Source organism: Oncorhynchus tshawytscha, linkage group LG08 (assembly GCF_018296145.1).
Source record: "Oncorhynchus tshawytscha isolate Ot180627B linkage group LG08, Otsh_v2.0, whole genome shotgun sequence".
NCBI lineage: Eukaryota > Metazoa > Chordata > Actinopteri > Salmoniformes > Salmonidae > Oncorhynchus > Oncorhynchus tshawytscha.
Genome location: NC_056436.1, coordinates 47,369,308 through 47,423,872, shown reverse-complemented (window position 1 = coordinate 47,423,872; position 54,565 = coordinate 47,369,308). Strand labels below are relative to the sequence as shown.

General features: G+C 41.6%; 2 protein-coding genes and 1 pseudogene across 2 annotated transcripts; 2 read left to right on the top strand and 1 right to left on the bottom strand.

The window, feature by feature from the left end:
- Nucleotides 1-32,633: 32,633 nt before the first annotated feature.
- On the bottom strand, nt 32,634-37,149 carry LOC112256391 (60S ribosomal protein L36a). The gene is made up of 5 exons (XM_024429618.2): nt 36,998-37,149; nt 36,202-36,307; nt 36,053-36,120; nt 33,248-33,370; nt 32,634-32,715 (listed from the first exon to the last, which is right to left on the bottom strand). Exons 1-5 carry the CDS (start codon nt 37,064-37,066, stop codon nt 32,695-32,697), a joined length of 387 nt encoding a protein of 128 aa, XP_024285386.1. The 5' UTR covers nt 37,067-37,149; the 3' UTR covers nt 32,634-32,694.
- Nucleotides 37,150-44,515: 7,366 nt separating this feature from the next.
- LOC112257106 lies at nt 44,516-48,861 on the top strand (annotated as a pseudogene).
- A 683-nt stretch (nt 48,862-49,544) lies between these two features.
- On the top strand, nt 49,545-50,989 carry LOC112257108 (mitochondrial import inner membrane translocase subunit Tim8 A). The gene is made up of 2 exons (XM_024430674.2): nt 49,545-49,751; nt 50,134-50,989. Exons 1-2 carry the CDS (start codon nt 49,635-49,637, stop codon nt 50,293-50,295), a joined length of 279 nt encoding a protein of 92 aa, XP_024286442.1. The 5' UTR covers nt 49,545-49,634; the 3' UTR covers nt 50,296-50,989.
- Nucleotides 50,990-54,565: the final 3,576 nt, after the last annotated feature.

Genomic DNA, 54,565 nt, shown 5'->3' with positions numbered 1-54,565 from the left:
GATGAAACCAAAATATAACTTTTTGGTAAAAACTCAACTCGTCGTGTTCGGAGGACAAAGAATGCTGAGTTGCATCCAAAGAACACCATACCTACTGTGAAGCATGGGGGTGGAAACATCATGCTTTGGGGCTGTTATTCTGCAAAGGGACCAGGACGACTGATCCGTGTCAAGGAAAGAATGAATGGGGCCATGTATCGTGAGATTTTGAGTGAAAACCTCATTCCATCAGCAAGGGCATTGAAGATGAAACGTGGCTGGGTCTTTCAGCATGACAATGATCCCAAACACACCGCCCGGTCAATAGAAAATCTTTGGAGGGAGTTGAAAGTCTGTGTTGCCCAGCAACAGCCCCAAAACATCACTGCTCTAGAGGAGATCTGCATGGAGGAATAGGCCAAAATACCAGCACAACAAAAGAGATTTGCAAAACAAAAGAGATTTCTAAACAAAAGAGATTTGCTGCTGAAATGTATCAGCGTGCCACAATGTGGAGGTGTGGAGAACAACAAGCCTCCGAGGTCAGGCCGTTCATTCTATGAGACGGAGGAGCCCCCCGTTCGCTGGATCTAGCAGCGAAGAGGGCGAACTAGGAGGAGTCCGAGCCATTCACTTCCACCAATGACAGCTCTCTGGGTGGACAAGAAGAGGTGGTTGCACCAGGCCTAGCCACACCTCCTAACAGAGCACTTACTGGAGTTGCTTGGTGCAACGGGGTCAGACAGAGTAGCTCATCTCAAAGCTACAGGAACATGGCATCGCCATCATGGACATAAGAGGTAATTTTTTTGTGCCATGCAGCACGAACTTGCGGAACGTAGTTCTCTCTGATGCAGCATCGTGTTGCTTGGAGGCGGCTGAATTTTTAACACCACACAAGAGTTATACATTTTTATCCAGATATACAATACACACCACTGAGATGTGCTGAATGAGCACGTAAAAGATTGACTCACAGTGAAATCCATCAGCACCACGAGATGGGAGAGCCGGGTGGAGCCTATGAAACCTGTGCGTTACAAAATCAACCTCCGAGTAGCCGTGCATGCTTTTGCTGCCAGGAAGGCCAGGTGAGTCAACTTGTCCTTGGATAAAAGGTAAGGGTTGATCATAAACTCGCATGAATTCTATCGCCAAGTAATTTTGTATTTTTATTACCCAATTATCTATCACCTGTTTACTCTGTAATTGTTTTACTGGAATTCTCTTTATCTCATCGCTGACTGTAAAGCAGCACCACAGCAGGGGAAAGAGGCCACTAGGCAGGCCACGAAATGTTGAAACTGATGTTGGATTAAGGGGTCATGCCATGTGTGATAACAGGTGTCATATTACTAGTAAGAAACTCTGTTTCCTACTATAGGCCACTGGTTGCATTGTAGTGATTGCAACATTGTAACTCTCCAATGCAGGGGTTAAAGTAAAATGTATTTCTGCCCGGTAAGGGACATCCTATATGTGCATGTGCGCACCAACATTTTGTATGGGCCTAATAGAATAAAAAAATGTTATTGTCCATCCAGGAGGAACATTTTTCTTTGGCATGACATTCCATTAAAAAGATCATATACACATTTAAACCAATCAGTCCATCATGTTGCATACACTAAAAACATAGAGGACATTGATACATTTACGAAAAACTGACTGGATAGATAAGTACATATACTGATACAATTTACTTTGCATTAAGTCGTCCAACAGCACAAGGAACACATTAATGTTTGAATACCTTCTTGGCCATGGGCATTCTGAAGAGCTGGCCAGAGGGAAGCCTCTCAAACTGAGGGTGTAGAGGGTGTGAGGGGTAGCCCATGACAACCAATTCCTTCCTTTTGGTTGTCTTGTGGAACAGACTGCTCAAAGGGAGGAGGTGAGGGCCCTCAGAGTGTGGTGTCAGGAAAATAACCTCACACTCAACGTCAACAAAACTAAGGAGATGATTGTGGACTTCAGGAAACAGCAGAGGGAACTCCCCCCTATCCATATCGATGGAACAGTAGTGGAGAGGGTAGTATAAGTTTCAAGTTCCTCGGCATACACATCACAGACAAACTGAATTGGTCCACTCACACAGACAGCATCGTGAAGAAGGCGCAGCAGCGCCTCTTCAACCTCAGGAGGCTGAAGAAATTCGGCTTGTCACCAAAAGCACTCACAAACTTCTACAGATGCACAATCGAGAGCATCCTGGCGGGCTGTATCACCGCCTGGTACGGCAACTGCTCCGCCCACAACCGTAAGGCTCTCCAGAGGGTAGTGAGGTCTGCACAACGCATCACCGGGGGCAAACTACCTGCCCTCCAGGACACCTACACCACCCGATGTTACAGGAAGGCCATAAAGTTCATCAAGGACAACAACCACCCGAGCCACTGCCTGTTCACCCCGCTATCATCCAGAAGGCGAGGTCAGTACAGGTGCATCAAAGCTGGGACCGAGAGACTGAAAAACAGCGTCTATCTCAAGGCCATCAGACTGTTAAACAGCCACCACTAACATTGAGTGGCTGCTGCCAACACACTGCCTCAACTCCAGCCACTTTAATAATGGGAATTGATGGGAAATGATGTAAAATATATCACTAGCCACTTTAAACAATGCTACCTAATATAATGTTTACATGCCCTACATTATTCATCTCATATGTATACGTATATACTGTACTCTATATCATCTACTGCATCCTTATGTAATACATGTATCACTAGCCACTTTAACTATGCCACTTTGTTTACATACTCATCTCATATGTATATACTGTACTCGATACCATCTACTGTATCTTGCCTAAGCTGCTCCGTACCATCACTCATTCATATATCTTTATGTACATATTCTTTATCCCCTTACACTGTGTATAAGACAGTAGTTTTTTGTTGTTGGAATTGTTAGTTAGATTACTTGTTGGATTATTACTGCATTGTCGGAACTAGAAGCACAAGCATTTCGCTACACTCGCATTAACATCTGCTAACCATGTGTATGTGACAAATAAATTTGTATTTGATTTGAAATGTGCCTGTGGTCGACCAATTACTTTGCTGGCTGTGTTTACTATTCTTGTCAGTTAGCGTTTTCTCCTCCTACTCAAATTACCATACCAGACTGTCATATTGAACATGAGGATGCTTTCTCCATCACCATGTTCACTAAGGTCATCCTCAGTCCCCCTCTGTGGCTTATAGGCAAACTGTAACGGGTCTAGTTTATCTGCTATGGACAGGGTAATGTGCTTACTAACAACCCTTTCCATGCATTTGGCCAGAAGGGGCGTGAGGGCTACCGTTCGAAACTGATTTGGCCCCTGACTTTGTAGGCACTTGTACAATGGTCGACACCTTCCAGGAGTTTGGCACTGTACAGGTGCTCAGCAGGAGTTGAAACACTCGTGTGAAGACTCCCTTGAGCTGGTCAGCGCAGACCTTCAGTACTTTGCCCCGTAGTCCGTCTGGGCCTGGTGCTTTGTGTGGTTTAATATGTGGCAAGCATAAGGCCACCTTGTTCTCTGTTATCAAGACAGGGAAGGAGTTGGGGATGCTCTCACATATTTGTTTACATTCGTCTTTAAAAACGACGATGTCAAATCTTCCATAAAAACAGTTTACAAAGGATGAACAGTCTGCAATTTTATTGTTCTCTCTTTTCCTTTCTCTTCCCATCATTTCATTAAGCCCTTCCCATGCTTGTCTTGGATTTCCTGTACAGAACTTCTGATCCACTTGATCCTTGAAGTCTTTTTTTTAGCTTTCCACATTTTTGAACTGAATTGTGTTACGGCTCTCTTGTGGTGAAGGAGAGTCGGACCAAAATGCAGCGTGTAGATTGCGATCCATGTTTAATAAACAACGTGAAACACGAATAAACACAAAACACTACAAAACAAAGAATGTAACGAAAACCGAAACAGCCTATACTAGTGTAAATAAATAAAGCGATAGGAACAACGACACTAAGGACAATCACCCACGACAAACTCAAAGAATATGGCTGCCTAAATATGGTTCCCAATCAGAGACAACGATAAACACCTGCCTCTGATTGAGAACCACTCCAGACAGCCATAGACCTTGCTAGATAACCCAGTGGGGTTATCTCGGTCCCAGCTTTGTTGCACCTGTACTGACCTCGCCTTCTGGATGATAGCGGGGTGAACAGGCAGTGGCTCGGGTGGTTGTTGTCCTTGATGAACTTTATGGCCTTCCTGTAACATCGGGTGGTGTAGGTGTCCTGGAGGGCAGGTAGCTACAAACCCAATACACACACACCAAAACCCCAAGACAAAACACACCACAATACAAAAACCATGCAGACTGACAGCTCTGGCTGCTCCATGCACTGGACTGACTGGCAGCTCTGGCTGAGTCTCCATGCAGTCTGGACTGACTGGCAGATCTGGAAGAGCTCCTGACTGGCAGATCTGGAAGAGTCTGGTTGCAGACTGAAGACAGCTCTGGCAGATGGCTGGCAGATCTGGAAGAGCTCCATGCAGATCTGGAAGAGTCTGGCTGACTGGCAGCTCTGGCTGCTCCATGCTGACTGGGCTGGCTGCGGCTCTGGGCTGCTCCATGCAGACTGACAGAGCTCCTTGCAGACTTGCAGACATCTCTGGCTGCTCCATGCTGGCTGCTCCATGCAGACTGGCAGCTCTGGGCTGCTCTGACAGCTCATGCAGACTGACAGGCAGCTCTGCAGCTCTGCTCCATGCTCCATGCAGACTGACAGCTCTGGCATCTCTGGCTGCTCCATGCAGACTGAGCTCAGGCTCTGGCTGCTCCATGCAGACTGACAGCTCTGGCTGCTCCATGCACTGACAGCTCTGGCTGCTCCATGCAGACTGACAGCTCTGGCTGCTCCATGCAGACTGACAGCTCCTTGCAGACTGACAGCTCTGGCTGCTCCATGCAGACTGACAGCTCTGGCTGCTCCATGCAGCCTGGCAGCTCTGGCTGCTCCATGCAGGCTGGCAGCTCTGGCTGCTCCATGCAGGCTGGCAGCTCTGGCTGCTCCATGCAGGCTGGCAGCTCTGGCTGCTCCATGCAGGCTGGCAGCTCTGGCTGCTCCATGCAGGCTGGCAGCTCTGGCTGCGCTGAACAGGCAGGAGACTCCAGCAGCGCTGTAGAGGAGGAAGGCTCTGACAGCGCTGAACAGGCGGGAGACTCCGGCAGCGCAGGAGAGGAGAAAGGCTCCGACAGCGCTGGAGAGGCGGGAGACTCCGACAGCGCAGGAGAGGCGAGGCGCACTGTAGGCCTGATGCGTGGTGCTGGTACTGGGTGGTGAGCACCGAGCCTGCCCAACCTTACCTGGGATGCCCACTCTACGAGGAGCTGGAATATACCGCACCGGGCTATGCACCCGCACTGGGGACACCATGCGCACCACTGCATAACACGGTGCCTGCCCGGTCTCTCTAGCCCCCGGTAAGAGGTCTCCTACCTGGCGTAGCCATACTCCCTGTGAGCCCCCCAATAAATTTTGGGGCTGACACGCACAGGAAGCCTGGTGATCCCTTCCCGCCAGGGGAGCTGCAATATATCGTCCCATGTCCAATCCTCATTGCGCCGCTGTTGCTGCTGGGGTGTGGAGGTGGTACTGGGTGAAGGAGACCGGACCGTGCAGGCGATCCACTGGAGCTAAACACAAAACACTTGAGCACCGAAACAGCCTGCCCAACCTAAGGACAATCACCTGACAAACTCGAATATGCCCTAACTCTAGCCCAGAGCCGATAAACACTGATTGAGCTACAAACCCAATAACCCCACAGCACAAACCCCACCAAAACCCCAAGACAAAACACACCACAATACAAAAACCCCATGCCACACCCTGGCCTGACCCAAATACATGAAGAAAAACACAAAATACTTAGACCAGGGCGTGACAGCTTGGGCAAAGGCGTTGCCGTTCAAAATGTCAGATTTCAATTTGACTCGACCCACCTGATGGATGGACCATTCGACTTACTTGGTTACAAATCTAGTTTCCTCACTGTAAAAAGGATCTCGTTCGCAGCCAAAGCAGTGATAGATTCTCCAATTTTTTGTTTGTGGGATTTCTTGAAAGTTAGGGCGGGGGCCCTGTCCCGACTGGGCTTGTGATTGTTTGTCAGATGGGGAGCGCAGGTTGTCTGCCCTCCTCCCCAGATCAGTCTATCAATCTATCACACACCATTCTCCAACCGTGTCACATAATTGAAGAGATCGTCACTGCTGATTTATGCAGCCTTAATCAACTTTGTTATATGAAGCCAGTGGGGACCAAATAAAAAAGAAAGATGTAGCTAATATGCTGCTCCCCAGAGGTTTCTCCTGTTTACATTATTGTAGCTATTGATTTATACCGGATTGATCCCTCCCCCACCCCCAAGACTTAACATATTCGATATTTCAGACAATGACCTATCAACCTTTTATCTAAAGTATGGCAAAGTGTAGACAGAGATTGAATCTTCATAAGCACTTTAAAGGCTTCATAATTGTTTCAATTTAGTTCATGTTTCAAAAGTGTAGTATACCATTCATGACTTTCCTTTTTACATATGTGTAAAATGCCACCAAAATACTATTTAAAGTATTTATTCACTCTTATTTACTTGTCCATTTCGACAGAGAACAGATTGTTCTAGGGTCAGACACTTTCTGTGAATCAATTTTGTGTGGCCACAAATGACTCCAACACCATTATCAAGTTTGCTGACGACATAACGGTGGCAGGCCTGATCACCGATGAGTCAGCCTACAGCAGTGGTTCCCAAACGTTTTATAGTCCCGTACTCCTTCAAACAAACAGCTGCGTACCCACCTCTAGCTCCAGGGTCACGTACTCTCAAATGTCTTTTGCCATCATTGTAAGCCTGCCACACACACGTTATACGATACATTTATTAAACATAAGAATGAGTGTGTTTTGTCACAACCTGGCTTGTGGGAAGTGACAAGGCACAAATAATAATAATATAATAATAATCAATCATTTTGCTCTTTATTTAGCCATCTTACATATAAAACCTTATTTGTTCATCTTATTTGCTCACCACAGGTTAATGAGAAGGGTATGCTTGAAAGAATGCACATAACACATACTGTACATAATTTTCCACACACAGTCTGTGCCTGTATTTAGTTTGCATACTAGTGAGGGCAGAGAATCCACTCACATAGGTATGTGGTTGCAAAGGGCATCTGTGTCTTAACGTGATTTGCCAAGGCAAGGAACTCTATCCAAATCTGGCAGAGGCTTTTGAATTAAATAACATTTTCACAGAACCGTGTGTTGAAATTTCGATGAGGCTCTCTTGTTCAGATATCAGTAAGTGGCCTGGAGGCAGGGCATGAAAGGCATAACGAATCCAGTTGTTTGTGTCTTCCGTTTCGAGAAAGTACCTGTGTAATTGCGCACCCAGCTCACTCAAGTGCTTCGCAAGATCACATTTGACATTGTCCATAAGCTTGAGTTCATTTGCACACAAAAAATCATACAATGATGGAAAAACCTGTGTGTTGTTCTTGTTAATGCAGACAGAAAAGAGCTCCAACTTCTTAATCATAGCCTCAATTTTGTCCCGCACGTTGAATATAGTTGTAATCCTAGATTCAGATCATTCAGGCGAGAAAAAACATCACCCAGATACGTCAGTTGTGTGAGAAACTTGTCATCATGCAAGCGGTCAGACAAGTGAAAATTATGGTCAGTAAAGAAAACTTTAAGCTCGTCTCTCAATAAAAAAGAAATGTGTCAATACTTTGCCCTTTGATAACCAGCAGTATGTTGTAACAGCGTTACATGGTCGCTGCCCATATCATTGCATAATGCAGAAAATACACGAGAGTTCAAGGGCCTTGCTTTAACAAAGTTACCATTTTCACTGTAGTGAAAATGTCTTTCAAGCTGTCAGGCATTCCCTTGGCAGCAAGAGCGTCTCGGTGGATGCTACAGTGTACCCAAGTGGCGTAGGGAGCAAATGCTTGCACGCGCATTACCACTCCACTATGTCTCCTTGTCATGGCTTTTGCGCCATCAGTACAGATACCAACACATCTTGACCACCAAAGTCCATTTGATGTCAAAAAATCTGTCCAGTACTTTAAAATATCTTATCGTGCTGTCGTGGTTTGCAGAAGAGAATGTCTTACTTAATTCACCCCCATAAACATAATGGACATACCAGGAGCTGTTCCAAGCCCGCCATGTCTGTTGACTCATCCAGCTGTAACGATTATAATTCACTGGCTTGTATGCGAAGCAGTAATTGTTTCAAAACATCTCCTGCCATGTCACTGATGCGTCGTGAAACAATGTTGTTTGATGAAGGCATTTTCTTTGGCCTTTTACCCCAGCATTGTCCCAGCCATATCTGTGGCAGCAGGAATAATTAAGTCCTCCACAATTGTATGGGGCTTGCCTGTCCTAGCCACTCGTAAGCTTACCATATAAGATGCTTCTAGACCCTTCTTATTAATGGTATCTGTTGCTTTTATGCATGTCTTACTACTCGAAAGTGGTATTTTTTCTCGCTCAAAAAAGTCCTGTGGCTTATTTTTCAAATTGTCATGTTTCGTTTCTAAATATCTGTGCAAGAGTTTCCCGTGAGAGAGTAACAGTTAATGTGATTGGATGTTAATTATTTGACTAGGCTACCTGTATTTGACATTGTGTTGTTATTTCGCTTATTTTGGAATGACGGCTGAGCGGTCCCATGGTGTTTATGGCATACTATTGTTTGTGCAGATGAATGTGGTACCTTCAGGCATTTGGAAATTGCTCCAAATTGCTCCAAGGATGAACCAGACTTGTGGAGGTCCACAATTTTTCTGAGATCTTGGCTGATTTCTTTTGATTGTCCCATGATGTCAAGCAAAGAGGCACTGAGTTGAAGGTAGGCCTTGAAATACGTCCACAGGTACAACTCCAATTGACTCAAATTATGTCAATTAGCCTATCAGAAGCTTCTAAAGCCATGACATCATTTTCTGGAGTTTTCCATGCTGTTTAAAGGCACAGTCAACTTAGTGTATGTAAACCTCTGACCCACTGGAATTGTGATACAGTGAATTATAAGTGAAATGATCTGTCTGTAAACAATTGTTGGAATAATTACTTGTCATGCACAAAGTCGATGTCCTAACCGACTTGCCAAAACTATAGTTTGTTAATAAGAAATGTGTGGAGTGGTTGAAAAGCGAGTTTTAATGACTCCAACCTAAGTGTATGTAAACATCCGACTTCATCTGTACTACCTCAACTAACTGATGCCCACACACATTGACTCTGTATCGGAACCCCCCTGTATATAGTCCCGCTATTGTATTTTACTGCTGCTCTTTAATTACTTGTTACTTTTATCTCTTATCCATATTTTTTTTAAACTGCATTGTTGGTTAGGGGCTCGTAAGTAAGCATTTCACTGTTGTTTTCGGCGCATGTGACTAATAAAATTTGATTTGATATCGATGTATTCTTGAGTTAATTTAGGAAACGGTAAATCATTAATAAACTTTTTCTGTGGTGCCCCAAATTCCTAATGAGTTCATTCTTACATTAATAATTTAATAGAGTAATAATTAAACGTAATTATTCGAAGAATAGCATTCGTCACGTTAATGAGTCACGTCACGACATTATGTTCCGGCCCCCTGACCATCCGCTCAAGAAAAAAATCACCAGAAGTCATCAGAAGGGATGGGGAGAAGAGGAGAAGTTGGAGAAGATGCGACTGGAACCATGCTGAATTGAGCTCATGAAACATTTCTTCTCCCCACTCACAATCCCCCATAGACAACCAAAACTCCTGACATCATCATCACCATCAACAATATTTGTCTCCACTGGGGCCTCCATCATAAAAGGAGGAGCCTTGCTGCACCGCTCCTGGTGTGTAGAGTGTTTGGGAGGAGGTGGAGGGCTGCGTAGGGGCGGGCTGGCCCACCAATTGGTGGATGGAGAGGCCCAGGAAGGCAAGGCTCCGGAGGTGCTCCTTTGCCCCATTATTCACAGTCTGCGCACTGTCATAAGTGCCACATGCTGCTGTTTGCCCATCCAGTCTAGTCATCCCACTACCTGGCATAAAATCCCACTGACACACCATCTCATCGGACAATGTGTCAACTTAACTACCGGGCATAAAATGTGCTGTACAAACTCAAATTTGTCTGGGGCCCTACCATGGATCATAATGTACATAACTATCGCAGATGTGGAAAATGATGCCTTGAATGCCATTTGTCAAGCACCCAAGTTATAAAAGTTGTTACTTTTCCATAGGCTAAACAAAATGTTTGACTGTGTTCACTACTCTTCTCTACATTCTAGTACTTGAACTTAAACTAATTTAAACTGAACTGAATTATTCATTAATATATTTTTTATTTGTATTCATAGACAACAATAAGAGGTACCTGAGAACATTGTTTGACTGAATCAATCGTTTATAGGGCTTGAAGCTCCAGCCCTGGAATTTTCATTAATGAGAAACGTGGAGAGAATTGATTATCGGCTTTAGCTTCCAAGCTCAACTTTTATGTTTACCAGTGATGGAGCAAAATCTTGTCGGCTACATATTGTCCGTTTTCTTGTTAGTTTTCTGGCAGGGAAAGAGTTATTTACTGATTTACTGGTGGTTGCAAATATAAAACCAGTTGTTGTTGTTTTTTACAAGAAGTTTCTTACTGCTGAAAACCCCCTGAGCACGTTTGACACTTCACACAAAACTCGTAAAACAATTGAGGCACTCACACTTCTTAAAAACTGTTAGCAATTTATTTTCTTCTCCCCTCTAAGGACAGAGAAGAAATAGCACACTACTACATTGGATCTTGCTCTTTTTTCAAGAGAAAAATTCATACTGTACAAAATAATATTTTACCACCCGAAGGCAAGGTGTTATAACACGGATAATGGTTGCAGTTTTCAACATCACAGTCTTATCCCCATGTGTGAAATGCCACAAGAGTGAAAATCAAATCTTTCTGACATCAGCCATGGGGACAAACTGCTTCCATGGATCATACGTTTCAATGATTTTACCTCCTCTAGTTTCCATAATGATTTCCATTGTGATCCCTATTGTCATTATACCAAGTGCTATATCGGTCTATAGAGATATACAATACACGTTCCGGATATATTTGTTGATGATCATTTGTGTTCTATAGTAAATAATTTTAGAACGTACTTACTCGCTCCTTCTCCATTTACAACCAGTGTGTTGATTTACAAGGGCTATTGCTTTTTATCTCAGGATGAGTACTCCATCACATTGATGCAGCAAACTGTTCTATGAATCATGAGACAATGAGTATCTTATTCTGGTAAAAATCGCTTGCTTTGTGCCATATGGCAAGGTTAGGTGATAGAGGGACAGAGCATTCTACAGTGTGACCGCAGTCTCCGCTCTGTCCGGCAACACAATAATTATCCAATAAAAAAAATCACCTACAGATATTATTTATCTCATCAGCTAGTGAGCACAAAAACAAAGATCATGCTGAAGCAGCTTACTCAGCATGAAGGACCAGTGGTGTAAAGTTCAGTTTGACAGTAGCTGGATGACACAAAGGACTAGGAAGTGATGCACCCATCAGTCTCCCATCAAAGCCTTCTGGCGGAAATATTTTTTTTCTTCAGTTTCACATTCTTTGTGAAACATTAAAACAAGCATCACAGAGTATAAGTGAGGCGGCAAGTAGCCTAGTGGTTAAAGTGTTGGACTATTAACCGAAAGGTTGCAAGATCGAATCCTTGAGCAGACAAGGTAAAAATCTGGCGTTCTGCCCCTGAACAAGGCAGTTATCCCACTGTTCCTAGGCTGTCATTGAAAATAAGATCTTAATTGACTTGACTAGTTAAAGGTAAAATAAAAAAGTTGGAATCAGGTAGTTGCTAATCATGTTAAATTATTTGAAGTGAAAGCCCTCAATGCCATACCAGGCACAAATACTATCTCCCTGAAATAGCAGAGGTCTAGGACTATAAAATAGTGTTACCAGTACCTGCAAATCTACTCTGTCCTACTCTGTCCAAGTCCTAATTGGACAGAGATTATTTGTAACTGTGCTGGAGAACAATAATCTCAGACAAACCTTGGAAGACTGTCTGCAGAAATCCTTGAGCTACTCTCTCCACCAGCCTGTCTGCAGCCTATTTCTGTGGGAAACATATTGCTGCTACGGATTGCTTGTCATTTTGCTGTGGAGCTTCGTTTCCCAGCAATAAGATGGAAATTTAATTATTACAGGAGGCATGAGATTTCCGTCAAGGCCCCTTACAGTTGAAATTAGTCATGGCAATCCTACAGTACAGTGCTGCAAATGATAAACACTGTACTCTCACTCTTTAAGGGACTACAAGCTGAATAATGTATCAATTACACTATTAAAATAGATTTATATTTTTCAAATATACTAAAAGGCCCTTCACCGAGGCCTTGTAACTCTCCGTTGAGGTACAGTCTTTCGACTCGCTCTGCTAGATCATTACTAATAATATTTTAGATTATAATCATGAGAAAGACATGATTGAAAACCATTTTCATAACAGCGACCAATATAAAAGCGCATTCGGTCTTCAGTTTTAGAACTGTCAAGTTGGCATGAAGGATCGGGAGACAGGTGCAGGAATGCCTAAAAGTGTTTTTTATTTAGCCCAAATATCAAACAAACACGTAACAAAAACACAAGGTTGAAACCCAAACACAAGAGCGAGGAGTATCTTAAATAAAAAAACAAATCAAATGTATTTATGTAGCCCTTCTTACATCAGCTGATATATCAACGTGCTGTACAGAAACCCAGCCTAAAACCCCAAACAGCAAGCAATGCAGGTGTAGAAGCACGGTGGCTAGGATAAACTCCCTAGAAAGGCCAAAATCTAGGAAGAAACCTAGAGAGGAACCAGGCTATGAGGGGTGGCCAGTCCTCTTCTGATGTGCCGGGTGGAGATTATAACAGAACATGGCCAAGATGTTCAAATGTTCATAAATGACCAGCAGGGTAAAATAATAGTAATCACAGTGAACAGGTCAGGGATCCATAGCCGCAGGCAGAACAGTTGAAGATGGAGCAGCAGCACAGCCAGGTGGACTGGGGAGAACAAGGAGTCATCATGCCAGGTAGTCCTGAGGCCTGGTCCTAGGGCTCAAGTCCTCCAAGAGAGAGAGAGAGAGAGAGAGAGAGAGAGAGGAGAGAGAGAGAGAGAGAGAGAGAAAGAACATACTTAAATTCACACAGGACACCGGATAAGACAGGAGAAATACTCCAGATATAACAGACTGACCCTACTGCAGCATAAATACTGGAGGCTGAGACAGGAGGGGTCAGGAGACATTGTGGGGAGACATTGTGTATTTGAAGAATCTCAAATATTAAATATATTTAGATTTGTTTAACACTTTTTTGGTTTACGTGATTCCATATGCGTTATTTCATAGTTTTGATGTCTTTGCCATTATTCTTCAATGTAGAACATAACAATAAAGAAAAACCCTTGAATGAGTAGGTCTTCTAAAACTTTTGAAAGAAGAGTTGGTGTCAAAAGTACATCATCACTAAGGTTCAGACGTGGCTTTCACCTACCCTGTTTTCAGATCTGTGCTGAATGAGTGAAGGAGACTGTAACGGTCGTCGTATGAAGGAGAGGACCCAAAGCGCAGCGTGGTAAGTGTTCATCTTGATTTTGAATACGAATAGTGAACACTGAAACAAAAACAATAAAACGACAAACGAACAGTCCTGAACGGTGAAATAAAACAGAGAACAGAAAATAAACACCCACGAAACACAAGTGGGAAAAGGCTACATAAGTATGATTCTCAATCAGAGACAACTAACGACACCTGCCTCTGATTGAGAACCATACCAGGCCAAATGCAAACACAACATAGAAAACGGAACGTAGACAACCCACCCAACTCACGCCCTGACCATACTAAAACAAAGACATAACAAAAGAACTAAGGTCAGAACGTGACAGAGACGATGAAACTATGCCACTATTGAGACTCACTCTGAAAAGCATGCGTGTGTGTTTCCGCCTACTACATTTGCATTGAATAATTGATACAAATGAATTGCCTGACAAAAGCAGAGGCAACACATCTGCAGTGTATTTGGGAAGTCACCAATAAAATATTGGAGACATTACCAACATTAGAACCAAAATTAAATTTTATTTGTCACATGCACCGAATGCAACTGGTGTAGCCTTTACTGTGAAATGTTTGCTTTCGAGCGCTTCCCAACAACGCAGAATCTTAAAATAAAATAGTAACATGAGGAATCAAATAAAATACACAAGAATGGAGCTACAGTATATACAGGGAGTACCAAATCAATGTGCAGAGGTACAAGGATATGTACAAGAAGGCAGGTTAAAGTGACTAGGCATCAAGATAGATAATAATAATAATAAATCATAATAATAATAAAAGTCAAATAAAGAACAGTGCAGCAAATTATGAGCGTGTACAGTTGAAGTCGGAAGTTTACATACACTAGGTTGGAGTCATTAAAACTAGTTTTTCAACCACTCCACACATTTCTTGTTGACACCTTTATTTTACTAGGCAAGTCAGTTAAGTACAAACTCTTATTTTCAATGATAGCCTAGGGGTTAACTGCCTTGTTCATGGGCTGAATGACAGATTTGTACCTTGTCAGTTTGGGGACTTGATCTTGCAACCTTTTGGTTGCTAGTCCAACATTCTAACCACTAGGCTACGCTGCCGCCCCAAACTATAGTTTTGGCAAGTTGGTTAGGACATCTACTGTGTGCATGACACACGTCATTTTTCCAACAATTGTTTAGACAGATTACTTCACTTACAATTCACTGTATCACAATTCCAGTGGGACAGAAGTTTACATACACTAAGTTGACTGTGCCTTTAAATAACTAATCCAGAAAATGATGTCATGGATTTATAAGCTTTTGAGTCAATTGGAGGTGTACCTGTGGATGTATTTCAAGGCCTACCTTTAAACTCAGTGCCTCTTTGCTTGACATCATGGGAAAATCAAAAGAAATCTGCCAAGACCTCAGAATTCTTTTTTTAGACCTCCACATGTCTGGTTCATCCTTGGGAGCAATTTCCAAACACCTGAAAGTACCACGTTCATCTGTACAAACTTTAGTATGCAAGTATAAACACCATGGGACCACGCAGCCATCATACCACTCATGGTTTGCAAGCCCTGCCAAATCCGACGAGCATCAGAGCCGGTGTTGTACGATTTGATCTTAGTCCTGTATTGATGCTTTTCCTGTTTGATGGTTAGTCGGAGGGCATAGCAGGATTTCTTATAAGCTTCCGGGTTAGAGTCCCGCTCCTTGAAAGCGGCAGCTTCAGCCTTTAGCTCAGTGCAAACGCTACCTGTAATCAATGGCTTCTGGTTGGGGTATGTATGTACGGTCACAGTGGGGATGACGTCATCGATGCACTTATTGACAAAGCCAATGACTGGTGTGGTGTACTCCTCAATACCATCGGAGGAATCCCGGAACATATATAACAGAACAGTCTGTGCTAGCAAAACAGTCCTGTAGCTTAGCATCTGCTTCCTCTGACTACATTTTTGTTTATCTAGTCACTGGTGCTTCCTGCTTTAATTTGCTTGTAAACAGGAATCAGGAAGATCAAATTATGGTCTGATTTGCCAAATGGAGGGCGAGGGAGAGCTTTGTATGCGTCTTTGTGTGTGGAGTATAGGTGGTCCAGAGTTCTTTTTCCTCTGGTTGCACATTTAACATGCTGATAGAAATTTGGATAAATGGATTTAGGTTTCCCTGCATTAAAATCCCTGGCTACTACGAGCGCCGCCTCTGGGTGAGCATTTTCTTGTTTGCTTATGGCGGAATACAGCTCATTCAATGCTGTCTTATAGTGCCAGCCTCTGACTGTGGTGGTATGTAAAACAGCTACAAAGAATACAGATGAAAACTCTCTTGGTAGGTGTGGTCTACAGCTTATCATGAGATACTCTACCTCAGGCGAGCAATAGCTCGAAACTTCCTTAGATATCGCGCACCAGCTGTTGTTAACAAAAATACATAGACCGCCGCCCCTTGTCTTACCAGACGCCGCTATTCTATCCTGCCGGTACATCGTATAACCAGCCAGCTGTCGGTTGATATTGTCGTCGTTCAGCCACGACTCTGTGAAGCATAAGATGTTACAGTTTATAATGTCCCATTGATAGTTTAATCTTCCGCGTAACTTGTAGATTTTATTCTCTAAAGATTGCACGTTTGCTAGCAGAATGGAGGGAAGTGGGGGTTTATTCAATCGTCTACAAATTCTCAGAAGGCAGCCCGACCTTCGGCTCCTCTTTCTCCGCCTCATCTTATCGCAGATCACTGGGATCGGGGCCTGTTCCCTAGGAAGCAGTATATTCTTCACGTCGGGCTCGTCAGAGTCATGAAAGGAAAAAAGGGATTCTGTTAGTCCGTGGTGAGTAATCGCAGTCCTGATGTCTAGAAGTTATTTTCAGTCATAAGCGACGGTAGACGCAACATTATGTACAAAATAAGTACAAAAATAAGATATAAACAAACTAAAAAAAACATAATCGGCTGGGGGCACATCTGCCTTCTTCTGCGGCGCAATCATACCAGTCATCAATCAATCATTTCCTCATATCAGTCTCATTCTGAATGTTGTTGACTTTGCACGATCTGCACGAACCCTAACCTAAGTGATGAACCAGCGATACACAAATTTACTTAATTATTTATTTAGTAACTAACTAAATAATCACACAGAAATACATAAACACACACACACGGTATAGGTTATCGATTACTAACAAAATGCATTGAGCACAGTCCCTAGTGGACTGACCCGATATGATGGCTTGTTACACAATGAAAAGGGGGTGTGGAAAGACAAAGAGAGTGGATTTATCGTACATACATTTGGAAACTACACTCACTGTAAATATTAATATTTAGCACCCTAAAAAACGCTAATTTGGATTAGAAATGCAACATATATTTACATCTAGAGGTCTTTCTCTGTCGTCTCTGTTTAAACCACTCAGTCTGTCTATGGTAAGTAGTTCGGTGTAAGTCTCTGGTTGTCCACCAGAGATCATAATGTCCTTCTTAGTTGTAAACCGTCTTTTAATGTTTTGGTACTACTATTGGAGAGCCCTTCTTTGTCTACACCCATTCAGCATTGTTCACACCCTCTTAAGCCTTAGCCTCACCCATCTCTTTAAGGGTTAATCCAACTGTTCTGTACTAACTTGCCAGTTACTTCCAGACATCTAAGAGAGAAAGAACAGCTCACTGAACATTTCTCGCCCTATCTGGGGTTTCGCACACTGGTCGCTCTGGCCAATAAGTAGGGTTGTTCCGAAAGCTCTGACCTCACAACAACAGTCAAGCACCCAAGCTAACTGGCTAGCTACTTCCAGACACTGGCTAGCTACTTCCAGACACATAATGAGAGAACACCCCACTCTGACCATTTTACTCGCCCTAGCAGAGCCGGTTAGGCTTTTTCATGTTATCCAGAGCATTGGTCACTAACTGTGATGCTGGCAACAATTGAATTACGCTTTGTTGCCATTTACTGACACCGGACATATTCAGCGGATGTTGAGCATTCAAAAATGCATCAGATATTCTGCGTTCTGGCACACTAAGACGAGAGTCTTTTCTTAAGAAACGTAGCTAGATAGCGAGCTAGGTAAACCATGAATCCCAATGCATGACGTAACGTTAGTTAGCGAGCCAGCCAGCTAATGTTAGGTAGCTAGCTAACAGTACACTTTAACTTGAAATTAAAATTCTTTGTCAAATTTAGAGTGGAGTCTTTTGATAAGACATGAATCTAGCTAGCTAGATAAACAATAGACCATAATCACAACTCACGACTTTACTACCCTGCATGAATCTGCTGGTAGCTAACCAACCAGGTTCTATGGCTATAACTAGTCAAGCAAATGTGTCTGAGATACGAAGAATAAGATTATACACATAGCGTTAGCTCGCGACTCAGTACACTTGAAATTAAACCACTTTCTGCCAAAATGAGAAACATGTAATATCTGAAACTCTTACCAGTATACATCATGGTTGGACGCGTCTCCTGTCTGATGCCATGAATGGTTGCCCTTAGTTTGACGATGTAATCCAGACTGGTGTTTTCTCCTTAGCTATCATACTCGAATTCCACTGATTTCAAAACTTGGTCCTCCAGAAAGTGGAGAGCATACACATAATGTTAGCTTGCTAACAGTAAACCTTAACTTGACATTAGGTTTATGCAGTTTTACTACGTGATAGTTTTTTTTAAAGCCGCATTTGACACGATTACCTAAGCATACTGACCAGCTCCAATAGACAGACGCGTGCTATATGGTAGACCAATCCAAACTCATCTCTCGGCATGTCCAGCCTACTCATTATCTCAGCCAATCATGGCTAGCGGGAAGGTTGCTTACTTTTTCTGTGGCTAAACCAACTGGGCTCGTAATTTAACAATTTTAAGCGTAATTACAGATGGCATACAAGTTTGATATTTAGGCACAAGAAAGTTCACATGTTCAAGAAGGCATTTCTGCAAAAACAACATATTTTGATGAAAAAAATATTTTTCACATTCAAACAGCTCTCCTGTGAAGTCGTGACTTGCAACATACGCATTTTCTGGTCTTGTAGTTTTAACCATTTTAACGTGTACATCTAAACGTTCTCTGGTCTATATTTAAATTATCAGCGAGTCCTTTTAAGCACTCTGGCCTTGGAGGACGTTCTACTATCCTGTCGACACAATGTCTGTGCTCACATGGGTGTAGTTATTGACTGGGCCCAGGTTTATATGAAATGCCATTTTCTAATTTAAAAGGCTTAAATCACATTTCTATCTTTTCAAAAGTATTCTTATACTTAATTTATTTTATACAACATTTAGATGCGAACCTGATAACTAGGATGTGTACACTTTCAGAGTTACAGTTATCTTGTTATACATCACAAAATAGACATACATTTTCCATATTCCATCCCTCATCATCCCCAACATTTGGATGTTGAAATATATTGTCCCAGTGTCTTTTGATGCTGAAGTTTTGGCAAGAGTCTCTCTCTACACAGAGCACATTCCTTTGTTCAATACTCCAGGGCAAGAGAGAGAAAGTTTTACAACCAGCGTTAAGTCATAAAACCAGCCCAACTCCCCCCTCTTGTGGGAGAGAGGGGAGTCTGGCTATCTGTCAGCTCTGTGCCGAGCTGATCTGGCGTCTTTGATCCTCACCAAGGAGAGATAGTCATGACAATAATTAGAAAAAATTAGTTTAACAGCAAATTGACCACAAAAAGCCAAACAGGTAGAATATTTGACTAAAACATAATCATTTCAAACCTTGCTTACATTTGTATACAATTATATCTCTCTATTATGCATAGAATACTCTGGAACAGATTTCCAAAATTAAAATCACTTGGAGCTGATTTGCTGGTGTTTTAAAGTCTTTTATGTTCAACAATAAAATAAAACCTTTTTTTTTTGCTCAGAAAACGTGTGGGGACAAATAAAATCACCCGTGGGCCTAAGAATTACTACCTACTAGCTTCTTAGCAGGCCCTTGTTTCCAAGGCAACAAGATGTTGCCGTGTATCTGGGAGGCTTGTCTAGTCTAGACAATCATCATTATTTTGGTAACCACAGATAAGAGAAGCAAAGGCTTGATAGAGAAAATGAATGTTACAACTTTAGATAATGTTAAACAATACAAGGCATCTTACATTTCCAACTCTTTTGTCCTCTCTAATGACTCAAACCTCTTTTCGGTAGATGTACAGCTACAGTGTAGATGAAGGAACGAGGTTCTTATCAATGCTCTTCGTCAATTAGTTTGACACTCGAAAAGAAAACCACCAAGTATTAGCTGGCAGGGGACTTCTCCAAACTTCCTTTATCAGAAAAACAAAGCAGCAGTTCAAATGAAATGAACAGTAAAAGAAATCAAAACAAACCATTAATCTTCTCATTAACGGAGTCCAGACGTTTTGATCTTCTGTAACAAACTCCTTTTCCTTGCAGAAGTTTCGTTTTGTAGCTGAGAAGAGCAGAAGGTGAGAACAGGATTTGGCTAGCCCAAACAGAGAGTAGTCTTCTAATAAATTTCAAGACAAAGTGATAAGTCTTACAAAACTGATTAACTAACATGCTAATATTGTTGCATCTATGTGAGAAATCAGCTTATTAGGGCCGTGTGTCCCCCCCCCATATCATAACATAATACAAATCATCCTTCTAAGTTTGACTCTTTTACCTAAAATAAGGGCTCTATTCAATCCGTATTGCGAAAGTTGAGCGCTGAAGCCCTATTGAAATTTTAAGACAATGTTAACACGTTGATGGAAACTGCATTCACGGTAAACGCTGCATACCGTATGTCTGCTTAATCGGAAATTACCTTAAAATGTATATCGCACAATCAGTAACGCTTCAGCCCTAAGGAAAAGGAGTTTAGGAAAAACTCTCTCTAGATATTTTGGGCGAGGTCACACTAATTTGACTATCTTACCTAGATTAATTGCATGTTTTTCACTTTCCCAGTTCAACTTATTCCGAGTCCTATCTCAAACAAACAAACACCGTGTTTGGGTGACATTCGTTAATTAAATCCTCCTCGTGTATTGATTAAATGCAGGCAAGGAGTAAAAAAATACCTTAGCTGAGACTAAACCTAGTATGAGAGGATCCTCTTCCTTATTGCCTCGCCTGTCACCTGTCTGTGGAAACAAGCATGAGGACGACGCGAACGGACAGGCTAACCTTAAGAAACATTGCCATTGCTCATTATCATGCAGTGTGGCATTCACAGGGATCCAATGTGATATTTAGCAGAGGGACTTTTACCCCCCCCAACCCTGGTAATTAGCATGGAGGAAGTGACTGAAAGATGCTTGTATGCTAATGCAAGGCCACATCTTTTGAAAGACTCTTAGCATACTAAACCATTCAAGTACATGAAACTCTGAGAGAAGCCTGAGGAGTCAGACAGTCATCACTTTCACTATAAAGAGATTGAATATGCTGTCGTATACTTGGTGAATAAGAGGTTTGAACTTTGAAGACTGCATTTAAAGAGCTGTGAATTGCCAGGGACCTTGCAATATTGCATATTCATGATACTGTAGTGCCGATACGATATGTATTGCGATTCTCATCAATCTCACGATTCTATACGCATTGCGATTCAATACTGTGATTTTGTTGCGATTTGATGTTCCAAACATATTGCTTACCATAGGTCTGCTGTAGAGGGACAAGAGGGAGCTATGACAAAACAAGTGTTGATCAGTCATGGGAATAAAAGTGCTGAAGAAAACATATTGTCTCCCTATTTAAAAAGAAGATACTGGAGTTTCGATGCAGGTACAGCCAACTAGTGCAAAAATAATATTGCGATATTGTCAAAACGATACGATATATCATCAGAAATAATATCCCAATATGTAACTGTATTGATTTCCTCCCCCCATCACTATACATTTAGATGTCATTACCCTCTCTGTCTACTCTATGGTTATTGTACAGTATTTCTTAAGACAGTGTCTTGTAAAGCTACAAGGCAGGCAAGGTATGAACTTTTAAGAGAGCCCAACTGGCAAAGTATAAAGGATTGACAGTGTCCCTGTCCAGTCTGACAAACTCTGATGTGTACAGTATGTCTCGTATATTCTTGACACCAAGTCTGCCCCCGCAATAAAGGGAATCATAGAGAACGGTAGTCAATTGGAATCAAAGCACAGACAAAGCAAAGCACCTCCCTTCAGTGACCGACATTTGCCATTGTGAGACAGACTGACTGACACACTGTAATGGTCATCACTCAGTGGTGTGGTAATGAGAGGTGAGCCAGAGGAAGGGGGTGGGGTGTTCTCCATATTTCCTTTGCAAGGAGGCAAGGTGTTTAGCTGTGTTACTTTAACCCTGCGCTGTGTGTCTGAGCTTCAGGAACAGTGAGCCACACACACCCATGCACACACACACACACACCTGTCCCTTGGAAATTATTATTTCCCCCCTTTGATCGCCTCTCTCTCGCCGCAATCCTACAGCACTGAATCGGTGTCAGAGTGGCAGTGGAAAGCGGCACGGGGCTGTCTCACTTGCCCGTTCTCCTGGGCATTTACACCAGTGTGAGCGATGTCAGACTGCAGTGGGAGAGAGGAGAAGAACTGGTGGTAGACATAAGAGTGTAGGTGGATGAGGGCTGAGTTGGACACACTGTAGAAAGAGAGAGAGTCAGGCAGAGGTAGCAGCATATGCATTGTACCTGCTTACCTCCCCCTCCTTTCAAAACTGTCAAAGTTCCCAGGTCTAGCCACCTACCTGCAGGCTGCTTAAATAAGCTCAGTTAATAAAATAGTGCCTGGGCAGATGGAGAGAACGAGAGGAAAGAGGGGAATTAACCGACACAAGGGGAGGTGGAGGGAAGAAGGAAGGAAGGGAGAGATTCCGGAGTGCCGGTCCGTTCCTTGTCTGCATGGTTCAGCGTAAACAGATCCCCTGAGATTTGTTATTAAAAAGAGAGGATTTTTCTCTCTTTTAATAATGTATCAGTTTGTTCAACTTCTGCTCTTTTCAGAGCCATGGGAGGAAGTTTGGAGAGGGGAGAGATGTGCTGTGAATCTAATTCAGTTAGAGGTTAGATGAATAAATGTAATCCCTGACATTGCATGCTCTCTCGTTCTACTTTGTGACCTGTGAAACACGTTGACATAGCATCATCAAATCAATTCAAATGCTATTTGTCACATGCGCCAAATACAACAGGCGCAGACCTTACAGTGAAATGCTTACTTACAAGCCCATAACCAACAATGCAGTTTTAAGATAAATAAGTGTTAAGAAAAATGTATTTGAGGTGGAGGTGCTGACTAATGACGAATAAACTATAAACTATCAAAATAAAGAAAGTCACACATTCCATGCATAAACTCTCAGCAATTTATTGGGTATTTACCAATGTTTCGCACCACTGTGCCTTAGGGTAATGTCATGAATACTTGAACCAGGTTATGTAGACAAACAGTGCAATTAGTGCCAATGACAATAGTGACAATAGGGGTGTGTCATAATGATTAAGTTAATTAAAATGAATTAGTGACATTGTTAAAAAAAAAGCAATAGTTTATGACATATTAAATATATTACGCTATTGTTATCATATAGAAACATGGTCAAAATATTGGAGATAGCTTGGTGAGATCTGACATGCCTCCTGAGCCCACTCAGACACTCTTGACACCTATCCCAAATGGGAACTACAAATGTGGCTCATGCGCACAGTGCATTAGCACTATAAAAACATATTTCGTCAGACACCCACATACAGGCCGAAAAATCCCTGTTTGGGGTATCATCTCATGCAAGTCCAAGGGAGTAATCTATCTCATCACCTGTTCATGTGGAAAAGCCTACGTAGGACAAACAAAAAGACAATTAAAACAACGCATAGCTGAACACCGCAGCTCAATCGGGTGTAAGAACATTGACTATCCAGTAGCAGCTCACTTTTTTGAAGCTAACCATTCAATCTCCTCCCTCAAATACACAGGCATCGAGCATGTTGCTCTACCAAGGAGAGGAGGTAACGTCGAGATCCTACTACTACAAAGGGAGGTTTACTGATCTCAGGCCCTTATGATCAAATCTTTCTTTTATGAACAAGTCTTATAAATTGATATATTCTTTCTACAGCTTATTAGCCAACATCATATGTTACCCCTGTTGATGATGCTCATTATACATTCAGGTTGAACCAAAAGATTACATGTAACAAATATGAAAAGAAATACGAAACGATTATGTGAAATTGAATTAAACAATAATGTATGTTGATGCTAATATGATGTACAGTATTCAATTATGTTTCTATATGATAACAATAGCGTAATATATTTAATATGCCATAAACTATTTTTTTTTAACAGTTTCACTAATTCATTTTAATTAACTTAATCATTGTCATTGGTTGCACTAATTGTACTGTTTGTCTACATAACCTGGTTCAAGTATTCATGGCATTACCCTGAGGAAGGCACAGTGATGCGAAACGTTGGTAAATACCCATTAAATTGCTGGGAGTTTATACATGGAGTGTCCGACTTTCTTAAATTTGATAGTTTAAAGAAGGTATTTACTATAATAACCTGAAATAAACAATAAATAAATACAAATTAAATTGAAGAAAATAGAAAAATAATAAATCATTAAAGCGCAACAATAAAATAACAGTTGCGATGCTATATACAGGGGGTACCGGTACAGAGTTACCTCGACTAGCTGGCATTTCAGGTGTATTATCAAAGGGATTTTTTGAGGATGGCTCAGTTTAGTTCTTGATAATATCGTGAATTTACATATCATGATAGTTGTGTTTTCCACATAGAATCCGTTTCTGCTTTGTTAGGTGGAGAGTTTTTACATTATGTGGGTTTTGTTGTCCATACCATGACCTACTCTCCTTATTTCGATTCAACTGAAAACAGACATATTCCACCTAATGTTCTAGACTCTGCTCTCTCCCTGACTTTCATCATGTGAGGGGCCTGGCAGTCATTTTGGTGATTATTTTCCACAACATTGAAGGATTTGCCAAGGTGCTAATTCTGCTTCTTTCCAGATCACACACAAAGAGCGGAAGAGTAGTAGGAACAAATGCCTATAACCATTCCATGTAAACCATGAAGCATATATACTGAACAAAAAAATTAACTTAACATGCAACAATTGCAAATATTTTACTGAGGAAATCAGTCAATTGAAATTAATTAATTTGGCCCTAATCTGTGGATTTCACAAGACTGGGCAGAGGTGCAGCCATGGGTGGGCTGGGAGGGCATATGCCCACCCATTTGGCAGCCAGGCCCACCCACTGGGGAGCCAGGCCCAGTCAATCAGAAATAGTTTTTCCCCACAAAAGGGCTTTATTACAGACAGAATTACTCCTCAGCACCACCCCAACCACTCCTCAGACGATCCCACAGGTGAAGAAGCCGCATGTGGATTTCCTGGGCTGGCATGTTTACGCGTGGTCTGCAGTTGTGAGACCGGTTGGACGTACTGCCAAATTCTATAAAACGACATTGGAGGCAGTTTATGGTAGAGAAATGTACATTAAATTATTTGGCAACAGCTCTGGTGGATTTTCCTTCAGTCAGCATGCTCCCTCAAAATGTTTTTATTACTATTGCGCCAGGCTCGCCACAGGAGTTGCTTGTGCGCGATGGGACAAGGATATCCCTGCCGGACAAACCCTCTCCTAATCCGGACGACGCTGGGCCAATTGTTCGCCAAGATAATCCATCCATGGGTCTCCCGGTCACGGCCGGCTGCGACAGAGCCTGGAATTGGACCCAGAATCTCTAGTGGCACAGCTAGCACTGCGATGCAGTGCCTTAGGCCACTGCGACACTCGGGAGGCCTGATCCCTCAAAATTTGACACATCTGTGGCATTGTGTTGTGTGACAAAACTGCACATTTGAAAGTGGCCTTTTATTGTCCCCAAGCACAAGGTGCACCTGTGTAATGCTCATGCTGGGGTGGCAGGGTAGCCTAGTGGTTAGATCGTTGGACTAGTAACCGAAAGGTTGCAAGATCGAATCCCCGAAGCTGACAAGGTAAAAATCTGTTGTTCTGCCCCTGAACAAGGCAATTAACCCACTATTCCTAAACTGTCATTAAAAACCGAGAGAGTAAATCTAGCGGAATGATTGAAACCTCAGCCACAGGAACAGGGAGCCGGACGGCTGAAATGATTGCAAAAGGCTGTCTTCCCTCCCTTCTCAACAGGCTTTGCTGAGTAACCAGAAATCTGGTTACAAATAATGTCTCTCTGTGACCTCCAGGCACCATCAATTATGGAGGGCTTTTAAGCCGCTAACCTTGGGGTTGAGATTGACAGATGAGCTGCAGGACACCAGGGAAATGTTTCCCTCTGTTTACTGAAAATCTGGAGGAAACCTGCAGTATACAGAGCTGTCACGTGTGCAGAATGATGCCTCACCTATGGGAACCATCAGGGAGGTTTTTTTGTTAATTTTTGTGTCAGATGGAATGACGTAGAGTCCGGGAGCCGCTACAGGCTTTCATGCCTCAGCCAGATCGCCAGGCTCCCCTGCCTCCGCCGGCTCTCCTACCTCAGCCGGTCTGTCAGGTTCCTGCGTCCCAGCCGGCATCAGGTTCCCGCACATCAGCAAGGGGTGACCGATCCACTCTTGTTCCCCGGGATAGTCCCTTGGGTTGGCGTCCTGCGGCTGGAGCCGAACGTGCCGGAGAGGCGGTACCGTCACGTATGCTCTCTCTCCAGCGTTCTAGGTCGCCATGCTCCCGCGTCTCAGCTGGACTGACAGGTTTCCCACGTCTCAGCAGAGGTGACCGGTCCGCTCCTGACCCCCGGGTTTGTCATTTTGGTGGTCATTTTGGTCAGCGTCCTGCAGCCGGAGGTGCACGTCGGGAGGAGGTACTGTCACCAGTGCTCCCTCTCCGGCTTCTAGGCCACCAGGCTGCTCATTATGGCGCACACCTGTCACCATTGTTACACGCATCTGCGCATCATCACTCACCTGGACTCACTCATTTCTTTGATTACCTGCCCTATAGGTCACTCCCTTTGGTTCCTTCCCCAGGCGTCATTGTTTCTGTTTCCTGTCTGTGAGTTGTTCGTGTTTCTTGTTTTATATTACGTTTCATTTATTTATTAAAACATTCATTCCCCGACTCTCAGCGCACATCGTTACAAGAGCCTCGAAATTGAGTTTCTGCCTCATTAATGGTTGTATTTGTAGTATATATGTTTAAACCATGCAGTAGTTTATGGGAAGATTTATTTTTTATTAATGTTTCATAATTGGATAATCCCAGTGAACTTCGGGAGAAGTGGGAATGGGGTGGAGCAATGTCTATGAGCTGATGGCTGGGGCACCACCAGCGGTATAGTAGCCAATCAGGGGCTCCTGAGGGCTGCAGCCAGTTTCCAAAATGCTGCTCCATATTCAGTGATGCAGTCTAATCTTGCCTAATGGGAGGGTCTCGCACTCAAGCCTAAAATATGTGGGTTGCATTGGGAGAGATACATGTGCAATGTTGACTGTGACACGGGACCATAGTAATTGCATCAAAGGGTGGCTACTTTGAAGAACCTCAAATATAAAATATATTTAGATTTGTTTAACACTTTTTGGGTTACTACACAATTCCATGTGTTATTTCATAGTTTTGATGTCTTCACTATTATTCCACAATATAGTAAAAATGAATAAATAAATTCTTATTTACAATGACAGCCTACACCAGCCAAACCCAGACGACACTGGGCCAATTGTGCGCCGCCCTATGGAACTCCCAATCACTTCCTGGTTGTGATACAGCCTAGAATAAAACCAGGGTGTCTGTCGTGATGCCTCTAGCACTGAGATGCAGTGCCTTAGACCGCTGCGACACTCGTGAGCCCCTAAGCGAATGCCTCACAGATACCTTAAAAAAAGTAGGGGCATGGATCAGAAAACCAGTCAGTATCTGGTATGACCACACATCTCCTTTGCATAGAGTTGATCAGGATGTTGATTGTGGCCCGTGGAATGTTATCCCACTCCTCTTCAATGGATGTGCGAAGTTGCTGATATGGTTGGGAATTGGACACGTTGTCGATCCAGAGTATCCCAAACATGCTCAATGGGTGACATGTCTGAGTATGTAGGCCATGGAAGAACTGGGACATTTTCAGCTTCCAGAAATTGTTTACAGATTATTTGGACATGGGGCCATGCATTATCATGGTGAAACATGAGATGATGGCAGGGGATGAATGGCACAACAATAAGACTCAGGATCTCAATAAAATGCCTGCCCATAACATAAGCCCACCGCCACCATGGGGCACTCTGTTCACAACGTTGACATCAGCAAACCACTCACACATACGTCTGCCATCTGCCCAGTATAGTTGAAAACACGATTCATCTGTGAAGAGCACACTTCTACAGCATGCCAGTGGCCATCGAAGGTGAGCATTTGCCCACTGAAGTCGGTTACAATGCCGAACTGCAGTCAGGTCAAGACCCTGGTGGGGACGATGAGCATGCAGATGAGCTTTCCTGAGACGGTTTCTGACAGTTTGTGCAGAAATTCTTTGGTTGTGCAATCCCAGTTGTCAGCTGTCCAGGTGGCTGGTCACAGACGATAACAGAGGTGAAGAAGCCAGATGTGGAGATCCTGGGCTGGCATGGTTACACATAGTCCGCAGTTAAGGCCAGTTGGAAGTACTGTCACTCACTAAAACGATGCTGGAGGCAGCTTATGGTAGAGGAATGAACATTAAATGATCTGGTGCCAAACAGCTCTGGTGGACATTCCTGCAGACAGCATGCAACTTGTACTCTCCCTCAAAACATCTGTAGCATTGTGTTGTGTGACAAAACTGAGTGGTCTTTTGTCCCCAGTACAAGGTATGCCTGTGTAATGATCATGCTGTCATCCACCTGTCAAGTGGATGGATTATCTTGGATAAGGAGAAACGCTCAGTAAAAGGGATGTAAACACTTGTGCACAGAATGAGACTTTGTGCATATGGAACATTTCTGGGGTCTTTTAGTTCAACTCATGGGACCAATACTTTACATGTTTACAAATGGTTTTATTCAGTGTAATATCATGCATACAGCATTAACCTGTAGCGTAGCCACATCACACATTCAAGCGGTCTTTGTATATACTGCCATCTCCTGGCAATATGATACTGCCTATAAAGCACAGTACACTGTAAAATTGACAAATACAAAAGTCGCATTCAGTGGCTTTGTAGCTTTTATTGTGTAAACTCCCTACAGTCCTCCGTACTATTAACTTTTTTTTTGTTGGTGTCTGTACTTCACTATATTTTTGACAATTTTTACTTTACTACATTCCTTTAGGAAATAATGTACTTTTTTTTACCACATACATTTTTCCTGACACCCAAAAGTACTCGTTACATTTGGAATGCTTAGCAGGACAGGAAAATGTCCAATTAAAATTCAAGGACTTATCAAGACAACACATGGTCATCCCTTCTGCCTCTGATCTGGCGGGCTCACTAAACAAATGCATATTCTGTAAATGATGTCTTGAATGTTGGAGTGTGCCCCTGGCTATCCATAGATTTTAAAAATAAGAAAATGGTCCTGCCTGCCTTAATAGAAGGAATTTGAAATTGTTCATACTTCCTTTTGATATATGTTTGGTATATATAGAACCAAATACTTTTAGACTTTTAATCAAGTAGTATTTTACTGGATGACTTTTACTTTCTATTAAGAGTAACTTTCTATTAAGGTATCTATACTTTTACTCAAGTATGACAATTGGGAACTTTTACACCACTGCCTACAGTTCACATCATATGTGTATATACACTGCTCAAAAAAAATAAAGGGAACACTAAAATAACATCCTAGATCTGAATGAATGAAATATTCTTATTAAATACTTTTTTCTTTACATAGTTGAATGTGCTGACAACAAAATTACACAAAAATTATCAATGGAAATCAAATTTATCAACCCACCCATGGAGGTCTGGATTTGGAGTCACACTCAAAATTAAAGTGGAAAACCACACTACAGCCTGATCCAACTTTGATGTAATGTCCTTAAAACAAGTCAAAATGAGGCTCAGTAGTGTGTGTGGCCTCCACGTGCCTGTATGACCTCCCTACAACGCCTGGGCATGCTCCTGATAAGGTGGCGGATGGTCTCCTGAGGGATCTCCTCCCAGGCCTGGACTAAAGCATCCGCCAACTCCTGGTGGATGGAGCGAGACATGATGTCCCAGATGTGCTCAATTGGATTCAGGTCTGGGGAACGGGCGGGCCAGTCCATAGCATCAATGCCTTCCTCTTGCAGGAACTGCTGACACACTTCAGCCACATGAGGTCTAGCATTGTCTTGCATTAAGAGGAACCCAGGGCCAACCACACCAGCATATGGTCTCACAAGGGGTCTGAGGATCTCATCTCGGTACCTAACGGCAGTCAGGCTACCTCTGGCGAGCACATGGAAGGCTGTGCTGCCCCCCAAAGAAATTCCACCCCACACCATGACTGACCCACTGCCAAACTGGTCATGCTGGAGGATGTTGCTGGCAGCAGAACGTTCTCCACGGCGTATCCACTGTCACGTGCTCAGCGTGAAACTGCTTTCATATGTGAAGAGCACAGGGCGCCAGTGGCGAATTTGCCAATCTTGGTGTTCTCTGGCAAATGCCAAATGTCCTGCACGGTGTTGGGCTGTAAGCACAACCCCCACCTGTGGACGTCAGGCCCTCATACCACCCTCATGGAGTCTGTTTCTGACCGTTTGAGCAGACACATGCACATTTGTGGCCTGCTGGAGGTCATTTTGCAGGGCTCTGGCAGTGCTCCTCCTTGCACAAAGGCAGAGGTAGCGGTCCTGCTGCTGGGTTGTTGCCCTCCTCCACGTCTCCTGATGTACTGGCCTGTCTCCTGGTAGCACCTCCATGCTCTGGACACTACACTGACAGACACAGCAAACCTTCTTGCCACATCTCGCATAGATGTGCCATCCTGGATGAGCTGCACTACCTGAGCCACTTGTGTGGGTTGTAGACTCCGTCTCATGCTACCACCAGAGTGAAAGCACCGCCAGCATTCAAAAGTGACCAAAACATCAGCCAGGAAGCATAGGAACTGAGAAGTGGTCTGTGGTCACCACCTGCAGAACCACTCCTTTATTGGGGGTGTCTTGCTAAATGCCTATAATTTCCACCTGTTGTCTATTCCATTTGCACAACAGCATGTGAAATTTGTCAATCAGTGTTGCTTCCTAAGTGGACAGTTTGATTTCACAGAAGTGTGATTGACTTGGAGTTACAGTGTGTTATTTAAGTGTTCCCTTTATTTTTTTGAGCAGTGTATATATATATATATATATATATATATATATATATATATATATATATAAATATAAAAGAATCAGGTGTGGGAGAGATTGTCTGGCGGCCGGTCGGCTCTGGCAGTGATGAACAAGCAGATGGCGGTTCCAATGGCTCTCCCCACACCCTTCCCACAGTGCCTAGCTGGAAGATCTGACACCCCCAGTGTGTCACCAGGTCCTGCCCAGCTACAAGGAGCTACGGGTCCTAACCCTCAGCAAACTGGTAGTGGTTGTCAACACTTCTGGCAAAGCACTGTCAACTGTCACTCCCATCACGGGTGACTTCAAGACCCAATGGCAATTATGAAAGGACATGTCAAACACACAACTCAGTTCTTTAGTATGATCTTGCTAGCAGACAAGCATATGGGCCCTGGCTCAGCACTAACTCACAGGCACAGAAAGGCTGTGTTTACATAAGCAGCCTAATTGTTCCATTTCCAAACTAATTGGTCATCACAGATCTTTTTCAGAGCTGATCCAACTGGTCAATTTAGAAAATATCAGAATCGGGGTGCCTGTGTAAATGCAGCTGAAGTAACATTGCCTTTTTATGTTGTTATTCTAGATGGTGTTTACTTGCTAAAGAGACATGTATACGCCCTCTTGAATAGGTTGAAATCCCTGCCCTAGAAAGATTGAACCTCAAGCCCAGAGTTATTTTTTTTAAAGCTACTTTAAAATGTAAAATTAAGTAAATAAAAAATGAAGTACGGGATGAGTTAGTAAATTGTCCATGTCCTGTATTCCAATTGTTCTGGTCACAAAAAGGGAGATTTGCTGGCTGGCTAACACCTGAATGTTCAGATATCAAATAACAGCAGTACTGTAACAATTTTACCTGATTGAAATGACATGTTTTACTTTGGTATAACAGTGTCTTGATATGAATCTGGAATTCAAATCTCAAAAAGTTGCCGCCTGCCAAACTTTTTTGGTAAACTTGGGGATGGGCTAGAGAAATGTAATCACCCAAAATTCCAGGATAAGGACGCAAGGTCTGAGCATCCATATCAAAATGACTGTATAGATTTAAAACAAACTGTTTAACTTAATATCTTGGGTTCTGATGGGGTAAGACGGCACATAAGGATATGATTCAGGCATGGTTATTCAGCAGAGTGAATATATACTGTAACTTGCTGTAACCACTTTCAGAAAGGTTATTTAGTTTGTGTTTTCTGGAGGGGTTAAAGACTTCGGGTTGATGCCATTGTAACATGTATGTGACAAATTAAATTTGTACATTTCTAATGGCAACAAAACATTTCCCTGGATGGCCAATTACATATCTATATTAGAGGTCGAATTATTATAAATGAACAGACATCGCATTGATTATTTGCAACGCAGGGCACGCTAGATAAACTAGTAATATCATCAACCATGTGTAGTTAACTAGTGATTATGTTAAGATTGATTGTTTTTTATAAGATAAGTTTAATGCTAGCTAGCAACTAACCTTGGCTCCTTACTGCACTCGCGTAACAGGTGGTCAAGCCTGCCACGCAGTCTCCTTGTGGAGTGCAATGTAATCAGAGTCTAAAATGGCAGATTACCGATTGTTATGAAAACTTAAAATCGGCCCTAATTAAATCGGCCTACCTCTAAATCTATATACACACCATCTTTAATTGCCACATTTGAACCACTAAGATACAGTTAAGGAGAGATTGCAGCGGGTACAATTTCAATACATTTATTGAAAAAAGTGACAAGTCCACCCAACGAATTGAACCACAGCCTAGAACTGGATGACCTGGCCCTGAAAGGAGAAAATGAAAACATTTTAAAAGGCAGCGCATAGATATTCAAACAGCACAATTAATCATTCACGTTCACCTTTCCAAAATGAAAAATAAAAACACTGCTTCCGAATCCAATCATCTTTAAATCTGACAAATTAATTAGAACTTGTTAACATTCTTTAGGGCATATATAAAAGGCAAACCGTTCCAGAGTAGCACACGTTTGGCCATTGAAGGCCTTCAGAGTGCTATTGCCAATTCCTCTCTAGGCAGTATCTTAACCACAAAGACTTCTGAGAATTCTGGAATTTACTAAACCTTATGCAGAGGAACGATGTAAAGTGAATGACCAAAGATGTGTATCAGTAGTTGCACCACGTGTCAAATGTCACTGATTAACATTCAAATTAATTTTGACGTCCACAAACCATATACGTTGCTATTTATGGTTCTGGAGCAAATACACAACCCTTTCCAGAAGCAGAATAAACATAGGCCAGGAAAAGCAGTGTTTCAGTACTTAGTTTGAATGAGTTTGTGCTTGCTTACCTTTCTCTTCTTGTCACCTCCCAGCTCAAAGTGTTTGCATCTCTTGATGGGCACCATTCTCTTGGCCCTGCAGTTGGGCTCCACGCACTCCAGCCTTAACACAATCTTCTTTGTTGTCTTAGCCTGAGGAGAGAATCCATGTAACAAATGTAGAAAATAATCCAGGATTCATGCACACATGACATGGCAGTGTCTGCATTTTGATTCTCTACCCTTAAATGTGTACCCGTTCACTCCCCGTCATGCATTTAAAACCATCGGATTGGTGAAGTGTCCATTCCATTCAAATCCATGAGGGGGAGTGTGCGAGTGTACACTTAAAGCAGTACCCACAAACAGTAAAATAAAAATGATAAAGCTGTAAAAAAAGGTTCAGACAATACTCTAAGTACACTACCGTTCAAAAGTTTGGGGTCACTTAGAAATGTCCATGTTTTTGTCCATTAAAATAACATCAAATTGATCAGAAATACAGTGTAGACATTGTTAATGTTATAAATGACTATTGTAGCTGGAAGCTGCTGATTTTTTTGTGGAATACCTACAAAGGCGTACAGAGGCCCGTTATCAGCAACCATCACTCCTGTGTTCCAATGGCACGTTGTGTTAGCTAATCCAAAATTATCATTTTAAAAGGCTAATTAATCATTAGAAAACCCTTTAGCAATTATGTTAGCACACCTGAAAATTGTTGTTCTGATTAAAGAAGCAATAAAAACAGGCCTTCTTCAGACTAGTTGAGTATCTGGAACATCAGCATTTGTGGATTCGATTACAAGCTCGAAATGGCCAGAAAAAATGTACTTTCTTCTGAAACTCAGTCTATTCTTGTTCTGAGAAATGATGGCTATTCCATGCAATAAATTGCGAAGAAACTGAAGATCTCACACAACACTGGATTACTTCCCTTCACAGAACAGCACAAACTGGCTCTAACCAGAATAGAAAGAGGAGCAAGAGGACAAGTACATACGATTGTCTAGTTTGAGAAACAGACGCCTCACAAGTCCTCAACTGGCAGCTTCATTAACTTCTTGAGGGCCAGTGGCAGTATTCGGTATTTCGGATGACTGACGTGCCCAAAGTAAACTGCCTGTTACTCAGACCCAAAGCTAAGATTTGCATATAATTGGTAGTATTGGATAGAAAACACTCTGACATTTCTAAAACTGTTAAAATAATGTATGTGAGTATAACAGAACTGATATGGCAGGAGAAAACCCGAGGAGAATCCATCCGGAATTTTTTATTTTAGGTGTCAGCCCATCCAAATCCTTGTTTATGGGAAAATCAAAGGAATACCTCCCAGATTGCAGTTCCTAGGGCTTCCATTGGAAGTCAAGTCTTAAGAAAGAGCTCAGGCTTGTTTTTTGAAAAATGAGCAAAACATTATGTTTTCTAGGTGGCTCCCATTTTGGCTGTAGTATTGTGACATGCGTGGATGAGAGCACGCACTTTGTTATTTATCTCCGGTAATGAACATACTATTCTCCGTCTTCAATTTTATTGTTTATTTACATATTAGAGTACCTGAGGATTGATTAGAAACGTTGTTTGACTTGTTTATTGGTAACTTTTGAGATGAATTTGTATGCATTTTGAATGAGGGAAACTGGTGGATTACTGAATCAAGCACGCCAACTAAACTGCCTTTTTGGGGATATAAAGGACTTTTTCAAACAAAAGGACAATTTGTGATGTAGCTGGGGCCCTTGGAATTGCAAACAGAGGAAGATCTTCAAAGGTAAGTGATTTATTTTATCGCCATTTCTGACTTTCGTGACGCCTCTGCTTGTTTGGAAAATGTTTAACGCTTTTGTATGCGGGTGCTGTCCTCAGATAATCGCATGATATGCTTTTGCCGTAAAGCCTTTTTGAAATCTGACAGAGCAGCTGGATTAAGAAGAAGTTAAGCTGTGAAACAATGTAGGACACTTGTATTTTCATGAATGTTTAATATTACGATTTTGTATTTTGAATTTGGCATGGTCCAAATTTCACCGGATGTTGTCAAATCCCCACTAGAGGGATTTACGCACTAAAAGGTTCATTAAATAGTACCCGCAAAACACCAGTCTTAACATCAACAGTGAAGAGGCGACTCCGGGATGTTGGCCTTCTTGGCAGAGTTGCAAAGAACCAGCCATATCTAAGACTGGCCAATAAAAGGAAAAGATTAAAGAGTGATGGTTGCTGATAATGGGCCTCTTGTATACCTATGTAGATATTCCTTCTTTTTTTTTTTAAATCAGCCATTTCCAGCTACAATAGTCATTTCCAACATTAACAATGTCTTCACTGTATTTCTGATCAATTTGATGTTATTTTAAATGGACAAAAAAAGTGTTTTTCTTTCAAAAACAAGGACATTTCTAAGTGACCCCAAACTTTTGAACGGTAGTGTGTGTGTAAAAGTAAAGAAAAAAAAAAGAAGCATTCATTAAGTTGTCTGAAGTTTACCTATAACCTTGCCATGGAGGAGAAACAGCCTCAAACCATCTCAATTATCTCTAACAGACACTTTAGGAAAGGACAAAGTCACTACAGGCCAAGGCTCGCTGACAATGGCCTGCACAGCCTACATTTGTAGTATACATTATTGGATACATTATAGGGTACCTTATACCAGTGGTTCAATTCCTTTCCTTGAGTAACCATTAAAGTACAGTTAGGTTGCCCCAGACCCACACTTGTGGTTGTCCACGACAACACAACTGTACTGTTGGGGTTACTCAAGGAAAAGTGTTAACTGATAAGGTACCCTTTGGTAATGTTTCCAGTACACACAAAGCTTCACAAACTCACCTTTTTGCGGAAAATAGGCTTGGTCTGTCCACCGTAACCGGACTGCTTTCTGTCATATCTCCTCTTACCTAAAACACATATCAGTTATTTATCTTGGAACACATTGCGGTCCATGCTACCTGCCAATGCTCATTTTGAGACAAACTCACCTTGTGCATAGAGGGAATCCTTTCCCTTCTTGTACTGGGTAACTTTGTGAAGCTGGTGCCTCTTGCACTTCTTGCAGTAGGTCCTGCGTGTCTTTGGTACATTCACCTGAATCACACAAACATTAATTTAGAAACATGTACACCGACAGGGCAGTAGTATGGTACATTGTCATTACAGTACCTCTGCATTCGTATTTATTCACTGAACACTGGGCATCAAAACAAATATCCAGTATGGTGGTCAGGTCACTACCATTCAACCTAAGGAGCTGCTACCCAGCCTTTTCCCATCTATGTGGCATTTTTGTTCAAAATACTAGTTACATGTGCATACTTTCTGCCACAAAGTTATATAATCAAGTCTACCAACAATCGGTTTGGTGACCGGCTGGCTCTATAAGGTAACGTAGACACCATTGTCTCCTTAACGTGCACCACTTAACTACTTGAAGACCAGCCTATAGTACATTTGCTACGTTTAAAAACGGTAACAAGTACTTAGCAATGATGCACATCTAAAATGGCAATACCAACTTAATTATGTTGCAAAAATACAATAACGTGGGCGATTTCATGTTCCATGTAGCTAGCGATATCATTCGCTCGATGTAATCATTCGCTCGAGTTTTGTTATAGGCAACTATATTGGGATATACAGATACAATCACTAATAATGGGCTAAATGTGTCCCTAACCATTGCGTTCACACATTAGGCACTTTAGAACGTAGCTAGTGCATGTATATTTCAAAGATTACAGTAGATGTTTTAAGCGTATTCATGGTGAAGTTTCATACCATTGTCACGGCCCGATCCAGACGAAAAAAGGAAGAACGAAGCCGGTAGCACTCCTTCGTAAAGACCATTGGCTGATGCAGAAGTATAGGTCCTAATTTTGAACACTGCCACCTTATGTTTGGGAGTGTGGAATAGAACCAAATACTATCTATATATTACAGAAGTAGGCCTTCAGTACAAAGCCTCAATGTACAGCACGGGATCTGGCACCTCTCTGTTTTGGACTGTGTCGTCCCCGGCAAGATGCCGCCCTGGGTGGCTGCCCATGTCGCCAGTACTTAAATCCGCTACTGATTTTGTATTAGTCTATAAATACATCTCTTTGCCAAAATTCGTAATCTCTCCCATGTCTAATTCGACTAGTATTTTTTTTAAATGTAAGGATACTAATTCAGCCAAAGTTTTTCTGAAATGTGTATTGTTTACCAACAGATGACTGCCACCTCTATGTTTAATATAACACACATACATTTATTATTATTGACTCTAGCCCCAAAATTAAGGTAATTAGAAGGGGGGGGATTTTCGGCACAACACCGGAACCGATTTGGCCGGATCCAGTACCTCTCATGGCATGAAAAATAATGTAAACTTTTTGCAATGTAACATTTTTTATAAAATCAAAGTTCATTCGAGTTGACTCTTTGTTCATTCTCTTTTGTTAATGTGAAAATGTAGAATTTCAGCCCTGGCCTGATATTCTGAGTTGATTCGGGTTGAGCCGAGACGGGTTTAGGGTTTGTGCAATTTTGCAATCTATGTTGGAGACCAAAGCAAGGCTGCGTGAGAAGCCCGCCTGTATCTCTCACAGAACTAGAATGAGATTCACTTTCTACAATCTCTCTCCCTCTCGTTGCAACCTGCGAGAAGGGTTCTGGAGGAGCTGCAACAGCCCTGATGAATTGAAATACATTTGTCAAAGTCTGTTCAGAAACAAATGAAATCATTTACAATAGCCTACTACACGATCACTGGTCATCTCTATTGCCTCTGATCTCACTAAACAAAAATGCTTTGTTTGTAAATTATGTCAAAGTGTTGGACTGTGCCCCTGGCTATCCATACATGTAAAAATAATAACAAGACAATTGTGCGGTCTGGTTTGCTTAGTATAAGGAATTTTAAAGGATTTACACATTTACTTGAGATACTTAACTAGGCCTATTTTAAAACCCAAATACGTTTAGACTTTTACTCAAGTAGCATTTTACTGGGGGACTTTTACTTGAGTCACTTTCTATTAAGGTACACCACATGACCAAAAGTATGTGGACACGTGCTCGTCGAACATCTCATTCCAAAATCATGGGCATGGATTTGGTCCCCCACTTTGCTGCTATAACAGCCTCCACTCTTCTGGGAAGGTTTTCCACGAGATGTTGGAACATTGCTGTGGGGACTTGCTTCCCTTCAGTCACAAGAGCATTAGTGAGGTCGGGCACTGATGTTGGGCGATTAGGCCTGGCTTGCAGTCGGACCTAGCCCGAACCATGAAAAACTGCCCCATACCATTATTCCTCCTCTACCAAAGTTTATAGTTGGCACTATGTATTGGGGCACGTAGCATTCTCCTGGCATCCGCCAATTCCAGATTCATCCGCCGGGCTGCCAGATGGTGAAGCATGATTCATCACTCCAGAGAACGCTTTTCCGCTCCGGAGTCCAATGGCGGCGAGCTTTACGCCACTCCAGCCGACACTTGGCATTGCGCATGGTGATCTTAGGGTTGTGTGCCGCTGCTCGGCCATTGAAACCCATTTCATGAAGCTCCTGACCAATAGTTATTGTGCTGACATTGCTACCAGAGGCAGTTTGGATCTCTCACTTCAACTGAGGACAGGCGATTTTTACCTGCTATGCACTTCAGCACTCAGCGGTCCCGTTCTGTGAGCTTGTGTGCCATTTAGTGGCTGGGCGGTTGTTGCTCCTACATGTTTCCACTTCACAATAACAGCACATACAGTTGACCGGGGAAGCTCTAGGAGGGCAGAAATTGGACAAACTGACCTGTTGGAAAGGTGGCATCCTTATGACGTTGCCACGTTGAAAACCACTGAGCTCTTCAGTAAGGACATTCTACAGCCTATCTTTGTCTATGGAGATTGTATGGCCGTGTGCTCAATTTTATACACCTGTCAGGAAGTTGTGTGGCTGAAATAGCTGAATCCACTAATTTGAAGGGGAGTCCACAATAAATGTCCACATACATTTATTTATACAGTACCAGTCAAAAGTTTGGACACACCTAATCATTCAAGGGTTTTTATTTATTTTTACTATTTTCTACATTGTAGAATAATAGTAAAGACATCAAAACTATGAAATAACACATATGGAATCATGTAGTAACCAAAAAAGTTAAATAATTCAAAATATTTTTTATATTTGACATTCTTCAAAGTAGCCACACATTGCCTTGATGACAGGTTTGCACACTCTTGGCATTCGCTCAACCAGCTTCATGAGGTAGTCACCTGGAATGCATTTCAATTAACCGGTGTGCCTTGTTAAAAGTGAATTCGTAGAATTTCTTTCCTTCTTAATGCGTTTGAGCCAATCAGTTGTGTTGTGACAAGTTAGGGGTGGTATACAGAATATTGCACTATTTGGTAAAATACCAAGTCCATATTATGTCAAGAACAGCTCAAATAAGCAAAGAGAAATGACAGTCCATCATTACTTAAAAAACTTATTTGGGATCAGTGTCACGTCCACGGGATGGTTGAGCTAACGTAGGCTAATGCGATTAGCATGAGGTTGTAAGTAACAAGAACATTTCCCAGGACATAGACATATCTGAAATTGGCAGAAAGCTTAAATTCTTGTTAATCCAACTGCACTGTCCAATTTACAGTACCTATTACAGTAATAGAATCCTATTCTATTGTTTGAGGAGAGTGCACAATTGAACATGAAAAGTTATTAATAAACAAATTAGGTACATTTGGGCAGTCTTGATACAACATTTTGAACAGAAAATACAATGGTTCATTGGATCAGTCTAAAACTTTGCACATAAACTGCTGCCATCTAGTGCCAAAATCAATATTGCACCTGGGTTGGAATAATACATTATGGTCTTTCTCTTGCATTTCAAAAATTATAGTACAAAAAAATACAAAATAACGGGGTTTTTTTTCTTTGTATTCTCTTTTACCAGATCTATTGTGTATATTTTCATTTATTTAACACTTTTTTGGTTACTACATTTTTTGGTTACAACACTCCTGTTGGCTATGTGTTTAGGGTCGTTATCCTGTTGGAAGGTGAACATTCGGCCCAGTCAGAGGTCCTGAGCTATCTGGAGCAGGTTTTCATCAAGTATCTCTCTGTACTTTGCTCCCTTCATATTTCCCTCGATCCTGACTAGTCTCCCATTCTCTGCCGCTGAAAAACATCCCCACATCATGATGCTGCCACCACCATGCTTCACCATATGGATGGTTCCAGGTTTCCTACAGACGTGACGTTCGACATTCAGGCCAAAGAGTTCAATCTTGGTTTCATCAGACCAGGGAATCTTGTTTCTCATGGTCTGAGAGTCTTTTAGGTGCCTTTTGGCAAACTCCAATTGGGCTGCTATGTGGCCTTTTACTCAGGAGTGGCTTCCGTCTGGCCTCTCTACCATAAAGGCCTGATTGGTGGAGTTCTGGAGACCAAAGCCCTCACCTCCCTGACAAAGGGTTTTCTCCTCGATTGCTCAATTTGGCCTGGAGGACAGCTTTAGGAAGAGTCTTGGTGGCTCCAAACTTCTTCCATTTAAGAATAATGGAGGCGACTGTTCTTGGGGACCTTCATTGTTGCAGAAATGTTTTGGTACCATTCCCCAGATCTGTGCCTGGAAACAATCCTGAGCTCTACGGACAATTCCTTTGACCTCATGGCTTGGTTTTTGCTCTGACATGCACTGTCAACTGTGGGACCTTATACAGACAGGTGTATGCCTTTTCAAATCAATTTAATTTACCACATGTGGACTCTAATCAAGTTGTAGAAATATCTCAAAGATGATCAATGGAAACAGGATGCACCTGAGCTTATTTTTGAGTCTCAGAGCAAAGGGTCTGAATACTTATGTGAACAAGGTATTTCTGTTTTTATTTTTTATACATTTGCTAACATTTCTGAAAACCAGTTTTTGCTTTGTCATTATGGGGTATTGTGTGTAGATTAGTGATGTCATGATGATGTTAAATTGATGATGATGATGTCATCAATTTTAGAATAAGACTGTAATGTAACAAAATGTGGAAAAACTCAAGGGGTCTGAATACTTTCCAAATGCACTGTGCTATAGGAAGCCACCCTTGTGGAATGGTGCATACAGTGTACTATGGCAGTGTCATTGTCTCCTGCGCTTCCCACCAACATTTTCTCGTGTGCGTCCCACAAACGTTTGGTTTTCCGTGTCTGCATTATTTGCCAGGGAAGGGAAACATTCTGCGAATATTGAAGCATTTGTATCAACAAGGTGGCTCTGAGAATGTTGATTTCAACATAGTAGCCAACAAATGGGCTCTGTCTGGTATTATCGTGTTGCCTATGCAGTAGTTGCACGATCTGTGTGTTTAATTGTATATTTTCAAAAGCCCTACATACACACTATAGCTAAGTAACTTAGCAATATTTAATGACGTTTTACCAGCAAGATTGATCTGTTAGGATATCTCATTTTAATTGAGGAAGATGTCAAAGCAAGACTGATAGAGTGAGAGGTGAAAATGCATTATACCAGAGGCAGGTAGACTACAGGTAGGGATTAGGGATGCAGGTGAGGATGTGGATGAAGTAGGCCTAGAACAATACGTTTAATAAAATGTTTGCCCAACTTAATCATGAATGATTTGCATTATCTCAATTATTATTCTGTCACTGCATGACAATGTACAATTGGTTCTATTAGCTATTCGGGACAGATAGAAATTTACTGGGGGTGAGGGTTGTCTAGCAGTTGTTTTTTGGTAATTTGGGGAGGCTTGTGTGTTTTTTTTAGGGGGGGGGGGGTCATAGGGGAGGGTAGTGCGTTGTTTTCGTATTTTCCCTATAAACAATGGCTTGGCGTACTTTTGATATTACCCTAATAAAGTTTAGAAGCTTTTATGAAGGTTTGGTATGGTGTGGCTATTATTAAGCTTAAGCTCCTGCAGGCACGATCTCTTTGATAAGAAGGCAGTGCGCCCTGGGGCTCCAACTGAGTGACAGTTGAACTTGAGGTGAGGAAGACTGTTTCAGGCCTACCAGAGTTACTCCTATAATCTAACAATATAATGCTTGTCTTTATTACCAAATATTTGGATAAAAAATGTACGAATTACCCTCCTTCTGTAAGTCTATATCTGTGTAGCCAATAAAGAAATGCATGTCGGTGTCATAGCATGCCACCGGCATATCTCTAAGGGGTTAGGCCTAACCTTCTCTTCCTTTATATAGGGTATATATATTTATTAAAATATGAATATCATACAGTGGACTCAAACCCAGAATCTCTAGTGGCACAGCTAGCACTGCGATGCAGTGCCTTAGATCACTGCGCCACTCGGGAGACCAGAAACAACACCTTCTAATAAAATAAACAAACCCGTAACCCCTTTCCGGTAATCTAAATATTGCAATCTGTTGCATTAATTTAGTAAAAATATAAACCTGTTGTTTAACAAATGTAGAACATTCAAAAGGTTGGTGCTTTCTCATCAGTTTAATAATCAATACTTATTTCAATCTACTTCAATTGCTGGACACTGTTCCATGTAATGGAAACAGATTATAATTTTAGAAGTTCACTGGTGTTACCTAAACTACAAAACCAAGCAACAATAATCAGAAACTGTCAAATAACGTTTCTCATACCTCTACTTCAAATGTCCCATTGCCCGCTTGCTTTCAACCGCAGCTAATCTTTTTCTCAAGGCTCAATCCCTCTACTCATCATTTAACCTTGTATTAAAACCTCAGCTTTTCAAATTACTAAGGTATTGCATCATTAGAGTGCTATGAAAAAAAAACATGAATAACATTACCATTCACATACTGTCAACACTCATTAAGTTTACATCAACCCTCCTTATCAATGTCTTCGTCACTGTCACCCATCGCAAGGTTTATAAAATAAAATAAACCAAAGCATGATTATTCTCTCCTTACTAGAAGGCAATGTTTACATTGTAGTCTACCCTAACATTATTACTCTATATTTTTAATACCAATCTCTGCTGGATATTCCCTTTCTGCTTCACACTTACTAAACGGCTATTATTTTAAGATTAACCAGTAACGCGCCAAATCTATAAAATACCTCAGCCAATTCTTAATCAATCCAAATTCAAAATTCTTACTTTCCAATTGACTTACTTTCCTTTGTTACCTTCACTAATTTACATCTGTTTCCATAAACTCAGAAAGCCCTCCACAATCTCTACTATACTCTACCTCTGTCTTTCCACTACCTCTGTCTTTCCATCTAACGTTAATATACCAGGATATTTTTTATTGTATTTATAATAGTCAAAACAAACAACTTCTGTTCACAGGGAGGCCACTTTAATTACTTGTGACCCCTCCTCCCTTCCATCAATTCAATAAATCTATTTTTGAAATAAACTAAATAAAAAGTGTCTCAATGAGATTAAAACCCCCAGGGTTTTCCTGAGTTGCATTGTTCTCAAAACACCCAAATATGTTATCTCTTGTTTCGCTGGTTGAACTTTCCCATATTTTTTATTTTATTTCACTAGGCAAGTCAGTTAAGAACAAATTCTTATTTACAATGACGGCCTAGGAACACTGGGTTTACTGCCTTGTCAGGGGTAGAATGACAGAGTTTTACCTTGTCAGCTCAGGTATTCGATGTAGCAACCTTTCTGTTACTGGCCCAATGCTCTAACCACTAGGCTACCTGCCGACCTATATGATGCCTTGTGACCCTGCTCTACCAAATAGTTTACTAATGTGGCGATGTTTGGCATATGAGTTTCTTCATCTTTTTAAGGCAATAACAAATTCACTACATATTGTACTATATACTAATGCCAATTGTAAAGTTACCTAATATCCACTGTCCTTGATTCTCACAAGGATTATTCAACCCCAAAATCTGCTAAGGAGCAGCTCTATGACATCACAAAATATAATACTTTCCTTGCCTCACAAAATCAGTCAAGCACCCAAGCTAACTGGCTAAAGCTTGATAGCTACTTCCAGACATAGACTAGAGAACTGCCAAAATCTAATGATGGATTATTTTTTTCCCCATATTTGAGCCGAATTGGTAGAATCCTAAGGCAATTCCCTTTGTGTCTTTATGGCTTTTGTTACGTCCGTCGTCGGAATGAGACCAAAGCGCAGCGTGGAAAGTGTTGATGATAATTTAATACTGAAACACCAACAAAATACAAACGACCGTAACGTTCTGCAGGGCTATACAGCAACTGCGCAAAAACAAGATCCCACACACTCAGGTGGAAAACAGGCTGCCTAAGTATGATTCCCAATCAGAGACAACGATAGACAGCTGCTTCTGATTGGGAACCATACCCGGCCAACAAAGAAGTAGAAAACTAGAATGCCCACCCAAATCACACCCTGACCTAACCAAATAGAGAAATAAACAGGCTCTCTAAGGTCAGGGCGTGACAGCTTTGCTATAGTTTACCTCTTCTATGAATTTCTGTAGGGAGACTGCGGGTAGTTGCAGACACTACAACATTTGCACCACCCAACAAGGCCAGTTCTACTTGGCAGAGAAGCACAATTTCGGCAGCATCCCAGACCTCATTAACTACCACCAGCATAATGCAGCAGGTACAACTCCCCCAAATTAGGGTTGAAAAATTCCAGTAACATTAGCAGTATTCTCAAATTTAACAGAAATCCTGGTTGGAGGCTTCCAGATTTCTTTTTTTGTCCTCTCTTGATTCAGGGAATCTTCCACCAGGGATTTCTGGAAAACCAAGACATTTTGGGAAACAAATCGAAAATTTGTAACCCAACCCCAACACATCACTTCATATGCATCTGTCTGACAGTACAGGTTCATCATAATGTGCCTTCAGAAAGTATTCATACCCCTTGATTTATTCCACATTTGCTTTGTTACAGCCTGAATTCAATATGGATTAAATCATTTTTTTCTTCTCACCCATCTACACACAATACCTCATAATGACACGTTTTTTATGACACGTCTGGGTTAGGGGAGGATTTGGCTGGCCGGGATTTCCTTGTCCCATTTCACTCTAGCAACTCCTTGTGGCGGGCTGGGAATCTGCAAGCTGACTCTGGTTGCTAGCTGGACGGTGTTTCCTCCAACACACTGGTGCGGCTGGCTTCCGGGATAAGCAAGTAGTGTCTCAAGAAGCAGTGCGGCTTAGCAGGGTCGTGTTCCGGAGTGCGCATGGCTCTCGACCTTCGCCTCTCCTGAGTCCGTACGGGAGTTGCAGCTGTGGGACAAGACAGTAACTACCAATTAGCTATCACAAAATTGATCCTTGCTAGACAACCATTTTCAGGTCTTGCTATATATTTTCAAGTAGATTTAAGTCAACACTTGAACTTGACCACTCAGGAACATTAACTCTTCTTGGTAAGCAAACTTCAGTGTAGACTTGACCTTGTGTTTTAGGTTATTGTCCTGCTGATGGTGGAAAGCAGGCTGAACCAGGTTTTCGTCTAGAATTTTGCCTGTGCTTAGCTACATTCAGTTTCATTTTTTTATCCTGAAAAACTCCCCAGTCCTTGACGATTACAAGCATACCCATAACACTGCTAAGCTTGAAAATATGGAGGGTGGTACTCAGTCATGTGTTGTATTGGATTTTCCCCAAACATAACACTTAATATTCAGGACAAAAAGAGAATTGCTTTGTCACATTTTTTGCAGTATTACTTTAGTGTCTTGTTGCAAACAGGATGCATGTTTTGGAATATTTTTATTCTGTACAGGCTTCTTTCTTTTCACTCTGTCAATTAGGATAGTATTGTGGAGTAACTACAATGTTGTTGATCCATCCTCAGTTTTCTCCTGTAACTATTTTAAAGTCACCATTGGCCTTGTGGTGAAATCCCTGAGCGCTTTCCTTCCTTTTTTTTAACTTAAAAATTGGTGTATTGATGTATTGATGTGTATTGATAAACCATCCAAAGTGTAATGAATAACTTCACCATGGTCAAAGGGATATTCAATGTCTGCTTTTTTATTTTTACCCATCTACCAATAAGTGCCCTTCATTGCGAGGCATTGGAAAAGCTCCCTGGTCTTTGTGGTGGAATCTTGAAATTCACTGCTCGACTGAGGGACCTTACAGATAATTGTATGTGTGGGGTACAAAGATGAGGTAGTAATTCAAAAATCATGTTAAACACTATTATGCAACTTATGTGACTTGTTAAGCAAATATTTACTCCTGAACTTTCAGCTTTTCATTTGTAATTCATTTGTAAGCAAATTTAAAAACATAATTTCACTTTGACATTATGGGGTATTGTGGTTTAAGGCCAGTGACCCCCCAAAAAAAAAATCAAAATGTAACAATTTTTTAATTCAGGCTATAACACAACAAAATGTGGAAAAAGTGAAGGGGTGTGAATACTTTCTGAAGGCACTATATTGTCCATCATCTCCCATTCCAGGTATGGTCAGCAGGCTGAAATATATTGTGTCAAGTAGTGCACAAAATGCCCCTTCCACAGCAATGTTTGGGTATGGTGAGTGTGTCCTTTAAATACATTCCTATTGAGAGAGTATTGTCTTTATAGCCTGGTGGCACTGTTTGTGTTTTGGCAGGCCGACGATGTGGAACTGTACAACAATAAAATAGTTGTTTATGGCACATACAGTGTGGGACCAGAATAGTGCTATAACAGAAACAGTTATGACTGATTTTAAGAACGCTTAGCTGTAGCAACTAGCTTGATTGTTAACATGAGTAAACATTGTGTTCCTTCAATTTGTTGTTTTGTCCTTCAGGGATATGGGAAATTGACCCACGCCACCTCACCTTCATCAAGGAGCTGGGCAACAGGCAGTTTGGAGTGGTGAAGTATGGGAAGTGGCAGGGCCAACATGACGTGGCCATCAAGATGATCAAGGAGGGCTCCATAACAGAAGACGACTTCATAGAGGAGGCCAAAGTCATGATGTAAGCACAGCTCTCTCTATCTCACAAGGATGCAGTCAGTGGACTATAGGGTCAAATGTAGTGAATGAGTGCCCATTTCCAAATTAACCCCTAGCTCCTACAACCGTACCTGCTACAACCAAGGCACTTAAGTTGATCCGAAAGGACTGGAAATATACATTCAGAGCCTTAGATAGAAATATATCCAGAGGTACAGTATACTGTATATATGGTAACAGCTCCACCTTGTCCTCTGCCAAAATTCTCACCATATAGGGCAACAGTGTTGTTCAATTTAACCCACATAGCCCTCAACACATGTTCAATCTCATCTCTTTTTGCTTGAACCAGGAAGCTCCGCCACGAGAACTTGGTTCAGCTGTATGGTGTGTGCACCATACAAAGGCCCATCTACATTGTCACAGAGTTCCTCTCCAATGGCTGCCTGGTCAGCTACCTGCGAGAAGCAGCACACATCCCTGGAAATGTGTAAGGACGTCACAGAGGGCATTGCCTACCTGGAGGCTCAGCAGTACATCCACAGAGACCTGGTAAGAGATGTACTTATAAGATATGAGTCAAATAGCTTAGGTTTTGCACTTTGCACTTTTGGGGGCTATTCCACTGACTCTGTTGATTTCAAACTAAATCAAGCGCAGCTTGAGAGATTTGAAAGACTCAGCAGGTTTGATACTGATTTGGTACTGTAGGCTACTGTCCTATACTACACTATACGATACTGACCTCAAATAACAAATACTGTGTTCTTCTCAGGCTGCCAGAAACTGCTTGGTAGATACCAATGGGACCATTAAAGTCAATGACTTTTGACTGTCAAGGTAAAGACTGAATGTTGTGCTTGATTCTGGCAGCTTTTACAAATAATCACACACTGCAGAAATACCTGACAAATAAATAAAATCTACAGTTGATTCTTACAGCAATATTATGTAATTAGAGCTACTTCTATGACAAATTGACAACTCTCCCAGTTATTTCAGGTATGTCCTGGATGACGAGTACACCAGCTCTGCAGACTCCAAGTTCCCTGTGCGCTGGTCACCTCCTGAGGTCCTGCTCTACTGTAAATTCAGCAGCAAGTCAGACATCTGGGCTTATGGTTAGTAAAGGCCGCCAGGTCCCAGATCTGTAACCAGATTATAACACCAATGAACATAGGAGTTGGCTAGAGCAGACAGATCTGGGAACAGGCTACACCTATCCAGCCTTTATTCACAAACTATTTTATTCCGATGATGATAATTTAATACATATTGACAAGGTTAACTTGCTCTCCATAGGGGTCTTAATGTGGGAGGTCTACACCTTGGGAAAACTGCCCTACGAATGGTTAAACAACAATGAGATAGTGGATAAGGTTTCAAGAGGCCATCGCCTCTATCACCCCCATATGGCCAATGACAGAGTCTTCACCATCCTGACCAGCTGTTGGCTGGATGTATGTACAGTATACAGAATAATGCCTGGTCCCAGATCTGTGTATTCTGTCTTTCCAACTTTTATGGTCATTGTCAAGCCAAACAGCACCGTTCTGGGATAAGGCTAGCTAAGTGGGGGTCAAAGATAATGGTCAGAGAAATGGACATACATGTCAGCTTGACAACTTGTAATCTAATTGTTTGCCCCACCCTCATGTATTGTATCTCCTCTTGCGTTGACTGGCAGAAGGCGGACGAGAGACCCAGGAGCTGTCGGTGACTGTTCAGGACTTGCTCTACGAGCTCCAGTAGATCCAACCACCATATTCTGATTGAAACACAGTTCACAGACTCACCCCTCTGGCAGATACACTTCCTCATCCAGAAAAGACTGAGTCTTCATCAACTCAGGGCCTAATCCATTCTGGACATCATCCATTGGAGAAGTAGATGAAACTTAAACTTAAAGAATTCCTGTGAGAGAGCTGAGAGATGCGTTATGGTTGAACATGGGACTCTTATGACAAACTCCAGTAGTTAAATAAAATCTTATTTGAGGAATGTAACTGTTGGTAATTGAGAACATGCTAGATATGAAATGTTTTTCCTTATTTATTTATTATGTTTTCCTTTATTACTATCATTGGTAAATTGCTTTCAATTAAATATATTATATAGTCCTATCTATTTCTGTAAGATTTCATATTTATTTACTGTCTATGCACTGAAATGTATGCTAAGTAGAAATACATTTTATCAACTGAAAATGTAGTTATGTGGTTTTATAAAACTATTGAGAAAGAACAGTAGCCTACCTTGCATTGTCTGAGCCTCTATCTCAGAGAAACATTTTGCACATGACATTAAGGATAGTCAGAAAGGGAGACTCAGTATCTCTGAGAGGAAGTTGATCAAATGTATTTATCACGTCATTTTTGTTGGACCCAAATCCAATGAAATGTACAGTTATTAGGGGCGCACTTTCTGATTGGTCGAGCTCTCTTCCGTTTCCTGTGATGCGCCTAGCCTATCCACACACGTGAAGGTCTGTGAATATCTCTGTTCAATTTATAAGCGATTTCTGCATGAACATGGAGAACCAAGGAGCAACAGCAGACCCTCAACTTCAGCAATTCATCGAAATCGAGTCCCAAAAACAAAGGTTTCAGCAGTTGGTTCATCAGATGACTGAAGTGTGTTGGGTAAGAAACGTTTCCGCAATGATATCTAGCAAGATAGCTAGCTACTTGAACATCAATTGAATGAATGCATAGACAGTTAGCCAATAGTACAATGGGCATGTAGACTCCTTAATTGTACTAGCTAGTTTGTGTTTAGTAGTTAGCTAGTTGGTAATGCCGGTTAGTTACAGCATCCTCTGGACGTCCCAACTCTGACGTCACCCCATTAAAGTTGAAATATCAATCGGTTGGGTAGGGACGCACCAAGGATTCCAGAACATTTAAACACCTTTTTTTTAATGGTTAGTGTTAAGTTATTCATGCCTGATGCAATGTCCTCCACTCCATGCAATGACGTGATCCAACCAATGATTGAACACCTGTCTCCTCTGGTTCTCCACAGGAGAAATGCATGGACAAACCTGGGCCAAAGCTGGATTCCCGGACAGAGATCTGCTTTGTGAACTGTGTAGAGCGCTTCATTGACACTAGCCAATTCATCCTGAACAGACTGGAGCAGACACAGAGGAGTAAGGTCTCCTTCTCAGAATCCATGTCTGAATAGTCTAGCAACAACCTCCTCGACTGGATGGACTGACAATCAAGATGTGGCTTACAGCAATACCAGCTTTCTATATGGTGCAATGAGAACACTGTCCAAAAACCAGGGTGGGGAAGAAACATGACGTTTTGAGAAAAGTTCCTTAGTTTTGCACCTTGCATCATGTCACCGAGACAAATAAAGAGTCTTGGCCAATTTCTCTCACCTAGCAAGACACAAGATTAATGCCACGTTCACGTGCTAGTCAGACCTAGGAAACTCACATTTACGACACGCTAACTGGTTGTATTAATACATGTTCTGCGTTCAACAAATTAGCAAGTTGTACACTTCCGAGTTTCCGGCTATTATTTGGTTGATAGCAAATATCTTCGTATTGTTTTTCTGAAACTGTTGTAAATTGAATGAAAGAGCCTGTCGCATGTTGATCATATCATGATAACTGAGATGGGAGATCTTTCATTCGTCTGATTTGATAAAAATCTTGACCAGCTGTTGAGGTTGTGTCCTGGGGCATTGAAGAGAAGGGCCAAATAAATGGGACAGTCAATTTAGCCACCGCCTCGGAAAGCCACTGGAACTCACTGCATTCAGTATCAAGTCAGAGTACGAACAATGTCTTCTTGGGAAAAGGGCATAATCTATAGCAGAAACAAGTGTTCCATTGTATATTTGCAATAAACAAATATATTGCCTACTTTGTCATCGTTGGCCATGACTTGAATACAATGTGGTCCCAGTATTAGGGTATTGCTGCGTAACATTTTGAAGATAATTGTTTATTCACATACTCAACTAAAGAATCAGCAGTATTTTACAAATAAATTAAGAATTACAATAGTGTGGCACATGCGGTAGGAATGCATTTCAAAAGTGTTAGTCTAGGAAAGAGCCTCAGTTAATACTGATTCATATCCATGATCAGTGAAATAATACAATTGAGGTATTACAGTAACTTGTTAGTCAGATTTTGTTCAATCTTCACACAACCAGTAACTTCTTGTACGAAACACAGATTTAACTGCCTACACTAAGGTAGAAGCTGCATTGCCTTGATTCACTGTAGGTCTTGTGGCATTTTTAAAGACATTAAAATCCAGGAATGAGACCAATAGGCCTATCAATAAGTCAGTGAAAAACAGAAGGCAGTTCGGTAAACTATTTGATCTCAAAACTAATATCAATAGATTCAATTTGATCACACTCCGTGACTTCATATTTTAAAGTGTGTACCTTTAACTCATTCATAGCACTACATACAGTTGAAGTCGGAAGTTTACATACACCTTCGACAAATACATTTAAATTCAGTTTCACGATTCCTGACATTTAATCCTAGTAAAAATTCCCTGTCTTAGGTCAGTTAGAATCACCACTTTATTTTAAGAATGTGAAATGTCAGAATAATAAGTGATTTATTTCAGCTTTAATTTCTTTCATCACATTCCCAGTGGGTCAGAAGTTTACATACACTCAATTAGTATTTGGTAGCATTGCCTTTAAATTGTTGAACTTGGGTCAAACATTTTGGGTTGCCTTCCACAAACTTCCCACAATAAGTTGGGTAAATTTTGGCCCATTCCTCCTCATAGAGCTGGTGTAACTGAGTCACGTTTGTAGGCCTCCTTACACGCACAACTTTTCTATAGGATTGATGTCAGGGCTTTGTGATGGCCACTCCAATACCTTGACTTTGTTGTTCTTAAGCCATTTTGTCACAACTTTGTAAGTATGCTTGGGGTCGTTGTCCATTTGGAAGACCCAATTGCGACCAATCTTTCACTTCCTGACTGATGTCTTGAGATGTTGCTTCAATATATCCACATAATTTCCCCCCTCGTGATGCCATCTATTTTGTGAAGTGCACCAGTCTCTCCTGCAGCAAAGCACCCCCACAACATGATGCTGCCACCCCTGTGCTTCACGGTTGGGATGGTGTTCTTCGGGCTTGCAAGCCTCCCCCTTTTTCCCTCCAAACATAATGATGGTCATAATGGCCAAGCAGTTCTATTTTTGTTTCATCAGACCAGAGGACATTTCTCCAAAAAGTATGATATTTGTCCCCATGTGCAGTTAAAAACCTAGTCTGGCTTTTGAATGGTGGTTTTGGAGCAGTGGCTTCTTCCTTGCTGAGCTTCTTCCTTGCTGAGCGGCCTTTCAGGTTGTCGATATAGGACTTGTTTTTGTGTGGATATAGATACTTTTGTACCTGTTTCCACCAGCATCTTCACAAGGTCCTTTGCTGTTGTTCTGGGATTGATTTACACTTTTCGCAACAAAGTACGTTCTTCTCTAGGAGACAGAATGCGTCTCCTTCCTGAGCGGTATGACGGCTGCATGGTCCCATGGTGTTTATAGTTGCGTAGTATTGTTTGTACAGATGAACGTGGTACCTTCAGGCGTTTGGAAATTGCTTCCAAGGATGAACCAGACTTGAGGTCTACAATTTGTTTTCTGAGGTTTTGGCTGATTTTTTAGATTTTCCCATGATGTCAAGCAAAGAGGCACTGAGTTTGATGGTAGACCTTGAAATGTATCCACAGGTACACCTCCAATTGACTCAAATTATGTCAATTAGCCTATCAGAATCTTCTAAAGCCATGACATCATTTTCTGGAATTTTCAAAGCTGTTTAAAGGCACAGTCAACTTAGTGTATGTAAACTCTGATCCACTGGAATTGTGACACAGTGAATTATAAGTGAAATAATCTGTAAACAATTGTTGGAAAAATCACTTGTGTCATGCACTAAGTAGATGTCCTAACCGACTTGCCAAAACTATAGTTAACAAGAAATTTGTGGAGTGGTTGAAAAACGAGTTTTAATGACTCCAACCTAAGTGCATGTAAACTTCCGACTTCAACTGTACATAAACCAGTTTTGTATACTTTAGAAACAACATCTAGAGATAAACGGGAGACCTGTTGAGTGGTTTAGGCGTACCCTTAAGTAAAAATTAAATGCTATTGGACTTTGCTAATTGCTCAACGTGTCCATCTTTGTCATTATAGAAATCCAGAGTGCTGACTAGATTACAGTTCATGACCATTCTAGCAAGGCAAACTATCCTTCCAGTGGTTATTGCATTATAAGATTTAACTCAATACAGATTTAGTGAACATACTTTTCACTTCTCCAGGCAGGTGTTTAAATATCAAATAAACAGAAATGTAAAGCTTGGCAATGGGCAATTGGTCTCTGAACATTTAGCCTTTGTCTAAGCAGGGTTGAGGTCAATTCAGTTTAATTCAGGAAATTAAATTAATGAATTGAAATTGCCTATTGTTTTCTGAGAGCATTTTTCGAGTCATGAATTGAGCTTCAATCATACTGAATTGACCCCAACCCAGGTGTTAAGTGGTGACAAAGCCATTGTTCCTCCACATGGAGCACTCTGGAGAATACCCGCCCTTTGAGCTCCTCTCTTTGGGCAGGGCCACGTAAGGCTGCTGGCAGATCACCAGGCAGATGAGTAGACACCAAAACAGGGGTTCCTTTAGGACAGTGGTGCCGGTGAATTGCTTGATGACAATGCACAACAGACACAATGAATCCTGGGAGAGACCACAGTCGGAACGCTTGAATGAGTACATTCTGGGAGCATGATGCAATAGTTTATATTCTTGCATTTTTACATATTAACAAGCCAATTATTTTATGGATCAGTGGCTCTTAACCGATGCTGAGTGATTTAGCATAGGTCACTATGAGACATTGATATGACTGATGTAACATGTTTCTCAAATTATAATCTTAGTTCATAGCAGGCTGCTCCAAAAAGATTGTCAGCGTTATCAAGGAGATAGGCCTAAAGAAGGCGCCGTACATATTTACTAATCGTAATAAAATAAAATAAAAATGGATTTGTCACGAGCGGCGAACACAACGGTTGTAGACTTTACAGTGAAATGCATGTTTACAAGCCCTTCCCAATGCAGAGTCGAAAGAATGGCCCTAAATAACAAAGTCGGGATGGAACTCGTAAGATGTCGCCCTTCTCCGTCGTCGCCATCTTACACAATGAGTAGGGTTGGGAATTGCCAGGGACCTCACAATATGATATTATGACGATACTTAGTGCCTTCAGAAAGTATTAATACCTCCTGACTTATTCCACATTTTGTTGCATTACAGCTTGAATTCAAAATGGATTAAAATGATTTTTTGGCTCACCCATCTACACACATTACTCCATTTAAAGAAGGTGAAAACATGTTTAGACATTTTATCAAATGTATTGAAAATTAAATTGAGAAATATATAATTTACAAA

What these genes read in the sequence shown, in the direction of transcription:
- LOC112256391 (XM_024429618.2), bottom strand. Translation starts at nt 37,066, where the DNA reads ATGGTCTTTACGAAGGAGTGCTACCGGCTTCGTTCTTCCTTTTTTCGT. An exon ending in AGCCTATTTTCCGCAAAAAG is followed by an intron (nt 33,371 to 36,052) that starts GTGAGTTTGTGA and finishes TTCTCTCCTCAG; the next exon opens with GCTAAGACAACAAAGAAGAT. An exon ending in GAGGTGACAAGAAGAGAAAG is followed by an intron (nt 32,716 to 33,247) that starts GTAAGCAAGCAC and finishes TTCTCCTTTCAG; the next exon opens with GGCCAGGTCATCCAGTTCTA.
- LOC112257108 (XM_024430674.2), top strand. Translation starts at nt 49,635, where the DNA reads ATGAACATGGAGAACCAAGGAGCAACAGCAGACCCTCAACTTCAGCAA. An exon ending in AGATGACTGAAGTGTGTTGG is followed by an intron (nt 49,752 to 50,133) that starts GTAAGAAACGTT and finishes GGTTCTCCACAG; the next exon opens with GAGAAATGCATGGACAAACC.